This window comes from Juglans regia, chromosome 2, assembly GCF_001411555.2.
Source record: "Juglans regia cultivar Chandler chromosome 2, Walnut 2.0, whole genome shotgun sequence".
Taxonomy (NCBI): domain Eukaryota; kingdom Viridiplantae; phylum Streptophyta; class Magnoliopsida; order Fagales; family Juglandaceae; genus Juglans; species Juglans regia.
In genome coordinates, this window is record NC_049902.1 from 24,233,227 (window position 1) to 24,305,315 (window position 72,089).

At 35.6% G+C, this 72,089-nt stretch overlaps 4 protein-coding genes and 1 long non-coding RNA gene across 18 annotated transcripts; 3 read left to right on the forward strand and 2 right to left on the reverse strand.

Moving 5' to 3' along the window:
* The first annotated feature begins 12,866 nt into the window (after positions 1 to 12,866).
* On the forward strand, positions 12,867 to 24,322 carry LOC109006130 (type I inositol polyphosphate 5-phosphatase 2-like). Of its 7 annotated transcripts, none has more exons than XR_001998598.2 (13): positions 12,867 to 13,007; positions 13,732 to 13,827; positions 13,931 to 14,036; positions 14,118 to 14,231; positions 14,792 to 14,879; positions 14,967 to 15,071; positions 16,670 to 17,501; positions 18,011 to 18,195; positions 19,908 to 20,016; positions 20,534 to 20,679; positions 21,692 to 21,918; positions 23,357 to 23,460; positions 23,947 to 24,322. XR_001998598.2 is itself a non-coding variant. In XM_018985308.2 (11 exons), the coding sequence occupies exons 1-10, from the start codon at positions 13,798 to 13,800 to the stop codon at positions 21,891 to 21,893; spliced, it is 1,917 nt and encodes a 638-aa protein (XP_018840853.2). In that variant the 5' UTR covers positions 13,229 to 13,797; the 3' UTR covers positions 21,894 to 21,918; positions 23,947 to 24,322. The 7 variants fall into 7 exon arrangements, 2 of the variants coding, with proteins under 2 accessions (XP_035543520.1, XP_018840853.2); XR_001998599.2 differs by lacking the exon at positions 12,867 to 13,007 and adding an exon at positions 13,101 to 13,184; XR_001998597.2 differs by lacking the exon at positions 12,867 to 13,007 and having other exon boundaries at positions 13,229 to 13,827.
* Positions 24,323 to 29,317: 4,995 nt separating this feature from the next.
* LOC118347684 lies at positions 29,318 to 30,151 on the reverse strand. The gene has a single exon (XM_035687707.1). The coding sequence runs from the start codon at positions 30,149 to 30,151 to the stop codon at positions 29,318 to 29,320; it is 834 nt and encodes a 277-aa protein (XP_035543600.1).
* A 39-nt stretch (positions 30,152 to 30,190) lies between these two features.
* On the reverse strand, positions 30,191 to 30,922 carry LOC118347685 (uncharacterized mitochondrial protein AtMg00310-like). The gene has a single exon (XM_035687708.1). The coding sequence runs from the start codon at positions 30,920 to 30,922 to the stop codon at positions 30,191 to 30,193; it is 732 nt and encodes a 243-aa protein (XP_035543601.1).
* A 7,497-nt stretch (positions 30,923 to 38,419) lies between these two features.
* On the forward strand, positions 38,420 to 39,357 carry LOC109006122 (transcription elongation factor TFIIS-like). Its single transcript, XM_018985300.1, has 2 exons — positions 38,420 to 38,596; positions 39,211 to 39,357. The coding sequence occupies exons 1-2, from the start codon at positions 38,420 to 38,422 to the stop codon at positions 39,355 to 39,357; spliced, it is 324 nt and encodes a 107-aa protein (XP_018840845.1).
* An 8,140-nt stretch (positions 39,358 to 47,497) lies between these two features.
* LOC109006128 lies at positions 47,498 to 53,629 on the forward strand. 8 transcript variants are annotated; one of them, XR_001998588.1, is made up of 9 exons: positions 47,538 to 47,783; positions 47,985 to 48,104; positions 48,254 to 48,812; positions 48,956 to 49,038; positions 49,376 to 49,560; positions 51,755 to 51,921; positions 52,820 to 52,853; positions 52,977 to 53,030; positions 53,144 to 53,629. It is a non-coding gene; the product is annotated as an uncharacterized LOC109006128 (long non-coding RNA). The 8 variants fall into 8 exon arrangements; XR_001998590.2 differs by having other exon boundaries at positions 48,254 to 48,699; XR_001998591.2 differs by having other exon boundaries at positions 48,254 to 48,661.
* The last annotated feature ends 18,460 nt before the right edge of the window (positions 53,630 to 72,089 follow it).

Consider the following 72,089-nt stretch of genomic DNA (forward strand, 5'->3'; position numbering starts at 1 on the left):
TAAATAATAACAGTATATTGCGTTAAACAAATGGTTACAATTTTCAATATATATTGAGTTTAGATTTGTTTCAATTTTTAATTCTGATCAACGCATTTCTTCTAATAAATTAATTTCGTAGTTATAACATCAATAAATTGTGTTAAAAAACTATACAAACCTTAATTAAATATTATATATTTAAATTGGTCACAACTTTTAATTTTTTTAATTTTAATATACTGGTAAATCCTCTTTGGAAAAAAATTAATAAGCCAGACAAAATTAAGCCATTTGCTTCTACAAATATTCACCATCAAACAACTCGACATAAAAAACTCTTGAATCTAAAGCTACATATTCGAACTTGATAAATTCGACTTTGAATGGAAATCAATCTCTTATTAAAGCATCATTTTGAAAATTACAGATTTACACAGTAATTTTTACATCAAAACTTCATGCCAATACCATTTTCAAGATTGAACTTTTTTTTTAAATTTTCGACAAAATTTTGTTCATGAAGAAAATTTCGCTTAAAAAAATACCAACATGTTTTTTTAGTTATTAAACTGTTGAGTTGTTTTGCCTCGATAATAGTAGATAAATTGTTAAGATTGGTGGTAACTAAAGTTGTAAAATTTAAACCCACGATAAAAGACAATAATTACATAGTAATTTCATAATTCGTCTTTCAAATAAATTTGGTTGAGAGAACAAAATGTTAGAATACGATTTCTATACAATACTTTATAACTATTGTCCTTAATTTTGTCACATAAAAAAAAATGAATATTTGATGCTAGCACTAATTTCAAAACCCAAAATCAGACAAGAGGTTATAGAAAAATGTATAAGTAAACAAAAATGTTCAGGAAAATGCAAACAATTTACACAAGTTCTTTGTAAATAAGGTGAAAGATGATCTATACAAAATAATTTTAAGGGTTACTTTTTCATAGCTAAAAAACTATTTTTCAAAAAAAAAAAAAAAATTGTTAATATTTGGAATAGGTAGTTTAAAAAACATAACTAAAACTTACATAAACGAGGAGGCAAATCTTATTGGCATTTACATTTTAAATTTTGACAAAAGTTTGCTTTAGTACCAATTTTTCATTCTAGTGTATCATTAACCATACTTTTCTAGCAACTGTTGTGAGGAGTTTACTTGAATAAATTTTTATCTTTGTTATATATATAAATATAACTTGGGAGTAATTTGTTGATTCGAAACAGAAATGAATAAAAAAATATTCCGTAAAAAATCAAAATTTTAATCAAAACTCAAAAAAGTTAAATATTTAATATTTTTTTTATTTTTTATAAGCTTTATACTGTTGACTATTTAGCAATACAAATGAAAATAAGAAAAATAAAACCATCTGGCACATTAGGATGTAAAAAAGGAAAATTATTGAAAAATAAATATATAACTAATTTACAAATGCATTGAACAAAAAAAGCAATTGCTCCATTGCAACAAAAATCATTATAATTGCTAAAAATCATTATAAATGCATAATAGAAAACACTGAGAACATTCATCCATTTCAAGAAAATGAACCTCTAAATGAAAATCGTTTGACTATGTTTTGTCAAACATTTAAACAGTAAAAAAAAAATCATTTGGTGATATAAGCCAAGCGTCGAAATTTGACTTCACAAGTGAATCTCTAAATGAATTTTATTTGGCATATTCTTGCAATGGAGGAACATCCTAAATGTTTTAAGCTCTTCCATTATAATGAAAGCTTCTTACAGATAATAAAATAGATATTTCTTCTATTTACAAATCTGCTTAATAAAAACATTACCAAGGATATTTTTTACACATTGATAACATATTAATTGGAAACATCCTAAACTTCTAAACACTTGCAGCCGGGTTTTCTTCCATGCAAGCCAATCCTTTATACAAAAATACCAGATAACCAATCTCTCTTCTAGCTTAAGAGTTGGATTGTTTATGCATTTTACCAGCACATCATAAATTAGTATCACAACTTAAAGCATTAACTAACTGAAAGATTAGTAAAATTACAATTATATCACTGAGGCATAGATAATAATGTCTAAAACTGTATTTACCTATCCAAATACGTAGGAAATCAACAACAGGAAAACAAAATAGGCAAAAGCTTGAAAATTGGAAGTCACTATTTTCACGCTTTTTTTGAATGTTTGAATAAGTATAAAAAAATTTAAGATATGACTTCTACACATAATATAGATGTAACCAAAAAAAAGAAAAAAAAGCCTACCAACTTAATTTCTTATATTATGTGGAAATCTCTCATTGAACCCAACATCCTTGGACATAAATGATTTTTTTGACATTATTTATTTCTAGCCACAGTTAAGTAATCATAATTTTTATAAACAATTTAGTCAAAACCTTAAATCATAACCTTGTCTTTTCATATAAGTTTAATGAAAAAGCACACAAAGGCATGGAAAGTTCTGACTGGATATTAGCAAGTTAAAGCTACAAAAGTAAAGAAATTTACGCATGTAAGGTATTCTTTTATAACCATTGATAATAAAATGTTATAAAACAAAGACAAACTATATAATGTGTTAATACATATTTGTAACATATAACGATAGATAGAAAATTAAAAAAAAAATAATATAAAAGATTTTAATATTTTAATAGTATTTCAGAATGAAGCAATATTTTGTTCTGAACAAACAAATCTAACAACAAACAATGTTGAGAACAATGAGTATAAAAAAATAAAAACCCCAACATTCAGCCAAGTAAAACTTCCAACCATGTTAGACAAAAATAAGAACTTAAATTTAGAATACCAGGAAATAAAACTTAAATATATACAAACACATAAATCATTTCAAAATTAAATCAGAAACTAAAAAATAAAATATATAAAAAAATAGGAATAACTCCAATATATACATTTAAAATTAAAACATAATGTCTACCATAAGATCTCAAATATATTCAAACCAAAACATCTACATCAAAAACAATAACCTCAACATAACAACAACATCTAATCTGTTTAAATATCAAACCAAAATTAGGTTCAATTCATAGAAATATCTAATATAACACAAACAAACCTTAAACGAACAGACCACGAAAACAGTACTTCCAGCTTGCCTGTAGCAAAGATAAATAAATTAGAGCAATCAAAAGCAGATAAGAAAGGAAGGAAATTTCAGAACCAAACTAGCACGAACCAAACAAAACAACACCAAGATGCCAAACAACAAAGATGTATAGAAACATCCACGAAGATCTTCAACCATAAAAAAGATAAGAAGTGTTCAAATAAGTTGCAAAACTTCATTTTTCAAAATTGTAAATATTTAGAAATGAACTTTGAACAATAGAGAAATAACAGAAAAAAAATTAAGGAACTTTAATAACAGAAGGTACAAACACACAACACAAATAACCATTGGTCTCAGAAAAAAGCAACATAAAAAAAGAACACAGATAAACCATGGTCTTAGATATAATTAATGAAATGTAAAAAAAAAAAAATACCTGAATAAAACTCGTTTATTAAAATTGCAAGTATTTATAAATGAACTCTACACAACAAATAGTTGACAAAAAAATGGAGGTATATTTAACAACCGAAGGTACCACCAAAATGTACCATAATAATACCACGGAAAAAATACATCAATAACACTGAAAGGCAACCCAGATGCCATTTCATATATTGTTTTTCAGGAAAATGAAGTGCATCACCGACCTCAGGATCAAAGTGAAAATAACTAAAAATCTAAACTTTAAAACAAGACCAAAAAAAAAAAAAAACACATAAAACACACTAAAAGACCCAAATAAGCCAAACAAGAAAAATCAAACTGCAAACATCGACAGCAAAGAAAGAGAAGTAAACACCTAGAATTATATGCAGAGAACAAAACAGAAGAAGAAGACGAAAACCTAGAGAAACCAACAGAGAAGACAAAAAATGATGGACAGATAGAATGAAACGCAACCCACAACCAACCTAAATATTTAATCCAAGTGAAAAGACAAATAGAACCCCTAATGCACATAAACAAACCGTAATAAATCTAATGGCAAAAAAGATAGAACAAAATGCATAGAAAGATAAAACGGAGGGGGGAAATTACTGTTGCAACACTGTAGTTTAGAACTCAAAGTCCAATCTTCATTTTTTAATACAAAATACTCAACCATAGATTGTTAGAAAACAACGAGAGGGAATAGAAGAGCGAAGTAGTGTATGATAAAGGATATATCGCGATTTATATAATTGTGGACATAAAGTAGGGATCCCGGAAGGAATGACGTACAAAAAGAAAAGTAATAAAACAAGAAAAGACTTTTTCACAGAAAATATAAATCAGATCACCTTTTCCCATTCCCAAAACACTGACGACACAAAAACCCAAATACTCAACCCATCCTCTCAAGCTAACAAACAATTCAGACGGTTGAAATTTCTAGAAAATGACAAAAAAAATATTTCAGAAGCTGCCCCGTAGGAACTAAAATCTCAGAAACTGAATGTCCCCTACATATAAAAATGAAACGAGAATGCACAAGCAAACGAAAAAAGAATAGTGGAACCAACAAAACAAAATGAACTAAGAAACTAAGAAGCTGTCAAATCGAATATAAAAAGAAAACAAATCTTGAAAACCGTATAAAAAATCTCTACACGATTATTAAGAAAAAATCTTTAGAAAAATTCTCGAATCCATCAACAGTGACCAATGGTCTCAGAGCACCATTAATGCATTGACCAAAGGCGCACATCGATTTAAAATAAAACCTCCACTGCACAGACAGAAACATAATAGAAAATGAACGGCAAAAAAATACAGAATAAAATGCACGGAAGGGAAAAAACGGAGTGAGAAAGTTACTGTAGAAACAATGTAGTTCGTAAATTCCCGCTAAAATAATAGAAAAGTAAAAATAGAATAGAGATAGAAATACTAATAAAACTAATAAAATAAGCATATAGGTATACACATAACTATAAAAAAACCAAAAACCACAATTAAAATAGTTACCTAAACTCCAAGAAAAACAACAACAGATTTTTGATTACATGCATGAAACATAAAAGCAAAAAAAATCATATATTTGATCAGAGTTTCCCCAAAAAATAAAATCTACAAACAACAATAATAACAAAACCCATAACTTTCATAAAAATTCCTATAAAAAAAGTGTATCATCGACCACGGAATCAAAACTTACACCCAAAATCAAATCCGCAAACAACACTCAACCACCACCACAATAATACCATGGATAAAATACAGAAAGAACACGGAAAGGCAACCCAAATGGCATTCTATATACTGATTTTCAGGAAAAGAAAGTGCATCATCGAACAAAAAATGTAAACTTTACTGAAACCAAAACAAATCAAACGAAGTGCATAATTGACCACGGGATCAAAGCAAAAAAAATGAAAAATGTAAACCTTAAAGCAAGACCAAAATGCACCACTAGAAAAAATACATCAAGAACACGGAAGGGCAACCCAAATGTAATTTTATACACTATTTTTCAACAAAAGGAAGTGCATCATCAACCACGGGATCAAAGTGAAAAAATGAAAAATGTAAACCAAACCAAAATGCACCACCAAAGACTCCAAAAAAACACACAACAAAAAGACTTGAAAGAGCCAAACAGGAAAAATGAAACTGCAACTCCTTCAAACCTTTTCAAAATTAGTAAAAAAATTTCAACTTTGAACTCACAACAACATCTCCACCGAAACAAAACTGCAACTTTCAACCAATAGAAAGTCCCCCAAAGAGCCAAACAACAACATGTTTGAACCCTTCCAAACTCGACAACCAAAATGCACTACCAAAGACCCCCCAAAAAACATACAAGACACGAAAAAAAAAAGACCCGAAAGAGCCAAACAACAAAAACAAAATTGCAACTCCTTCAAGCCCTTCCAAAACCAGCAAAAAACATTAACTTTGAACTCACAACAACATACCCACCGAAAGAAAACCGCAACCTTCAACTCACAGAAAGTCCCCGGAAGTGCCAAACGACAACATGTTTGAACCCTTCCAAACTCTACAACTTCTTCAAATCGACCAAAATGCACTACCAAAGACCCAAAAAAACACACAAGACACACTAAAAAAAACCTGAAACCCTTCAAACTCATCCAAAACCAGTAAAAAAACCTCAACTTTGAACCCACAATAACATCCGCACCAAAACAAAACTGCAACTTTCAACCCACAAAAAACCGCAACTTTGAACCCACAAAAATCGTAACTTTCGGAAAGACCTACCAAAAACCCACAAAACAATCAGAGAAGCAAAGGCCTTTGCTCTTCGACAAGCACCATCGAAAACAATGGATGGACAAAAGGGCAAAATGAAAAGAAATCCAAAAGTCTCAAACAAACCCACACAACAAAGAAACAGAATAAGCACCAAGAGCCATACGCAGAAAACGGAAATGCAAAATGAAAAGCAAGCCAAACGTCCCAAACAAACCCACACAGAGAGCCATACGACACAAAGAATGGAAGGGCAAAATGAAAAGCAACCCAAACGTTCCAAACAAACCCACACAGAGAGCTATATGCAGAGAATGACAGAGAAGGAGAAGACGAAAACCTAGAGAAAGAGAGAGAGAAGACCAAAGACAATAAACGGACGAAAGGCCAAAATGAAAAGCAATCCAAGCGTCCAAACAAACTCACCTAAATATCTATCTAGTGACAAGACAAAAAAAAAAACCTCCAACACACAGAAACAAATGGCAGGAATTGCAAGGACAGAAAAGACAGAACTAAACATGCATGGAAGGAAAAAATGGAATGAGAAATTACTGTAGAATTATTGTAGCACACCGATCCCTATTTATATAATAACTATAGATATAGCTACTACTCATAGCTAGCTAGCTACTATAATTTTTTGTTTTAAAATCTTTCTAATTAATTATGATCAGGTCCGGTACTAATAGCTACTGACGGCAGGGATATATATATATGTATGAATTCTGTTACGTATAGTATTTTTACTTATTTTTTTTTTTGCATTTAATTGATATGATTAGTTAAACTAATTATTTATATTAAAAAATTGAGGTAGTCAATCACATATATTATAATTTATCATTTTTATTATTCTATTTAAACACATATAACATATTTACATATCAACATGTATATTTAAATATAAAAATAGAAATGACAAATCATATATTGATATGTAATATAAGATATGATAAGTAGAATTTTTTATATGTAATTATATGTTACTGCATAAATTTTGTTGTAATACTTATTATTTAAGAAAATGATTTACACACAATATTTTTCATAATATTTTATATAATTATATTTTAAATGAATGATATTTTTTTAAACAATCTTATAAAAGTAACATCAAATACATTCATTTTATAAAATTGTTACGCAATATATTATGCAATATTGTATTGTGTTTATATTATTACTAATTTATTTATTGTTGATTTGACCTAACGTACATTTGCATGCCGACATATTTATAATATATATACACACACCACGTTGGTTGGTTCCACGTACGTACGTACGCATGAGATGAGTTGCGCCAAAACAGAAAAGAAAAAAGAGGGCATATATATATATATATATATATATATATATATATATATTCATGCAGTACTCCAACAGCGCTGTGCTAGTTGTGTGGAGAAATTGCAGTACTGATGGATAATTAGTTTATAGTTTGAATTTTTCATATATTTATAAGTTATAGATATAACTTCGAATTATTAATAAAATGAATCTGTTTCCTCTAAAAATAAAAAATAAAAAAACATTGATGTGCTAGCTAGGTTGTGCTAGCTGGTGCATATATGCATGCGTTTTAATTTATTACTATTCTTGGCACCATATTGTACCTAAGCATCGCAGCCAATTGGTGGACTTTAATTCGAGATTTTTATTTATTTATTTAATTAATGAGCTGGCTATAGCTAGGTAGGCATGCATGCAGGACCAACAATTCACAATTCATATACGTAACAATATACATATATATATATATATATATCTATCTATATATATAAAGAGCCTATGAAACGAAATTTTTTTATTTTAACAAAAATTTCTTGTTTTAACGGAATATGCTGGTTTTCATTAACTTTCCATCTGTTTGTAATAATTACATAACACAGAGATATAATTGTATTTTCATCTACATTCTATTTATGGTTACTTTTATGATTTCTGTTGGTTTCTATTCCACTATTAATATATTTAAATATGCTAATAAAGCAGATTTATTATAATAATAATCATGGATTCAATTTTCAATTTGAAAATACGTTATAATAGAAAAATAGATTTATGTAGATTTGTCTTTTCGTATTCATTATAATAGGAAAGCATTATAATAATTTATAAATAGTCTATCTTTCAATACCTTTTAAGATATATATTAGTAATAAAATAATAAGATATATGTATTTTATTTTTATTTTAATAAAATATATTAGTGCTTTGAACTGCGCATACGTGCTTCAGGTACAACAGTACACGAGTATAGTTTGTGATCAATGTATAATGTACGTACAGCTGTGGCAGTACTGTTGGCACGTTAATATATAATTCATACCTTTAGATATATATTCAATTATATATATATATATATATTTATATGAGGATCGATCAGTAGTACCACTGGCTCTGATCGATCTCTCTCCTCTTATTTGGTTGGAAAGTTTTAATTAAGAAATATTAGATATATATATATATATATATATATATAGCATGTAAATTTCGTGTATTTTCTTTTTAAAATAGATTTTATTATTAAAAATATAATTTTTTTTTATGTGAATTATAAATTTTTTATTTTTCTTAAAAAAAAAAATGCACGAGACAGCTTGAAATATCCTAACCAGTTAGGATTTATTTTGAATTAATATATAGGTAATATATATTAGAGATCGACCATTCAATTGCAGCTTAAATATATACATATATATATATATATATATATAGCTAGGTAGGTTAATTAGGGTATGTAGAGATCGATGATGATGATGATGTATATATATGTTATTAACTTGTACAGATAACGGTTTATGGATGTCGAAGTTCTTGTTTTATAAATGAAAAATTTTATACACCACATTATCATTCTACTAAATAAGATGTGTCACATTTATCATTATTGAATAATCATTTATTAGATGCTTCTTTATCATTCAATAGCAATAAATGTGCCGTATTACTTAATAAGATGAGAATGTGATGTATAACATTATTTAAACTGCTTGCCTTTGAGAGGACTTTTCTTTGCACACAAGTATGCATACATATATATATATATATGTTGTATACACACATATATACACACACATATATACACACACAAAAGTTAAAAATAATGAGTGCACAAATTGAGAATCCACCGTATCCATCACATGAGTGTACTCTTTTTTAATCTTTTTAATTAAAGGGATTAAATATTAATATCTTCTATTTAAATAATATATTTATTTTAAATAATTAAAAGTAAAATGCGATATCTGATCAGTGCGATTAGGCTATGTTTGGTTGGTAAGTATATCTCAATCAATTTCAAACTAATCATAGAAAAAACTTATTATTTTTTTAAATTTTTATAAAAAAATTAAAACTCATCTCAATTTATTTTATACATTCAAACACATATATCAATATATTTATATTCAAACATATCTCAATGAGATTTATAAAATATTATTATTTACAAATCAGATCATTTGAAATCACTTGATCAACATCCAAACGCAGTCTACTTTAAAAGCTAGCAGTGACAAATTAAATTCAGTACAAACAGACTTCTTGGTTAGGAAAAACAAAAAGTACCATGAGTGGATCAAAAGACAAGGCCGAGAAGCTGGGGTTTGATATATAAATTTACTTCATTTACCTAAACAAAAGGGGGCATATATATATAATATATAATATATATATATATATAGTGGTGTATGGAAAAGAAATTATTATTTTTAGGTAATTAAATAAAGATTTTTTTAAAATTAATTAATTATTATTTTTCTTCCTTCGTTTTCTTCACACATGCGTATCCGACATGACTTGATCCGTAATCTCTCTTTCGTAATTAAATATTATATCTTTTGTTTTTTTCTTTGCTCTTATTATTATTTTTTTCTTTGTTCTTATTAATTAATAGATGATAACCGCTTAATTAATAGGGTGTACGTTTGGTTTGATGAGGATTACATCTAACAAACAGTACGCCTTAATTAAATACGATCTCCAGTATAACATAATTAAAATGTGAACACTTAGTAGATGACAATATTAAATTTGTACCACTCAATCGACGTTTGTCCGTTTGTGGGTGTGTTTTCATTGCCATTGAATTGGGTACAACTCTGCACAACAAGACGAATTGGCAACAAATCTCTAGAAGAGAGAGAGAGTTTTAAGATGAAGATGGGTTCGAAATTGCATTCTTGCTCTGGCTGAAGGAGATGTATTCCAATAGCGACCTGTTGAGAAGAGGGATCGACGACCAAATGGGGCCGTTTGGATTGAGAGAGAGAGAGAGAGAGAGCAACTAGATTGAGAATGACCTTCACGAGATGAGAGAGAGAGAGAGAGACTGAGAGGAAGTGGAAATGTGACTGGATAGAGACTGACTGGAGGAAATGGTCTAAATGCGCACCCATGCATGGTAAATACCGTGAATTTCTTACGTCTCCATTTTCTATTGGATCATGTAAATTACAACTTTACACCATAACCGATTTGAAGCTTTTCTCAATAAAAATTAACACTTGATGATACTTAATTAATCCAAACACAACAATAATTATATTAAGGTTCATCATGATTATATGCATTACTAATATATATATGTGTGTGTGTCGTGTGTGTGTGTGTGATGTTTTCCAGTTGTAAGATAATATATATTTATGTGTGTGTGTGATGTTTTTCGGTTGTAAGATGTTTTTCGATTGTAAGATAATATATATTTATGAGTCGTGCTATATACAGTCCTCCTTAGAGGACTGTATTGTAGACCTAGTGAATGAAATGACTAAATTGTCCTCATTTTTAGGCTTGAATTGACTACATTACCCCATCTTTCTTCTACAACCAAAACCAAAACATTTGAAATTGGAATATTGTTTTCGCCTCTGCAGCGTGTGCCCCAACAGATTTCTACCATCGCCAGCCACCACAACCCAATCTTCTCCACCATCGACGGAACAACCACCTCCACCATCGACGGAGGATAATCCCATTCACAAACAAGTGGAAACCATTCACAAATTTTTACAAACAAGTGGAGTGCACAATAATAAGAGGATAATCACAGATAATCAATTCTCTTGAACATGACTAATACATAAAGATCTTAACACAAATTTATAGAACCAAACAAGAATTAACACAAATTTACATAATCAATTCATTGTACCATGAGCGGTGACAATGACCAAATTCACGGCGACGATGATGGGGTGAGGGGGACTGCATTGGTTAATTTCAACTGAGTCTGGGCGCAAGGGGGATTTAATCTGGGTATGGGCTGGTTTCAACTTCACTAAGGGGGGGCGATGGGCAGCTTTCATCTAGGCGTAAGGGGGCGACAACTTTTACTCACTGGTTTGTTCCTTCACTGGGCGAGTTCCTCATCACTTTTCTTTCGATTTCATTACCTTATGTCTAAGGAGGACTGATTTGTTCCCTGTAATGAAATGCAGTGTTTCATTGAAACACTGCTTTCATTAAGCTTGCAATGCAGTCTCCGTTCAAGGACTTCAATAAGAATAACTCTATATTTATATGCATGTAACTTTCCCAATGACTTTATTTACTTATTAAACTAATTAAATTCCACCTCCTATATATATATATATATATATATTTAGTAGTAATGCATATAATCATGATGCACCGTAATATAATTATTGTTGTGTTTGGATTAATTAAAAGTGTCATGCATGTGCTTTACAACCAATTTTTGTTATTAAACTTATGAACATTTTTCTTAATAGTTTTAAAACCAAAGGAAAAAAAGTTAATGAACAAACTCATAAAAAGATCGAGTGAGTGCAACTTTTAAAACCTGTATTGGAAAATTTACAAACTAACATGATTTATAAAATTATTTTTATTGTAAAATAGATTTAACGTATCATATGAAATTATGTTAGTTTGTGAATTTATTTTTATAAAATCTTTTTATAATTCATATATCATTTCTTTTTATATAAATATGCTACATGTCTTTAGAAGGACAAAATAAACAAATTACCAAAGTCCACAATCAATCACGACGTTTAATAATTTGAGAGAGGAAAAAACACGACCATTAGACATTTCAACCATATTTTATATATTCTTTTTTAATAAAACTCACATTAAAAAAAAATTAAAATTAAACAGAGCGTATCTAATTTGGGCCTTTGCCCTGCACCTAACATTACTCCTCACGCAATTGGTAAGCTGACGCCCACACGCCCACACGCGCGTTATGCAGAAATTCCTACCTTCCTATCAAACGTTGCCAACATTTTGCTGTTTGACAAATTGCATGGCTGTTGTCGAATGTCTTCAACGTTGTTGTTTCATTGTCTTTTCTTTCTTTTTCCATTCTCTCTCCCGGATGTGTGCGTGCACTGCCTGGCCCTACTTGGGTCTCCAACGAAAAGGTGGGTAGGTTTTTACAGTGGAAACAGCAATGGTTTATCACATTCACATATAGTGGAGCACCGGGTCCACACGGCCTTGCGTCACGTCCAAATATTTCTGGTCGTAGGTCATTTTCTCACACCTCAGTATAATATGTTATTACATAAATGGTTGAATAAGATTACGCAGTTAGATTTGTATGCAGTCATAATTTTTACAGAAAAACAAACTGAGGCGGACCGCCCTACCCATGGCTAATTCTACAGCTGTCCTTGACGTTCCTTCTTGATTATCCCATTTGACTTGATCTCTTATTTTTTTAGTGTCAACACCGTCCGGTGGGGTCACTGCAATTCTTGGCTGCGATGGTATGAACTTTTTGTTATTATAATTTAATATATGAACTATTGCTTTGTTTTTTAGTCGCTATTCTTAGTCAGTGTTTCTGTTTCGGAGGTACATTTATGGGCTCTAAAGTACTTCCTGAATTCTAGATTTGTGGTGGGTGATAGCTGTAGTACTACTGGACTAGGGGCTTGATCACCGTGAGTCAATACTTAGATGCAATTAGCTTTTGGGTTCGTTAAATTGTTGGAGTTATTCTGCTAGCTTGTGTTTTGACATATGAGTCCCTAATTTTTTTTATAATGGGTTTTATTAGATTATGTTTTGCTTTTCACTCTTCTGTCAATGGCTGTCATGCCCACCTCCTTACCGAATGAAATAGCCGCAGTGTCATTAGTTTCAGTACTACAGATTTGTTGTCATGAAAATGAAGTTTTAGCTTTTCAGCAATTCTGGGTCGTTGTTGAATTTTCAACAATATCACGCATCTATGTTTATGTATTAGAAAATTGCAACATGGGTGAAGGACCATTATGTATTCTTTTTTTTCGCAAGTTGAGGTTGAAGATGTCTGTTTGATATGTCCATACCTTTTCTGTCCTTTCTATTTGGTCGTGATATGGATCTTCCTTTTATTTGCCATCAAAATAAGCCTACCCTTAGGCTCTCTCATCAGGTTATGCTGAAATACCTCTTATTTAACTGGTGATTACAACTTACAAGCTTGCTACTGTTTCTATATTCAAGGACCTGTCTGTTGAAAGTCCAAAATATTGGTGATTCTGGCCTCTGGTGGGAATTTATCTTGAGACTATGAGAACCAATCGAGGGAAACGCTCTGAGGTATGTTTTAATGTCAACGAGTCTTTCTGTAACCCATTTTTATGTGTCAAAATTATATATATCATTCTTGAAGATGTGTTTTGCCAATTACATTTGATTGCAGGCCTTTTGGCCTTCCATTGTGATGAAGAAGTGGCTAAATATCAAGCCGAAGGTGTATGAGTTCAGTGAAGATGAGGTTGACACTGAAACTGAAAGTGAAGATGATGGTATGTTTTAGCATGTTTCTCATGACATGTTAATCCATTTTGTTTCTTTGCTTGATCAGTGTTTCTTCAAATTTTGTACAGCTTGCTCTCTTAAAGATGAAAGAATGCACGTGCCTGAGGATCGTGCCCAGAGGACACAGGGGAACCTTTTCACTCGGCCCAGTAAAACTTCAGGCAGTACTTTGATTTCTATGGGTGATTGATCCTATTAGGATGAGACTGCTTTCTCAAGTTCTATTTTCTGCTTACACTTATGGATACTTGTTGTCATATTTAGTATTACTGGAACTTTTTGCCATTTATGTGTGCTTATTTCTTCTAAGAACATTTGTGGTGCAGCTCCTTTAGATTTTGATTATATTATATTGTGGATCTCTCATCTGTTTAATGTTCCTGGTTTTGTTTCTTAGTTGAACATAGAAATTGTTTGTTCTAATTTGGAAGCAATTATGGTCAAAATCTGTTTTGCTTTTTCTATATCATTGATGTGACCTTGGATCCAAAACATTTTGTTGTTTGTGGAAAAATATGCGAGAAAAGGTAGGAGAAAGATCAACTTTGCTCAAAACAGAAACTATATTTAAAGCATTTAAAGCAATTGTCTTCTAATTCCTTCATACTTTCTGAGATCTGAGTGGAGGCAAAATAAATTTTTACTCAATTAGCTCAGTAAATTTTAGCATGATTTCCTATATTTTTTTTAAAGCTTGTCATCTGATAAATTTCCTCTGTGGTTTTGCTTTCCACTCATCCAGGTACATCTTCCACGGATTATCGGTTAAGGCACAGGAGAGGAAAATCCGAAACTTTGCGTGCACAGTACATTAATACAAAGGATGTGAGGTTTGTGGTTGACCTGTGTATGCCATCTAAAGCTATTAATATTTTGGTTCTTATTGGAATTTTGTAACGAAAGTTAATTTACTGTAGGGTGACAATTGGTACTTGGAATGTTGCTGGAAAACTTCCAAATGAAGATCTTGAGATTGATGACTGGCTTTGTACAGAAGAGCCAGGAGATATTTACATTATTGGGTGAGTGATTACTCACCCCTTGATCGGTGGTTTATTAAAAGAAATTGGTTAAGATACATTAGATTACAAAGGGTAATAGTGCCTTCACAATGTGTTTTGAAGAAATTATTGTCGAAGAATAGTTTATATTGAAGGCCATATTCCATGAGATGGTCTGATAAGTGAAGTTTATATTGAAGACCATCTCATGGAATACGGTGAAGAACAGTAGAATAATGGACTTATAAAAATGACAATATTGTAATGGCAGCTTGGATGTCACATAAACATTGATTGAATTGATAAATATATCGTTTACATTGGGTTGTTTTCATATCATTGCTGGTATTTACATTTTAATTTTCCAAGTACTGCACATGGAGAAAAGAAAGTTTACGATATGCCATTAGAGGAAAGTATACATGTAAACTAAATAGAAATGTATTTTCCAAACCTCTGAAATTGGGCTAGGAACCCATGTGCATGTTGTATCATAGTATACGATACTTGACGTGATGCTTAGTGAGGTTTTTATCAATTTTTCCTGACTGGATAATGGGTAAGCCAAATACAAATACATGACAATTGCATTTCAAGTATGAATCAACATTTTCTCGTTTCACTTGTACTTCATCTGGATTCTTGGCATATTTGACTCCAGAATCTGAAGCGCTCATAATACATGCATGCTTAATGTCTAGTCAAGGACTTCTTTCTACATTAAACAAGAATTTCGTCTCTGAACAGCTATGCAGAACACAATTGTATGAATCTTTTACCATGGGAGTTCGTGGTTGCTCTTCATGATTATCCTTCATGGTTTCTCTTCATGATTATCCTATATGCATGCTATTCTAGGGAGATTGTCGACTTTTGCTTATTAGTTACAGGAGTTTTAACCATAAATATGCTAAATTTCCTTGCTCAATTGTTCTCGGTGAAGGTTCTGCTACCAACTAGCTTTCCATGATTTTGGCAGTCCACTCATAAGTATTTACCTGGGGTCTGAGAGCTTGTTCTGGAATGTTTCAAATCTTGATGGATTACACTTAAAAATCGACCATGGATTTTTATGAATAAAAACAAATAATCTCTATGCATCTGCTCTATCAGCATAGTAACCCACTTCCCTGACAATTCCTCCAAATTCAGGCCCAAAATACTTGAAAGATATTTGAACCGGAGTAATCATGTTCATATTGCATTTTGTCACAGATTCTTCGAGCACTCTGGAAACAAACAGATTCCTAATGATTAAATGATGGTGTCAAATTTCCAACTTTTCAATAAGCAGCATCTTGCATATTCATATATTCCTGATCGCTTAAGCTGCGATGTTTTCCATTTACTTATATGTTATTTATATCTAAACTGAAAAACTAATAGAGCTTGTGCTGTCCTTCATGATTTGCCGAGTGTTGACATTGCTGCCTTGTTTGCAAACTCAGTGCTAAAATCAATCTGTCTCTGTATGTCTGTCTGTCTCTCTCTCTCTCTCTCTCTCTCTCTCCGCCTCTCTTCCTCGCTCTACAAGGGTGAGTTAGTTAGTTATGATGAAGCTTTTGGCTGCTGAGATGGTTTAGTAGTCTATTTAATATCGATTTATGTGCCTGTTCCAGTTTTCAAGAGGTAGTCCCTTTGAATGCCGGGAATGTTCTGGGAGCAGAGGATAGCCGGCCTATTCAAAAATGGGAGGCAATAATTCGAAAAACTCTCAACAAATCTTTGGATCCTAAAAGCAAACACAAGAGTTATAGTGCCCCACCCTCCCCAGTGCTAAGGACTTCTTCTGTTGCTGATGTTCTTGCATCTGAGATTGATGTTCATCCATTAGAGATGATGTGTGAGGAATACACCAGGAAGAAAAAATTTTATGACAAGGAACAAGAGACACTGGATAAAGGAACTGATATTGGAATGCATTCTCAATTCAGGAGAATATATGGCATTGATTTCACCAGTAGATTAGACTGGCCTGAGCATTCATTAGATGCAACCCCTCAGGTAGTCTCCTCCAATTCAAAGTTGCGGAGAGTATTTAGCAGTTCGGGAAGAATTGGATATAACTTGACAGAGAATTCTCTACTAGGGAGTCCACAAAGTTTTGCATTAGATGGTAGTAGATTGAAACGAATGCATAATAGCTCTGGTGATCTAGGCTTGATGTGGATGGAGCAGCAAGAGAAGCCTGAAGTTCTCGATTCTCTCTCTGATGTTTCCAACACCTTTTCTGATGAGGAAGATGGTTTTTTTGAATTACCAGAGGAGCAGCATAATTTTGAAGTAACCGAAAATGGTGTGAAGTCATGTCCTAGGTATGTGCGAGTTGTCAGCAAGCAGATGGTAGGGATATATGTATCAGTTTGGGTTCGAAAGAGGTTGAGAAGGCATATCAACAATTTGGAAGTTTCTCTTGTTGGAGTCGGTCTAATGGGCTACATGGGAAACAAGGTAGTTCCTGTACTTTCATGCTAGAACTTGAAAACCTTGAGTTCCTCTTCCTGAACATAAGCGTGTATATGCAAAAAAAACACATCGTGGTTGTGCTGGCATTGTTTTATCATTTAAATAGACCGATACATATGGTGACCCAAAAAAAAAAAGAAGAATGAACATTGAAGGTTCATAATGGCAGTCATAGCCTCTACAATTATATGTATTACATCATTGTAAAAGTCAGTACAGAATTACATCACACTGCATCATGCTATGGAGGGTTGCTGACTCCATACCACTAAATGTGAAGTACTGTTTGGTTAATCCACCTGATTTATGTACTTTTATGGCACAGAAACAGTGCCCTCCAAATTGTGATATGTTGCAATGTGATTGGTAGCATGCTCGTGATTCAAGTAATTGTAGAGGAGAAGACATGTCACTGTATATGATGATTATCAAACCTAGTTTTTATATGTTACTGGATGTCATAACCAACATGTGTTTTGTGGTTGCTGATGTAGGGCTCTGTTTCTGTTAGCATGTCCCTGTTTCAATCACGAATGTGCTTTGTTTGTTCTCATCTGACCTCTGGTCAGAAGGATGGGGCTGAGCAGAGGCGTAATTCTGATGTCTATGAAATAATACGACGTACCCGTTTCTCATCTTTCTTTGAAACAAATCAACCACAGACTATTCCTTCTCATGAGTAAGCATTATTTGGCATTTGAAATTCCATATTCATGCATTGCAAAATATGTTCGCATGAGTTTTATTTTGTATTGAAAATTGTTGGAGCATAGAATTCAGATTTGGTACTATGCCTATGTTTCTGCATTATTCAAAACCTTCCTCATACTGAGACTTGATTTTGTTGATTTTGAGTGACAGAAAGCATTAATAGTATATGACTTCGAGTGGAAATACATGTGCTTCCCTCGTAACTTACAAACTTAAGTGCAAGAGTTGTTTCCAAATGCCTCTGTAGCTTCTTAGGTAGATCTTGTCCCTTCTTCAGCCCCATATCCTCCCCCTACTGCAGATCTCACCCCTTTTTTCAGCCCCATATCTCCCTTACTGCCTACTCATTCAAGGGGGATGGAAACTGGTCGAATCCATGCCCACAAGATGGGTATCACTTGGGCTCCTGGCCATGTAATCAGTCCAAGGGTTGTGGAGCATCATGATCAACTTCTTGTGGAATAAAAAACAGAGAAGACAATAAAAGCATGAAAACTTGCCGTGGTCATTGGCTGAGGTGGATGGAGAGGATGACAGTGTGGTGGTGTGGCTATGATGGTGTGGGCTGGAAGTGAGTAAGTTGGGATTGAGAGTTTAATCCACAGACATGAGAGGGTGGGAGATGGTTGGATAGGGAGGCTGTGTGGTGTCTATATGTAGAGCAAAAAAGAAATGAAAGTGTTATTACCATTGTGGTAAAGAGAATAAGAGGAAGAAAAGAAAATTGAATATTCTACACTCTATTTTGAAGCATAGAAAAAAACACCCTATTCTGAAAGATATTTTTGAATTTTTTAAAGTTGTATAGGCGGGGAGGGTGGGTTCTGCACTTGCGACCCTAAAACTGCTATCTGCCCGCAAGGTACCGACTTTTAAAAGGTGCCCACGCCTGGCTGGGTAATGTGCAAAAGGTTACCTATTACCCTTTCGTCTGGGCGTAGCTTAGTGAACGGGCAGGTTTTACCTGGCCTGTTGAGCACCCCTAGCCATGAATCGGCATGACAAAACAAAAGGAACCAAAATTCATGGGTTGGATGTATTTTCTTGCTCAAGGCCAAATAGCAGAAACCTGGAAAACCTGTCACAATGGAGAAGCAGCTTCGAATTTTCAATTTTATCTTCAAGCACACATGTTCTCATATTTGTATCTTTTTCACTGATTGCTACCTTTTGAAATATCATGGCATAGTTTCTTACGTCAAGAAGAACAATTGAAAGAAGGTAGCATGCTGCTCAACTTTGAACATTTGAGGACATTGGTTTGAGACTGTCACAAGTTTCAAAAAAACAGATTTTAGGTATATACACTTCAAACCCAGGAAGGTGGATATCTAATAACTTTGAACAACTAAACAGTTTTGCGTTTGATGCAGCAAAAAGAACAAATTATAAGCGAAAATAGTGCTTTTGTTCAATTTGTATAGAGTTTAGTTACAAAAATTACATGGTAAGACTGGTCCAAATGATATTTCGGAGACATTTTATGAATTGAAGATAAAGAGACTCTTTAATATTTATGGTCAAATTTTGAGTAGAGTTTTAGTGTGAAAAATATTTTGACTTTACTAACATGTAATTGCCCAAATGTTTCGTATGGTCATTTTAGAATCTCCAGTAATTTTTTGTCTTTATCATTTTTACATTGAATATGAATTTGTGATTGGATCCCATTGTAAACAGTCAGATATTCTGGTTTGGGGATTTGAACTATCGTATCAATATGTTGGATACAGAAGTTAGGAAACTGGTTGCTCTTAGAAGGTGGGATGAACTTCTCAAAAATGATCAGGTGAGACTCATAATACTCTAATTTTGCATGACTGTGATATGGTTAGCCTTTCTTATTATTGGGACCTTTTCTGCCCGTATACTTGTTCCAGCTTGCCAGGCCAACTAAAGTGGCAAATATATGTGTCCTACACCAACCCAAATGTGAATCTACCTAAGATTTAAAAGTGTGATATATATTTGATCTTTAGACCTTAACAGAAACTACTTACTTTCAGAACTTCTGGATCATGCAGATTTTTTTTTTTTTATTATGTAATGCAATGTTGTGGCATACAGTTTATTCTGAACCAGAAGCAAAATTTCTTTCTAAGTATGTAATTTTCTTTTCTTTCATCTCAAGAAGATAATGTAGACAGATTAATGAAAATATATTTGCTGAAAATCTTAAATATGATTCTCATTTCAAGACACCAATTAGTCATTTTTTCTATCAATTTTCTCAGGAATGTTGCTGCGTTCCCCTTCCCACCCCCAATCCCTTTCAAATGATTTTAATCACATAATTGATGCTGCAGCTAAGCAAAGAACTCCGGAGTGGACATGTATTTGATGGATGGAATGAGGGCGTGATAGACTTTCCACCTACTTACAAGTATGAAACCAACTCTGATAGATATGTTGGTGAGAACCCAAAAGAAGGGGAGAAAAGATCTCCGGCCTGGTAAGTACTACTTTCTTGGGACTAGCAAGAGTACAAACCTGGTGTTGATGAGAAGGGCTGGTGAGGAGAAATGTAATAAGTATGTCAGATTGTCCTTTTGTAACACGTTTGATGTGCTTTTCATTTCACTACAAGGGTATATAATTTAATTCATCCATTCATAATTTTGCATTTATTTTTTTTAGTTTTTCTATATATTTTCTTTGAAGTTTCTAATTTCCATGGTGCCTATGGGTGTGCATGTGTTGGGTTTGTTTGGTTTTGGTGTGCAAGTGATCAGTGTGGATTGGTTTAGGTCATCTCTTTAGGCTAGTTCTATCATGTCCATTCAACCCTTTAAGTTCAACGATAGCTTGAATCACTTTTGCCAGAATGTTAAATTATTTGGTTCTTTAAGCATTCCAATACTCCATTTAACCATATAAATTCCAACTATTTCATCAATTCATTTCCATTGTTTCTCTTTTTGGCCAAAACCCCAATGACACCTATATCAAACTTTTTGTTAAAAGTTTGGTTAAGCAGAGATTTTGGAAGCGGTGCCCATTTGGGCCTAAAAAATGAACAAGTGCATTCAATATAAAATATTACATCCATAAATATAAAGTTTGTTCGGATTCATTAGTTTGTCAAGGCATTGAACCTGACACAAAACCTTTCCTGTTGAGTTTTCTGATTCTGAAACAAACCGACCTGTAAAGAACCAATCAGAACACATTGGCATAGGTTGGTCGGCCGTATTAACAGTTCTTTGCACACCCTTGCACTGTTACTCTCACCAAGTTAACTCAACACTTCAGTGGTTAACATAAGACTGGCTGATTTGTTCAAATCTTGTTGATAGAGCTTGATCCCTCAAACCTTGAGGCTTTATTAGTCAGTTTGAACATATTCAACGAATACTGACCTTCGACAGTGTAGCCTTTTTTTTAGACACAAGCAGAATGCAAATTTTTGGATTGTAAACGAATGATATACTACTTGCTAATTGGGTATTTGATCTTTTATGCAGGTGTGATCGTGTGCTGTGGTTAGGAAAAGGTATAAAACAACTGTCCTACAAAAGGGCTGAATTAAGGCTCTCAGATCATCGACCAGTTCGTTCAAATTTCTTGGTTGAAGTTGAAGTCCTAGACCATCGGAAGCTGCAAAGGGCTATCAATTACAATAGCGCAGCTGTACATCCTGAAATTTTCCCCGACGAAGAGAGTTAGAATGAGAAATCTTAGCAGATACCAGGTAACTGCCCAGTTCATTATTGAAAATAAGTAATGATGAAAGACAGGCTTTAGCAAAGGCTTACAACAAGGATCATTATAAGTTTCAAATAATTAAAGTCACATTGGGCTGTGTTCTATGGTTTTATAATCACCAGGAGGAAATCAATGGGAAATGCCTATAAATGCAGCACATGTAGAGTAAACTCTTAAGAGAGCAAAGGGCAATCCCATAACTGTCAACTGGCCTACCATATGGAAAAAAAAAAAAAAAGAAGGCATTAGAGAAAAAAGAACCTCCCATACCCATCGATGCCAAAGGGAGGGAAAAATCTCCCTCTCCGGCCACTTCCATGATCAAAAGCCTATCCAGCCTTTTGTTCTTGGTACCAAGAAGCTGCCTCCATTTTTCTCCCAGTTTATCTGTAAGGAAGAAGCTCGATTTAGTGCCAACCGTCCACTATCAGATCCCATGCACCACCCCACAAGGTATAGCACGGGTCAGTCTTCCATCCCATCAAAATGATTGGAAAAATCTCTGGTGCATTGGCCCATGCACCTCTGCAGGCGCCACAGGGATCACATGCGTCGCCCATATCAAAGCTTCTTTGGCCAATTTTCTTTTTTCCTTGAGAAATAGTTATCTACCTTCTCCTTTGTCAAGGACCTGGAGGAACAGAGATTGGGTCTTTCCATCTCTCACTCGAAAATGGAAAACTGCAGTGCATCCCAATCAGAAATGGTCTACAAGCATGTCATTTCAGTTTTCTGGACTATATTGAAACCATCGATAAGGCAGTTTCCCCTTGGTTTGACCAGGGAATATGGGGATGGGTTTAGGACCAATTTATGAGCGTATATCACCTTCTTTGTTTGAATTTTCTTTATATACACCGTGTCTGATATTATAAGATGATTCTTGGGCTCCCCCACTCACTCCTTTTGTATCTTTTGTATTTCTTTCAATGCATTGCATACTAAGGAAAAAGATATGTAGAGCCTTTACTAAAAAATCAGACAATACATGTAATAAATGAGAATCAATAATGAGAATGACAAGTTTAATCTTAAGTAAAAAATTAAAGAAGAAGAAGAAGTGCTAAACTAATAAAAGAGAGAAATAAACTAATGTACTAATCTAAAACTAGCAATTTGGTAACGAGAATGATGAAAAAGACCGACTTATTTTTTAGTTTTTGATAGGTAAAAGAGAGTAACACTTATTGCACGCTAATAGTAGGAATTAAATATATTCAGGAGGCAAGAGGAAAACAATTTTAAAAGGCTACTAATTGCTCCCATAGCTGACCCTGCCTCCTTCCACTGTTGCTTGTGATATCCATTCAGCAGCATGGTTTGTTTACATGACCATGCATTTCTAGAGCTTTTTTCTTTTTGGAGTAACTGTTCATATATGTGCAACTCAAACTATAGACTTGATACTTTCTTACTGTTTGTAGATTATTTTAAAAGATTACTCCAGATATATGTGAAGACGGAACTTGAATTAACTACCTTGGTTCCATATCTCTTGATTTTCAGCCTCTGTTACATTTTCCATAAGGTAGGTGAATTTTGAATGTGGGATTTTATTTCCAATTGTTCACTGATTCACTCTGTATTTGACTAATTACAACATTTATCTGAAAGGAACCACATACATTTTAGATTCTCGCCAGTGCTAATTCTGAAATGCCTAGTCTTGGCACTGAAGAGTAGTCACGTTCTGAAGTCATTGTTTGAGCCTTTTGCATTTGTAGAACTATGAAGTATCCATAGATGTGCCGCAGACCATGAGATTTATTAACAGTAGATGAAGTTCAATACCAAATAGTTTGTGACCCACCATTACATGTCCCTTTCTTGTTCTTCATCTTTTTCATTTTGGTCTTTTGGCATTTTAAAATTCATCAACTGTTAAATAGTTTCTTTGCAAGATACTCCTGAATGGTGTTTAGAGATCAAGTTGCTTGCTCAGTTATACTTTGAAGAATTTAATGAGCTTGTTGTTTCATGCATATAATAACGTTATATAATTCTCTCTCAACAGGGATTGCAAGTCATTTTGGCAAGGTTGCAAGATTGTTATCTGGTGGATGATTGTTGGTTTCAAGATATACCCACCAACTATCACTGTCTGACCAGTAGCTGTCAGACAGTGATAGTTGGTTTCTAGAAGCGATCCTCACTGTCAAGTACTGTTGCAGCCTGCATCAGAATTTAAGTTTGCCTTAGGTTATACAAGCCAATAAGTTAATAGGACTAACAGGTAAATGTATATAGTAAAGGCCTATCCTTTTTTTTAAAGGCCTATCCATTTGTTTTTATAGTTTTTGTTTTAGTCTTGTTTTGTTAAATTTGTAGTTGATTGGTTTGTGGAGCTGATATAAATGCCATTTGACAGTTTTTACTTATAATTGGATCAATACATGCAAAATCTTTATCTTATCTTGGTTTACATTTAATGCATTTTTTTTAGAAAGTTGTTCGTCGGTATTAGTTAAAAAATATTTGCTTATGATGAAAGAATACCATAGTTACAAATCAAAGCACCTTGATATTTTAAGAGAATAAAAATCAAAACTAAAGTGACCAAGACAACTAGAAATCAATACAGAAGTGTGATCCTATACTAACAACTTCAGCAGAAGTGAGTGGTAAATGCAAGAGCTGAGCCAACATAGGTGATGAGAAACCAATTTAGGTTGTGTTTGGATGCTAAGGTGATCTCAGATGATTGAGTTTATCTATAAATAGTAATAATTTGTAGGTTCTATTGAGATGTGTTTAAATGTAAATAGGTTGAAATATATGTTTGAATATACAAAATAAGTTGAGATAAGTTTAACTTATTATGAAAAGTTAAAAAATAATAAATCTTATGAATGATTGGTTTGAGATGGTCCAAACATAGCCTTAATTGATACAAAATATTAGCACCTATTACTCCAGGCAAACCCTGATCATTTGCAACAAGAAGCAGGACGTCCAGCTCTGACAAGTACAACTTTCAAGAAACCTCTTTTGCAGTGGTATGACATTAATTCAATGTATTCTGGGATAATACCTTCAGTTCCTTGTTTGGCTTTTGTTTTAATAAAAGATATTTATTAAAACTTCACTTGTGATGGAAGAAAACTGTAGTTACAAACTTCAACTATTACACCTTTGTACCAAGCCTTATTACAAAACTGAATATGACCTCATTTACAAAAGATCAATCACTTGGATTGGTTTCCCTAAACACTCAAGCCACACTAATAGAGAGTTGTGAGAAGCTGAAATGATCATTATCTATAATGAGTGAAGCTACGCACAAGGACGTCTGTGTGTTTATCATTTTTGTTCTAGAATATATTGCTTTTACCTCAGTCATGGTATTTTGTGCCCTCTCTATTAAGTGCTGAAAATCTTATATAAACTTTCGGCCTTCCGCATCTTGGACCACCCATCGACCACCATATTGCCCCCGTGTTTCAGAAACTTCTGCCATTTTCATTTAATAACTCCTCCATAAGCTTGCTTCATCCATTGAAGACGAGTCATTTTTGGCAGTCTTTACATGATCTTGGGCAATCCCAATTGTTTGCAAAGTAATTTCACCCTGTTGCAGAGTAATCTATAACAATCCCCAGGCATTTGATAAAAATACATTGAGATCGCTCACAGGGAAGCACCTCTAGTAAAGAAGAAGGAGAATAGAGAGAAGAACAGAAAATTCTTAATGCATTTCGATAGATCCCCTCTGAGTAGGGAGTGCTCCTTATATAGTGATATCCCAAAATGGGCCTAGCTAGATAATAGGAAAATTAAATGCAAATGGTTTAAATGTTATGAGCCGAGGCCTAATATCTGTTACAACCTAAACTAAATAAAAGCAACTAATAACATAACCTAAAAATAGATGTCGGCCCATGGCCCATGGCCCTCGGCCTTCTCGCCCAAAGCTCAGTTTCTTCCATGGGTTGTGACAAACCCTTTCCTTCAAAGCACCTTGCCCACAAGGTGCGGTTATGCTTCCAAAGTAGACCTCAAAAGGCTGTTGAACCTTTGGAGTCCTAGTGCTTCCACCACCCGGGTGGAATATGAGGATTTTCTTTTCACTAATTTTGTCATACTTCTGTCTCTTAGTTCCTCCCTTTGGTCCCTGCCAAGGAAGACTTTCTCTCAAGAAGTACATAAGGATAGATCCATGGGCTTATAAACCATTCAATTCATTTCTTTCCATCAATTCATGAAGAAGATTGACATATGATTTCCCTTCATGCTTAGTTTGAAGACTCCTCGACCATATTTCCACAATCTTATCAATATTTCCAGTATATATATAACAAAGAGTAGCAGCCAACGTGTTACCAACATTCAGGTGTTAAGAAGAAAGTGTGTCACAGAGCTCAGTCCTTTTCTCCCTTTGTGAAAAACTACAGAGAAAAGCCAGGGTTTCCTTTCAGAATTTCAGGGGTCTAGTATAAACAATGCTCAAGAGATCACTGTTCACCATAGCATAAACAACATTTAGGCAATGCTAGGAGCGGCTTAATACAAATTGAGGCCTAAGACAAAATTTAAGTGATCCATTCGTAAAAATATAAATTATTATATGGAATAATTTTCAATTTTTTGAATTTATATTTAATACAACAACGTAAAATGAGGCCTTAATGCAGATTTTATACCTCAATTTAGTAAGATCTTAAAAAAAATTTTAAAATATAAATAATTCATTGTATTAAATATTAGATTTAGTATTATGAGGCCTTGCACATTAAAAAAATATAAAAATTATTTAAAATTTTATTTAATAAAATGGTTTTTATTTTTATTTTTTTAAAACATTTAAAAAAAATACCTCATTTTTATTTTTAGAGACCTTATATAGAGTAGGAGTCTTAGGCAATGGCCTAAATGGCCTTACCATTGAGTCGGCCTGGGCAATGTGAATGGCTCATCCTAAAGTGTTGGTCACAAAGTGCTCTCCCACAAGGATGCACCACCAATGTCGCAATAAGAGTGCTGTTAGGGTGCCGCCCAGCAGTCATACCCCTAGGCAAATTTCCCTTTTTTAATTTTTAAAATTTTTCTTATTCATATTATTTTATTTTTTAAACATTTTTAAAAAATATAAAAAAATATCAATATATTAATAGTCACTTTCTTAATCAGTGAGTAAAAGAAAAAATATATATAAAAGAAATTAAATGCATGAACGGTCAAAATGAGAGGAAAAATTGAGGCGGCATATTATCATTATTCATAACTAAAGGATCAGCCATTAATGTGCAGATATGCACTGTGCAATTGCCCCTTTTCTCTCTTCTTTCTTGCCATTTTCATATTGCGCTTCCTTTGAATCTCTGTCAAGCTCCCCATCACTCCATAGCCAATTCACTTGCGGGTGGGAGATTTCTCTATTTCATTGACTGTTAATTCTATACTGGCCTCACTCATTTTTCCGACATCACTCTTTTGGCTCATCTTTCCCATACTCGTCATTGCGTCTCCTTGGTATCCCATGCTTTTGGAGGGGTTCAAGCACTGCATCTTTTGGTTTTATAAAACTCTCCAATAGATTCCTACCCTTATCATCCTCTATACCATTCAACGTCAAGGAGAAATAGAAGCAACAGCACCTTTACAAGCTAAAATTGAGCTGATTGGAATTGAGGCAGATATATAAGGCAGAATAGGCAGTGTCTTAAAGGTGCATGACTTTAGGAAGGAAGGCAGAGCATGGCCTCTCTAACGCCCCGATCCTAGAGGTCCGGAGAGTTAACTTCTAATATTGAATATCATCTCCAATAGCACAATTATATATAATCCAAAAACTCCATAAAATATTCAACACAAATATCTATGTTCCTTCGTAAGGACACTAAAGAGAATTCTTAATAAAATAAATTAAAAACTCTCTAAAGACTCAAAAATATCAATAACTTAATATACCGAAATAACCGAAAACAATAGATCTACTATACATGACACAATAAATACTTGTACCAAATGAAACTTGTTCCTCTACAATTATCACATTTTTCTAAAACTTTCTACTCTTATTCTCCAGCTGAACCATCAAAATTATCTGAAATATATTGTGGAGATAAGATGTGAGTTATCAATAACTCAGTAAACAGAGAACATATACTAGTATGAAAACATGAGCATTTACAGAGTTCAGAATGCAGAACAAAATACTTTTTATTTTCAAAATGTAGAGTCAGAACATGTTATCAAAAATATCAGAATGAAAGTTCAAATATATTCTTATTCAAAATTCCTTTAGCATAAGCATAACTGAACATATTGATCTTATTATATCATATTAGAACAGAGATCATATTTAACTCTCGTGATAGGATTATGCAAATCCTGGCAGCCAACCGAGCAGAAACAGAATGTGAATCTTCCAATTTATTATTCTCGTAGCGCCCCCCAAGATTGCACACAGGAAAGATTACTCAGAAAAACTACTTTGGCTTCCAAAGTGAGTGCATCGGAAACAGAAAAATTGGTACCATCCCGAACAGAGGCCACATTTTTACATTGGTTAGAATAGAACGGAAACAAAAATAAAATATCATGCCAGATGTTTTCAGAAATTACATCATATCATATCAGAGTACATAACATCTACAGAATAGAATATAATCATATCACAAAAATATAATTTATGCACAAAATTTTATATTCGCTTTCTTTTGCATAGTTTAGAAATAATATACAAAAAATAAGCTCATATCTACACTAAACATGATGAAAATACTTTTCTTTTTCATATAGATTTCATGAGTAATGCCGAACAAATAATTGAGATTGTTTCAAAATTCTTTTTATAACAAAACATGCATATTTTTCATACAATCAACCTGAGTTCATTTGATTTTTTGCAAAGTTTAGCATAGGAACTCCGTTTACCTGAACTTTTTAATTTTTCAGAAATTTATCACAATAATGCCGAATAAAAATTAATCATCACCTATAAAATAATCACATAATTTCCATAAATATATGAAATTAACACCATTTTTAATACCTAACCTAAAATGGTAGGTAACCTATTTTCTTAAAAATCTAAATTCCTCAAAATTCTAAAATATCATAAAATTCTCAAATCATCAATTTTCACTTAATATTTTATACTATTTAAACTCTAAACTATCCCGATAACTTAGAAAGCATTGCTGACGTTTATACTCATTAATTTAGATAAAGCCATGAAAGAAGAATGTACTCACTTTAATATGGACTTGATATAACCCTAACTCAAAAATAAATTTAATTAAAAACCAACCCCAGCCCAACAAAAAACTACAACTTTTGTCATTTTCAATTTTATGTATAACTTCCCGTGGACTTTCCTCAATCCAACATATTTCAGTTTTCGTAAGTAGAGACTTCCTTGCTAGACTATGTGCAATATTATTTCATTCTCTATGTATAAAACCCAAAGTCCAATGAAGACCTTGTGCGAACAATCTCTTTGTATCCTCGATCAGCTGTCCATTCTTAGACTCATGTTTCTCCTCAGCTAGCACTGCCTCTATCACCCCTTTTGCATTCCCCTTCATCATGACAGACCAAAACCCAAGCTCCTTGCAGAGTTTTATGAATCTCTTTAAGGCTAGACACTCAACAATAAAGGGAGAAAAAACATGATCTTTCCTGGTGCAGATAACAACCATAACCTCACCATTACAGTCCCTTACTACAATTCCTATGCCTATCATCCTGTTCGTCAAATCAATCGCAGCGTCAAAATTAAGCTTGTATTTATTTGGCACAGGTCTCTTCCATCTTTTATCTTCCCTGCTCACCTCACTTCTAGTATGCCTTCCCTCCATTCTGAGAGTTGCCTCCTTATACTCCTCTAGGAACACCAAAGCAGATCTCACCATTTTACTGGGACAACCAAACTCATTTTCAAAAACAAAAGCATTCCTCCTTCCCCAAATACCCCTCATGATAGCAACAATTCTTTCCAAACAACCTTTAGAAAGTCTTTTAATCAACTCCATCCACAAGCTAGTGAAATCCTGCACCTGATTCCTCCACTTCCTCACTGGACTTTCAGCTTCAGCCCACACATCAGCCACCGCAAGACAGCACCACAAGGCATGCTTAACATCCTTCTCTTCTCTTTTACACACCGGACACAAGGAATCCTCAGTCACCTTTCTTTTGAGCAGGTTATTCTTTGTGGGTAGAACATTATTCAAAGCATTCCAAACAAAATGCTTATAACCCCCTGGTACTTCCATAGACCACACCTTCTTCCACTGATCATCATCCCTACTTCCTTAAGAGGAACTCCCTTTCCTTTCTATCTTTAATTGCACATCAGCATGGTAAGCACTTTTTACAGTGAACTTACCCTTCTTTGAGAAACCCCAAAGCATCCTATCAGCTGCCCAAAGACATCTAATGGGAATAGCACAAATCATTTCAGCTTCTTCCTTATTAAACACCCTAGCAACCAAATCCACTTTCCATTCCTTCCTTTCCTCGTCAATTAATTCAGCCACCTTTGCATTTGCTGCTAGAACTTGGACAGGAGATTGAACACAATAAGAAATAGGAGAAGGAAGCCATTTTTGGCCCCATATCATGATATTCCTTTCATTTCCCACCCTCCACCTCAGACCCCTTTCAACCACATCCTTCACCTCCCAAAAACTTCGCCAAATCAGAGAAGGGGATCTCCCTAATTTTGCTGCAGTGAAGAACTGACCTTTCAAGTATTTTTCATTATAAATACGGGCCACCAGTGAATCTTGCCCCTGGACCAATCTCCATCCTTGTTTAGCCAACATGGCTCTATTAAAGCACTCTATACTCCTAAAACCAAGACCACCCGCTGCTTTAGAGACCCCGAACATCTCCCATTTCTTCCAATGAATACCCGTCTCTGTCCTATTGTTTTCCCACCAAAACCTTGAGATCATAGCCTCTAAGTCACTACACAGTTTCTTTGGCAATTTGAACACACTCATAGAATAAGTAGGGATGGCTTGCAATACAGCCTTCACCATCACTTCCTTACTAGCCCTAGACAAAAAATTGGTCTTCCAATTCTGAATTTTCTGCCACACCCTATCTTTGATACTTCGAAAAGTATTGTATTTTGCCCTCCCTACCATTGCAGGAAGGCCCAGATATCTCTCAAAATTATCATATAAAACAACACCGGCCTCACTTTTGATCCCCTCTCTAGTCAAAAAACTAATATTGGAACTAGACATTAAAGAAGTTTTTTGCTTATTCAAGGTATGTCCCGAAGCTTCTTCATAACAATTCAAAATGGCCTGAATTTTTCTCCATTCCTCAACCTTTGCTCTACTAAAAATTATGCAGTCATCAACAAACATAAGGTGATTTACCCTTGTACCTCCTCTAGCTATTGCCACTCCTCATAGATCACCCCTCAATTCTACCTTTCTCAGCATCTGGCTCAAACCCTCTGCACAAATGATGAACAAATAAGGGGACCTTGTCTCAATCCCCTAGATGGCCGTATGATATTCCCTGACTTTCCATTAAGTAAAACTGAGTATGTCACAGAACAAACACAATCCATGATCAGCCTTGTTATCTTCTCCCCAAACCCCATCCGCATTAACATGGCCTTCAAAAAAGACAATCCCACCCTATCATAGGCTTTGGCCATATCCAACTTGATGGCCATGCTCCCCACCTTCCCTTTTTGTTTTGCTTTCATAGAATGTAAAAGCTCATAAGCAATCATAATGTTGTCGGTAATGAGCCTCCTAGGGATAAAAGCATTCTGATTAGCAGAAATAATATATTGTAAAACCCGCTTAATTCTACTTGCAATTACCTTAGAGATCAACTTATAAAGCAGGTTGCACAGGCTAATAGGCCTGTAATCTTTTGCTGAAAGGGGAGTTTTAACCTTAGGAATTAAAACCAGGTAAGTATAGTTGAGCTTCCTATCCAAAGGACCCCCATTCAGTACCTCAATGACAGCTTCCTTCACTTTTGCACCAATTACACCCCAATGGTTCTTATAAAAACCCACTCCAAAGCCATCAGGCCCAGGAGATTTTAAAGAGGACATCTCTTTTAAAGCCCTTTCCACTTACTCCTCAGAAAAAATTCTCTCCATACTCAGCTTCATTTCCTTAGAAACACTAGCTTCCACACATCTCAAACAGTCATCAATTGTCTCATTTGTAGGGCAAGAAGAAGAGTAAATACCTTCATAGTAAACTTTGAGAGTTTCTGCAACCGCCTCAGGTTCTGTCACAAACTACCCTTGCTCATCTTTTATTTTACTAATGAAATTTATCTTCCTCCTCTAATTTGCATGAAAAAACTTTGTGTTCCTATCTCCCTTCTGCAGCCAATGCCTTTTTGCCCTCTGTTTCCGTGCTACATTTTCCTGATCAAGTAACTTTTCCACTTCTTTTCTTCTCCTCTTAATTTCCTCTAGCCTATCTTGCCCCTTGCCTCCTGTAGCACCCTTTGTTGCTCAGTTTTCAAAGCAATCTCTCTTCCTCTTTCCTTATCCAAATTTCTGCTCCAATTCTTAAGGGCCCCTCTGCAACCAGCTAAAAGGTGCAACCCCTGACATACCTCCCGTATGGTCCCTGTTTTTCCCCCACTCATGCTCAATAACCCTTGAACATCCCTCCTCCAGGTCCCAACACAGCTCGTATTTAAAGCTGTACCCCCTTCTATTCATTCCTCCCTTAACACCATTACTTGAACTCACCAATAAAGGGCTGTGATCAGAACACACTGTAGTCAACACCTCTATCTTTACATCAGAATTCATCACCAACCAATGATCGTTAGCTACCCCCTGATCCAATCTCTCCATAACAAAAGTGTCATCCACATGCCCATTCCACCAGGTAAATCTATCACCCCTCCATCCCAATCAGACAAATTGCCTTTCTCCAAAACCTATCTGAATAGGTCCATTTGGTCCTCACTTCTTAATCTTCTCCCTTACTTTTCATCCTGACATACAATCTCATTGAAGTCCCCCACCACACACCACCCAATCCCATCCCTTGGTTCAAGAGAATTCAACAAATTCCACCATTCTCTTCTTTTTTGAACTATCGGATCCCAATAAAAACCAGTCAAAACCCATCTCTTCCTCCCTCCCCCTTCATCCACCCATGCATTTATGTGTCTATGAGAGAAGATGATTAATTCAAACATCTCCTCCCTTTTCCAAAAAAGAATCAGTCCCCCACTCAAACCAATAGGCTCCACTACAAAACAACCCTCAAAACCTAACCTCCTCTGAATACCAATCACTCTACACTGCTTCAACCGTGACTTCATAATGAATACCATATCTGGCCTCTTCTCCTTTACCACCTAGCAAAGGAAATGAACTGTTCGGGGGTTGCCAAGCCCTCGACAGTTCCAACTGAGGGTTTTCTGGCAGGGCTGTTGGACAGCCTTCCCCTCACCTGCTTTTTTAATTTTCTTTGTAACTCCCTTTTTCCCAGTCTCTTTTTCCCCTTCTCTGTCTACTATTTTATTCCCAAGATCTAGGGCTTCATGAGCATGTAACCCACTCTTTGCCCTTGCAGTGCGCTTCCATCTACCCTTAGAAATGGTAGGCTGGTTTCCCCCCTCGTCACTACTCACCTCCTCAACTCCTAATACCCCTGGCTCTTTAATCACTCCCAGATCCACAATACTGCCTTGCCCCTCAATTACCTCACTGACCACCTCCACTAATTCCCTCCCCATTTTAACTTCTCCCTCCCCTTCCACCCGAGCAATACCTAAATTCTTCTCCACCACCCCAATCTCCCCCTTATTTACATCAGTATTTTCTTCCTCTCTCACTTCTCCCACTCCCAATCGCTCATTCTCTCCCCCCTTCACTCCCCTTACCCCCTTTCTGGCACCCCGACTCGTAATTTTTAGCAGAGCTATACTCCCATCTAGGTTTCTGTTGCCATCCACCTACTCTGAAATTCTTCTCTGCTCTAAGCCACGACCCAAATTGAGGTGCCTTACCTTCCATGTTCCCTCCTCCCGTACAGCCATTTGCCCCGTGAACCACCCATCCACACGTGAAACACATTCTCAGTAACTTCTCATACTTGAAGCTCACCCACACCTTCTTCCCATTAACAGTAATCAAACGACCCCTAGCAATTGGTTTTCTCAGAGGAACCTCTACTTTCACCCTAAAAAATCTTCCCCACCCAACCCCATCTGTCGGCATATCAACCACCCAAACCTTCCCCACAGAACCACCAATCTGATAACCCCTCGACTCATCCATGTACCCCAAAGGCAGATTATGAAGTTGAATCCAGAATACTTCCTCCTCAAACTTCAAAGAGTCTGGTTGAGCCCCAGCATCAAACATTCGGAGTACTGGAAGATGGTTATCGAATAACCAAGGCCTTCCTTCCCAAACTTTTCCCAAATCGGCATGTGTATTGAAGGTAATAACAAAAATGTTAGTACCTACCTCTTGGAAAACGGCCGCTTTGCTAATCTTCCAGATTTTGGCCATAATTGAAGATAAGATCTCCTTCCCAATCACTCTATCCAAATAGATCCTCCCTACCAGACTTCGATCCCCTTTATCCTTCATTGTACCTTCCACTTCGTTCATTTCTAGATTCAGACTTTCCTCCTCTGACAACCGAAAGTTCTCCTATAGCACCTCTAACCTATCAACATCGCCCCTCGCCATCGTCGTCCTCGACGGAGAAAAACAATTATTTTCTTTTGAAAGAAAACCTAACCGACTACTTGTCTCCACCTCTGCTCCCGTAACGGCCACAAAGAGGATACTTCTTGCTAGACCCAGTTGTTACATGCTCTCTTTAGTCTATAAGTTTTATTCCTACTATTTTTATTATCATGTAGAATTTTGCTCATCTGTGTGATTCACTCGCAGTAACTCTTTTAACTTTTATTTATTTGGGATATAAAGTTTTATATATTTATTTTTTCTTCCTAAATTTTGGAATTCTTTGGAATTTAAAACTTTTAACACGTACTAACGTTTAGTAACTATCATAATTGCTTTCTAAAAAAATATATAAAAATATAATATATATATATATAAAGCTTTGACTGGAGATAAAGTACAACTAGAAAGTCGTCTAAAATATTTACTTGATGTCAAGGGAGAGTTTGAACATACCTCTATGTCTTCCCTTTTCCCTTTTTGTACCTCTCTCCAAGGTGAGAGACTACTGCCGTTGGCAGTCTAACATTGGTGCCTCATATGAGGGAGCATGTCGCTGTATTTAATGTGGTAACCTTTATGGGCCTTGTGACAACCCCAACTGTCATGGGCATATCCCTGAAACGGGCACTTCAGTGTATTTAATGCGACATTCCTCCTAAGGTTCCCGATGAGCCTTTCCTGACAGAAATAGGTTCCTCTTGTAGGCCCGTTGGCATGCTCTACACGATAGAGCTTCTTGAGAGTAAGGAGGGCCATTGCCTTTTCCGTAAAGGTTTGCCCCTGCCCCCCCTGCCCCCAAGGGAAGGGCCTTTGGGCCACTTGCTTGCTTCCATTTCCTTGCACATAGACCCCAATTCAGCGGGCTCAAGAAGGTTTCAACTTTTGGGGTGAGAATTGGGCCTAAGACCCTCACAAATTCCTGTTGCGTGCGCGCGACGTGAGTTTTGTTCTTTCATTCTTCTTCTTCTCCTCTTCTCTCTCTCTCTCTTCCGTAGTCTCAGCTAGTTTGCTGCATGATTAACGTTGAGCAATTCCTTTCCCCACGTTCCCCCAAGCCGCTTGCTTCGCGAGATTTGTGTGTCCTACCCTGCAATTGATGACATGCGTCACTCTAGGTCAAAGCGTCAGTCTCTGACTGTCGCTTTTCTCTTTCAAAATGTCTTTCTCGTTCCCGTACATCCTTATGTTTTGGCTTTTCTCCCATTTGCTTTGCCACTGCCTTTGTGTTCCTTAGCCTCTCAATGCTATACAACGTTCTATGGCTTCTTGTCACACCTCTCGTGTTGGAGCTCGTGCCTCTTACCCAGCACCCACTATCTGGTCCCCCAATGATTCCAACAGTGTGAATTTTCCTAAGGGTGAGAGGTTCGTAAGGAGCCAATGGAGTGTGTTTTCACTATATAGCTAAAACTGTGGCTAAACTATTTCTTAAGCATATTTTCAAGCACCATGAATTACCTCTCTCCATTATTTTGGATCGGGATATCACATTCTCTATTATGTTTTGGCAAGAGCTGTTCACCCTCCGAGGAGTCCAGATGAGCATGAGCACAACTTAACATCTTCAAACGGATGGACAGACCGAGCCAATCAACAAAATATTGAAAAATTACTTGAGGTGATTCACAAGTGACCTCCCCAAAGACCGACTCTAGTGGATCCCTTTTATTGAGTGGTGGTATAACACCACAACACCAATCCACTAAGTTCACCCCTTTAAAGCTTTGTACAGGTACCAACCACCAAGAATTCTCAACTATATGCCCAAGACAGCTCACCTGGAGGTAGTGGAGGCCTCCCTAAGAACCAAGGACCATATTTCATAATTATTGAAGCACAACTTGCAGCGTGTACAAGAGAGAATGAGAAGATACACGGATATGGGAAGAAAGGAGCATAAATTTGAGATATGAGATTGGGTGTACTTGAGGCTTCAGCCCTACCAGTAGATCTCCATCGAGCACCGCCACAACCTAAAGTTGGCTCCAAGGTAGTTCGGCCCCTTCTAGATCTTGCAAAAAATTGGTTTTATAGCCTTCATGTTAGATCTGCCATCAACATCTCAGATCCACCCTATTCTTCATATTTCTCAACTAAAAAGGAAGTTGTGATTGAAGTTTACCATGGTTTCATTGCTGCCTCCCGTAAACCAGTCAAGGATCTTGAAGCCAAAGCCAAAAGAGGTGTTGAACTGTCGCATGTCGAAATCTCAAAATCAACTAAGGGTTGTGGTTTTGGTTCATTGGCAAGGATAGAGTGCAGATGAGCTAGGAAGTGTTTTCGTAGTTGAGAGAATCCTATCCTCACTTTGTGGGCAAAGTGCTTTGAAGGGGTAACAAGCCTAGTCTATAAAGATGGAACTGAGATGGAGTTTCTAAAAAGTGTAGTACTTTTGTCTAGAGATGTACTTGCGATGTGGAGTTGAGAAGAAGGTGGGCCATGGGCCAGCCACGGACCGAGGAGGCCATCCTTAGGCCATTTATGTTACTTATGGCAAGTTTGGGGGGTGGGATGAGACACAAAACTCTTATCTCATCTAAACTGATCTCATCATTACACATTTTTCAAATCTCCATACAAAATATAATAAACAATTCAACTTTTTTAAATCTCAAAACTATAATAATACTAAAACTTAATATTTTAAGCTTTCAAACAAAATACAAAATTATCATCTCACCCCCCTAAGCCTGCGTAGTTGTCTTTATATGGATTGTAACTGATATTGGGCACAATCCGTAATATTGGTTTGCTGCAATTTAATTCATGTTCACGTTAGGCCCTGTATGTAGGCAATCAATACGTAAGAGCATTTTTTATTTGCTTAGATAGGTTTTTTATCGAAAATCAAAGGAACCTTTTGTTTCCTTCTCAATTTTTCTTTTGGAGATACTCACAAGTGAGATTTACATTCAATACTATTTTATTACAAAAATTTGTTACACATTTCTCTCTTCAACTGTATAAACTAAATAATTTAATATTTTTATCATTCAACTTTTCTACTATTGTTATTAAAAAAATAGAAAGAAGATATAAAAGGAAACTCACTTTTGATTAAAGTGTTGGAATCGGTCTTATGAATTAGGTAGAAATAAATGGAATCAGTATGGATTGAGCGATTTTATCGATTCTATGGTCTAATTGATAACTCATTGAAACCGATATTAGTTCTAATCAAGCAAAATTAAATTGGTTTGAAATAATTCATTTAAATCATTTTTGGGAGCCAAGCGGCAGCCTTCACCTTACAAGCAAGAAACTAAAGTATATTTGAAAATTATCCCAAAACCAATTTAAATTGGGCCAAGAGTCCGAGTCGTTTATACTTCATGGTGTCTTATAATCGGTAATATTCTCAAGCTAGCAAAAGAGTTGAATTTATATGGAATTAGAACTTGGAATCCAAGTGTCAATGCCCAAAACAAATACTTCTACCAAACTTATCCTTCAACGTGAGAAATCCTTCAATGTAGAGGATTAGGATTGAAACGCTAGTTGTAAGATGTGTGTGTGTGTGTGCGCGCGCGTGCGCGTGTGTATTATATGCACCCAAGAATTAAGGAAGCTCCATGGTTAGAATTCAAATTTACATTGCCGGAAAACCAAACCTCTTCTTAATTTCTACTTTAGTTTTCTCTCTACAATCTTGGAGCAATATTCTCTGATGGGTTCGTGCAAGATGGTGGAGATTGGGTCAAAACGATGCAAGAATAGTGGTATCATTTCAGCATCAGCACGCTGCAACAGGGTAACAAAAAAGCAAGAATGGAGGTTTGTGAGCTAGAGCCAGATCTGAAGATAAAAGTTGTTTAGGTAACAGACAATGCTAAAGGCTTACTGTGAAAGGGTTCGTAAACAGCTAGAGGACACTTTCTCCGGCGTTGCGAGTGAAGCCGATGAGGGCATTCGGCATGATGTAGAAGCATGTGACTCGGTTCAGGTTGCTACCTCCATAGAATCTGCAATCTTCTTGGACAGATCGTGCCAGAGGTGCTTGTGGGCATGACTGCGGAAGAGATGGCAAGCCAGAAAAATGGGGCATGAAAATGTTAAAGACCTAACCAATGATCCAAAAACTCTAGGACTGTCGGATATTAATTTGGTTAAACCTTTAACCCTCAGGATCATAACATTCCACCATGCTTCTGAATCCGACGTCCACGGTGGCCCACTCTGTCGACACTGACCCGATGGTACCCCTTTCCCTTTTGTCGGCTTCACTCATCTATCAGTATTCAATAACTTAACACTATGTCCATACATAATACCAAAGCATTTTAATCCAGCCTATAGGTTGCCCCCTTCGTAACTTGAACTCTTCACGTGGTCTCAGCTCTGATATCAATTGTTAAAAACTTAACCATTGATCCAAAAGCCCTAGGACTGTTGGATACTAATTTTGTTAAACCTTTAACCCTCAGGATCATAACAGAAAACACCCAAATTCAGTTGAAGACAATGAAAAGATGTATGCATGAAACGGACGAGAAAGAAAAAGCCTCCACATATATGTTCAAGTGTGGAAGGTGTGGTGAGCGCAAGTGCAGTTACTATCAAATGCAGACAAGGAGTGCTGATGAGCCAATGACAACCTATGTGACGTGCGTCAATTAGAAAGAAAAAGCCTCCACAGATATGTTCAAGTGTGAAAGGTGTGGTGAGCACAAGTGCAGTTACTATCAAATGCAGACAAGGAGTGCTGATGAGTCAATGACAACCTATGTGACATGCGTCAATTGCAATAATCACTGGAAGCTTTGAGAGATTTATATGCTGTAAATTGAGTTTTTAGATGTTTGGGAAGGTCGTTGTAACTACACCAGTCATTTATATATTTTGTTTCCATCTTTCTGCTTGTAATTAGTTGGCAATGTTAATGGTTCATATCTTGTAGGCTCTTAATTTTTATTCATCTGACTGCCAGTCAGTTGTATTTTATTATTGTTTCCAGCATTATATATATTGATTTGCATTGCACATATAAAACCTTAGCATGAGATATGGAAGTTGGAGCTATAAAGATTTTCTGGCCAGCATGAGAACTCTTGGCACCTTTTTTTGCTACAATCTTAATCATGTTATGACTGTTATAGTTCTGTTTATATATGAATGTTTCTGTGAGATTGATTTCCCTAAACACTTGGGCCAGAGAGTGGTTGAGAAGCTCTAATGATGATTTCTAGAATTTATTGCTTTTACCTCAGCCATAGTATTTGTATAATATTGAAAATAGATAAGCGCGCATATTAATTTTATTAAAAATTTAGTTAGCCCAAAAGCCTGAAATATTAATGGGCTAATATTTATATAAGCACAAATTAGATTAGTCGGATAATTTTGGAAAAACCTTCTCCCTTCATGTATACTAAATATAGATAGTGGAAAAGACCGGCCTAACAAGGCGACTAGAGTAATCTTTTCGTCTTGATCATCTATCGTCAGCCTCTCTTTATTAAAACGGGTGAGGTATGTCTCTATGCTCTCCTCTTCCCTTTTCTTGATCGTCAATAAGTAGGCCGTTAGGTGCCTACATCTCATGCTAAGCGCCTACGCCTCCTACTGGGCATAACTTTTGTTAAGAACTATCTGGCTACCTCTTCAAAGCTATCGATGGATCCCGGCCTGTTCCAAACCATCCTCTTGTCAGGGGAAATGATAGGTAGGGAATGTCTCTTGGGAAACTGTGGAGTGTGATATGCACCTTGAAGTTCTCCAAGTTATCTATTAGGTCCTTGGACCCATCATACATCTCTATCTATGGCACTTTAAACTTTGGCGGGAACAGTATGACCATTACCGTGCTATAAGGCAAATTTGTGTGGCTTAATAGTTGTTCCACTGAGGAAGATCCTCCCATCTTCTTCGCCATTTCCTCGTATTTGCCAGTGAGGCTATGTAACTCGTCATGTAGCTTATTCTTTTCCACATCCTCTACTTTCACTCCTCCATTGCTATGTGCTTTTCCTTCTCCTTGTTCGCTATGGTTGGGCATGGTTGCATCACTGAGCTCGATATTGCGGTGCTTTAGTTCTTCGTTCTCTTTCCTCAAGTTTTTCATGGCGTCTAACGCCATCTTCAACTTTTCTTCTGTCACTGCTAGCCGTGTTTCCATGTTTGCGGGTATTGCTTCTGGTTCATGAGTTGCTTTAGAACGAGTCACAGTTGGCATGAGGGAACCAAGTTGAAGTCCAATGAAAAACTGAAATCACCGAGTACAAAATCCCACAGACGTCGCCACTCTAAAGGACATGTCCCACCACCAGTCATGATTGTTAACCTGCAAATCATTACGTAGGCAGCACGGTGTGCCTGTGACATTTTCGATGCCTAAGTTAGTAATAGGTGAGGGATAATAATTCAAGAATGTTCAATCAGATGATTTGAGGGTTACATGTTGCCCCTATATATAAGCGTGAAGAATATTGGATGAGTATTATAAATTGATTAACTTTGCACAATACTTCGCCATTAAAAGGACTATCTACGATGTATAGGAATTATCTAATCACCATGTTATCCATATCCTGGTAGTACATTTTTACTACTCTATAGTGTATTTGAAATTTTTATTTTTTTATTATTCTTTTTAAGTATTTTTAACATCCTTAATCATTAAGAAAAAATGAAAAAAATATAAAACCTTAACATGAGATATGGAAGTTGGAGCTATAAAGATATTCTGGCCAGCATGAGAACTCTTGGCACCTTTTTTTGCTACAATCTTAATTATGTTATGGTTGTTTTAGCTCTGTTTATATATGAGCAATGCCATCTTTGTGCTTAATTTCCTTCTCTCTCGTACGTGAGACTACACAGCCTGATATTTCATATATATATATATATATATATATATAATTGATCGATCCCCTCTTTTAATTAAAGTGCTGCAGATAACAAAAGTCGTTGAGATGTAACTGATGATTTACGAGAATATTAATGGGCTAATATTTCTAGAAGCCCAAATTAGATTAGTCAGGTAATTTTGGAAAGACTTTAGACCCATAAATCATTGTGGTAAATTATAAAAGTTTTATTGAACTCAATAATTAAACGAAAGCCCATTTAATATTTAGGAACCAAGTAGACCTTATTTAATTGATGATAGGTGAAACTATTATTTTATAAGCCAAAAACATTATCGGACAAGCGGGGCTCATTTTGAAATTTAAAACTTATTAAGTCACTTAACTTATAAAATTACATACAAGTCGTATATCATAGTTTGAATCATTAAATAGACTCAACCCATGCGGAAGGCCCAAGGCATAGGCCCAATCCAAACCATTCACACAAAAATTTCTACCTTCCTCGTATAGCTAGGGTTTTCGGCAAAGCAGTGTATATATATAATATATATACATACGCGTATATATATCAAAAACTCTATGCGCAGTCATTGCGCACTCTACTAATTTGATTGACAGCATCATTTTTTTAATAAAAAATAACTCATTTGGCCAATCACACCAATATAGTGCACAAAGCATATGCAAAAGTGCCTGTATGTAGTAGAATTACATTTAGATACTGAAGGTTACACTTCACAGTCACACCACCCCCAGTCTACACGTCCCCTTCCCACATCTCCACGTCCAAGAAGTGCCCAACAAACACGGCAACAACCAGTAGCCACCACTTCTACCAATCACACGAATCACACACCAAAATGCGAAGACCACCATCTTCAACCTAGGGTTGCTGCACCACCACAAGCCGCCAACCCCACGTTTCCATTGACCTCATACTTCTCAACCACAACACCTGTTTAAGCCAAGAGAAAGGAAACCAACCCACCATGCAACTTCTCATCACGGCCAAAGAAGCCCACACATCTCACGACTTTACACCCTCACAACCTCCCCTCAACTGCCCTATAGCACAAAACAACAACCTCCAAGAAGAACCACGCCGCTACACCGTGAGACAACTGAGCACTCGACTACATCGTAAGGAAGGTGCACCGCAAAGCCCACATCCAACATGTTATATTATTATAGATTGTGATATTAAATTTATTGAATATTAGTTATTATTTATTTTCGTGAATTATTATCTCAAAGAGATGCATTGGTTTAGTTGTAAGTATGTGTTGTTTCAAAAGAAAGTGTATGAGTTCAAATCACCATAGCACACTTTGATGCTTTAATTTTAAGAAGGCTATGGAATAGCCCAAGGGGAGCATGTGGGCCAAGCTCGAAAAGGCACAATGCTTGGGCCGAACAGGTACCACACATGGGCCGAAAAGACATAATGTATGGTATGGGCCGAAGCCCGTGTGAACACCCATTTGGATGGGTGCAATGCTTCAAAATAAATTCAACTGAAATGTTGAATAGGTGTTTCGAACCAGTGACCTCCCTTGGAAAAGGTTTCCAACCACTTGACCAGGCATTTTCTTCGATATTTAAACAAAACAACATGACCTTTAAACTATAACTACCAGTTGAAAAGTGACAAGTTAAAAGTTGTGATTTTTTACATGGTGTTACTTCATTCTCTATAAATAGAGGATGAGATCCACGAATTTTCATTTTATTCTCCCATATTTTCAGTCACTTACAGAATTTTGTAGAGAAACTCTGAAAGAAAAAGTTTAGAATTGCTATCTGTAGTTGGTGACTTTGTTGTATTTTGGAGGTGAATTGCTTATAACCTGGTAGCAAATTCTTTTAAATGAAGGCAATTATCAACTTAAAGATAGTGTTCTACATGCTTCAAAGTTGTATTTACATTTTCATATTACTGTATCCGCACAATTTTAAGGTGATAATCGTAATGAGATCAGAATTTGATATAGCGACTTTCAAGATGATGATTCAAGACTTTGTCGAATTAGACATGTTTGATGGAACAAATTTTATTCGCTGGAAAGACAAGTTGATGTTTATTCTTACTACAATGAAGATTTCATATTTTTTTATTCGAACTTGTCGGTACTTTCAGAATCCAAATATGACGATAATGATCAAATCAAGGCGGAATGCAAGAAGTGCGAAGAAGATGAAGTGGTATGTAGATGACACATTCTGAATACACTTTATGATCGTCTTTATGACTTGTTTACATCAATCAAGTCACTAAAAGAGATTTGAGAGGCATTGGAATTCAAGTATAAAATCGAAGAACAAGGTACGAACAAGTTCCTTATTGTGAAATATTTTGAATTTACAATGAATGATAATTCTTGTTTGATGGATCAAATCCATGAATTGTAAGTTTTGGTAAATAAACTTCGAGATCTTAATGTTGAAGTTTCTAAACATTTGCAAGTTGGGACTATTATTGCCAAACTTCCTCAAAGTTGAAATAATTATAGAAAGAAACTTATGCACACAATAAAAGATTTCACTATAGAACAAATTAAAAAACATTTACGAATTGGAGAGAAAACTCGAATTTGTGATAATAAATTGTTTTCTCAAAATGGCTCTAAAGTGAACTTTATTGATAAGAAAAATTAGTTTCAATGTAATTTTGGAAGAAACACGAGAAAATATAATGATTTTTCCAACAATAGTGACAAGTCCAAGAAAATAATAACTTGTTACAATTGTAGAAAGAAGTGGCACTTTAAACGTGAATGCAGGTACAAGAAGAATACAAGAAATAAAGTGGCAATCCCAATAGTGCAAATCTGATAGAAAATGAGACTTCAGAAATTTTGGCCATGGTCTTTGAAATGCGCATTAGCATGATTGTAGAGTTAAATATGGCTACAATAACTGAGTCTTCTGATTGGTGGTATGATTCAGGCGCTACCGTTCTTGTTTGCAATCAGAGATGTTAATTCATAAATTATGAAGATGCAGCAGATGGACATGCAGTACTAATGATAAATCACAACTCTGCAAAAGTTGTGAGAAAGGGAACTGTGGAACTTCAGTAGGTGGTTTGTTTTCAAGACTAAAATCCAAAACTTTGAAAACTTTTCATCTCATCATTATAACTTTTTCAAATATCCACACAAAATAAAATAAACAATTCAACTTTTTCAAATCCAAAATAAAAATAATATTAAAAAATATATTTTAACAATATTTTATTCAACTTTTTAACTTTAATCTCATCTCATTTCATCTCTGAAAACAAACGAGGCTATTCTTGTCAATGTTCTTCATGTCCTAGAAATAAAAAAAAAAATCATGTATATGCAAATTTGCTTTGTAAAAAAGATGTAAAGACAGTAATCAAGTCTGATAATGTAATTCTTTCTAAAAAGAGAATGTTTGTTGGAAAATTGTACATTTGTGATGGCATGTATAAACTAAGTATTAATAAAATATGTTATGATTATCTTTATATTATTGAGTCTTCTACTTTATGACATAATCGTTTAGCACATTTGAATTTTAAATATTTAAAATTTATGTTTAAACATAGTTTAATTCCGTATAATCATAGACATGGTGTTAAATGTGAAATTTGCATTCAAGCAAAAATGACAAAAAATATTTTCTTAAAACAAACAGAAATATACAATTATCAGAACTTGTATATTCTGATATTTGTGAACTAAATAACATTTTAACTAGACGAGGTAATAGATATTTTATTACTTTTATTGATGATTTCTCAATATATATGTATCTATACTTAGGGTTGGTTTGGTAATATAAAATCAAACTATTTTATCTTATCTCATATAATTATTATAACTTTTTCAAACTCTCATATAAAATGTAATAAATAATTCAACTTTTTCAAATTCTAAAATAAAAATTATATTATAATAAAAATTTATTTAATTTTTAATAAAATATCTCATATTATCTCATCTAAATTACGTAATTAAATTACGTAATCGAATGATAATAATCTTTGGCCAAGACTCTTCCAAAGCATTCCCAAATTTAGGAAGAAAAACTGCCATGTAGTGACTTTCACTGTCTCAATTTATTTAAAATCATCTAAACTTTTTTAAATCTAAATAAGACTATAAAATTTTAAAAAACTCTGAGCATCTTGCTCTAACTCCCGTTGGATCTACTGTTAAGTTTTTATTTATTTATTTTTATTTTTACTTCGTGATTAATGAGATGTTATCTGCTTATTGGAAAGCAAATGTTGGAACGCAAATCTTGAGTCCAAAAGGGCCAAAAACATTTTGCAAAGCAAATCTCGAAAGGCAAAGCAAAATGGTTTGGAAATTGAGTGGCTTTGTCTACTTTTGGGGCCATGATTTAAGAGATTCTTTTGGTTGTCTCCTAACATTTTGTGTTGGTATTGTACAGGGGTAATAGGGTGGATTTAGATGTTAAAATGAATTGAGTTGAGTTGAGTTGAAATAATAAAATATTATTAAAATATTATTTTTTAATATTATTATTATTTTAAAATTTTAAAAAATTGAATTGTTTATTATATTTTGTATTAAAATTTGAAAAAATTGTAATGATGAGTTGAGATGATTTTATTTTTTATTTATATATTATAGTGATTTTATTTTTTATTTATATATTATAGTGATTTTATTTTTTATTTATATATTATAATGATTTTATTTTTTATTTATATTTAATAGTGATAAATATTATTGTGATTTTATTTTTTATTTATATATTATAGTTATTTTATTTTTTATTTATATATTATAATGATTTTATTTTTTATTTATATATTATAACGATTTTATTTTTTATTTATATATTATAGTGATTTATTTATTTATTTATTTATTATAATTATTTTTTTATATTTAATAGTGATAAATATTATTATGATTTTATTTTTTATTTATATATAATAGTGATAAATATTATAAAATATTTATAAATAATTATTAGTAGAGATTAAAATGAATTTATAAGTTCTATTGAAAGTATTTTAAATTTAAATTGCTTCGTGAATGTATATCCATAGACATCATTGGCACGTCGCAATCTCGAAAAACTTTTTGTTGGCACACTACACTGAAATTCATACGTCAGAGACTGGCCAAGGAATTTCCAAGCAAGATCCGCGTTTAGAAATTAGTCGTTGAAATCTCGACCCGTCGGCCGTCACGTTTTGGGCACCATATAAATATACGACACAGCCTCTTGCCGTATCTGCAACATTGCCGATTCACGAATTTCCTTTTGAGAACTCAGAAGAATGAATTGCCTCATTGATCTGCGCTATTTGGTTCCGCCATTCACAAGCCTCTGCTTTATGATCCTCTTATCCCAAGACAAACCTTGGCCCCAAGATCATGTCAACTTGGCATTTGACATCCTCTACCACCATCCCTTTTCTCTCTTCTTTCTTGCCATTTTCATATTGCTCTTCCTTTTAATCTCTGTCAAGCTCCCCATCACTCTAGAGCCAATTCACTTGCGGGTGGGAGATTTCTCTATTTCATTGACTGTTTCCATACTGGCCTCACTCATTTTTCCGGCATCACTCTTTTGGCTCATCTTTCCAATACTCATCATTGCGTCTCCTTGGTATCGCATGCTTTTGGATGGGTTCAAGCGCTGCATCTATTGGTTTTATAAAATTCTCCAACAGATTCCTACCCTTCTCATCCTCTGTATCATCCAGCGTCAAGGAGAAACAGAAGCAGCACCTTTACAAGCTGAAATTGAGCTGATTGAAATAGTACAGGCAGACGTGTAAGGAGGAACAGGCGCTGTCTTAAAGGTGCATGGCTGTAGGAAGGAAGGAAGGCAGAGCATGGGGATGCTCTTGTCACTTCACTCGCTGTAGCTCTTGTCACTTTTATTTATTTGGGATATGAGCAATGATGCTTTTTTACATACATTTTACAATAGGAATTGGAAATAAAATTTTTCTTGGGATATAATGTTTTAGATTGTGCTTTTATTGTTTTTGTTTACATGTCCTTTTAAATATTTAAAAACAAATAAAAAAGTCATTGTATTATTAAAAAATAAAATACTTCCTTAAAAAATAAAAAATCACAATACTTATTACTTACGCCTCCTCTGTATTCAAAATATTCTTTGGAAGAGTATTGGGCAAAAGATTATTATCCCGTAAATTTTAGACCACGCACAAATCCTTTCTCCCATTCTCGGTTCTCTTTCCCGAGTTATCTCTCTCAATTCAGAAACCCTCTCTAACCAACTTGCCGCCGTCAGCAGTCGCGGAGCAAGCCGGACAGCAGGGTTTTGTCGTCCTAGGGCCCAACGGAAACCACCTCTCCACGGTGATGGATATTTTTTCGTTGGTCTTCGCAGTGTTGTGTGAGTATCTCCTTTCGGTTCCTATTTTTTTTTCCCTTTCTGCGAGATCTGAATCTGAAGTGTATTTCGTATATCCTCTTGCATCCGAGATTTTTTTTACCTTTTGCTGTATTTTGTTGTTCATTTTTGCTTCTGGATCTGGATTTGAAGTTTTTTCTGCCATCTTTTTTCTTTCGCTGGATCTGAAATGTGCTTCGACAGGAGGCTAGCATCTTCTATTTTCGGTTTTGGTCATCAATCAGAGGAATATCGAAGGTGAAGCGTGGAAGAAAAACTTCCATTCGGCGCTGAGTATATCTTCGTTGGTCTTCGTGCTGCCGTGTGGGTATCTCCTTTCGGTTCCTTTTTTTTTTTTTTTCCTTTATGCGAGATATGAATCTGAAGGGTATTACCATACAGTTCTATATCCAAAAGTTTTTGCACTTTTGGTGTATCTTTGTTTTTGATTTTTCCTATTTTGTCTATTGCAGCTTTGCGTCAGTAGCCGCGAAGCAGGACGGACAGCAGCCCTCCTTCAAGCAGTAGCGGCTTTCTCTCGATCCCTCCTACGTTTCCCATTCGCAGCCTCCTTGCACTCGTCGTAAGGAAGACCCATCGAGATGTCATCCACCGTCTGGAGCAGATCGAGCCTCCGGTTACGTCTCTGACCGCCACAGACAGTGCCGGCGTCACCCACATAGCAAGATCCACTGTGAGATCCAGCCCCCAGCGCTCCTCTCTCTACTCCTCTGTTTCTCCCTTCTTCTCTCCTATACGGAAATGGCCAAAACGCAAACCGCTCTCACCAAAGTGGAAGCACCAGAAGCAGAGCTAATGCTGGATTTTTGTTTGTGTACTTTGGGTTTTCGTTTTAGAGAGTCTCGATTTTCCTGGAATGGGTAATGCTGGAAATCGGCTTGTAGCTGCCCTTTCACTGGTTAGAGTAGACTTCGATTGCAAAAATCCATTGCTTTTTTGGTTATTGTCAATGAATGATGGTCATTGTAGGATTGAGTGGAATAATATAAGTAATTTGTTTGGCTATTTAAGGTGAGACTCTTAAAATATTTAATATCGGTTGAAATTGCAATTGTACTCATAAAGTTGTATGCTTTGCCTTGCTGAGGTTAGTGTAATGGTTGTTGATGTTGACGATGCTTCCGTCGGTTGCTGTTATTATTGTATTTTTGTAGCCGAATGAATGCCCTTGCCTCACGGAGTGCTGCGAGTTCTCTCTCCTCGGGCCTTATTGAAAGCCACCCATTGAAAAAGCCAAGTGAGTACCCATCAATTTGGCTTTGTTGTGTTTCCCACATTCTGTCAATTGGGTTTCTTTTTTATCTTTTTTTGTGGGATGGACAGGGATGGTTCTGGACTTTTGTCAGTCTCTCACAATCTGTACTTGGGCATCGCTTTTTTCTTCCTCTGGAAGATGAATTTTTTTCCATGGGATTGATTTATCGAAGTATTGATTTTTACGGCTTGCATGATTTCTTATTACTGTTATGATTATGATTTTGATTGTTCTTTGATAAGCAGTATTTTTTAATTCCTAACTTTTATGAATTTGACAATGATGGTAAATATTATGTTTGGGATTATTTTGTTTTCAGTAAGGGGGAACCCTGGAGGAAGAAAAGGTTGAGCAGACCCTTCTACAGCTAAGAAGTTTGAAGAAAACTGTAAACAATCTGTGGAGCTTGCACAGGATCGAGCACTACTTAATAATCATGCAGATGTGCCCATGGTTCACTATCCTTCCCATGACCCTAGGGTACCTTTCATCTTTAATCTAGAGGTTGGGTTTCTATGTAAATCTAAACTGCTGAGTTTCTCAAATTATTGCTTATTAAACTGGCTCTATTTTTTTTTTTGCTTTCTTCAGTTTGTGCTGTGATTGAAGTGGTGAGAATGCACATTAGAGTAATGGTTTCTTCTCCTTAGATTTGTACACATTGTTTTTTTTTTAATGCATAAGGGACAAAAACAGTTTCTATATAATGTTTCCTGTTATATGAAGCTTTTCGTTCTATTAATTTATCCACCTACTAGGGTAGATAAATTATTAACCTTAAATTAATTTCAGAATTTAAAAGTATTTTTCAGTTTCATTTACATTACAATTTGTTAACTTATTTCTTCATATAAAGGTTGGAGTTTGACATGATAATCATATGGTCAAATTAGTTAACACATAGTACTATAGTTTATATTATTAAAATTGAGATGTTATTTATTCTACAAATAAGTAATATATAACATGTGTTTGATTATAACTGTTAAGAGTAATGATAATAGGTAAAGTACTATAATTACTTTTTTGTATTTTCTTTAGTTCAATGGTTTGCTGCTATTATATTAAAAAGAGGGAATGTTCATGAGTTCTTGCTCTCTTTTCAGTTTTCTAGAATGTAATTAGGTGTCTTTTTTGTATACTTCCTGTGTACATGGGCAGTGCCTTCTTTCATTTGATCAATAAAATTTCTTTTTTATAAAAACAAAATACTATAATTATACATATTTGTAAAGAAATAAATTATAACTTATTCATATATTAAATATGTAATATGTCATTATTAGTATTTCACTTTGACAAGTGTCACAATGTAAATTCAATTAATGTCTTGCATTCTTTTAGTGTTTTTATTTTATTTTATTTCCTTTAGTGTTGCTTCAGATTTGTTTGGTTGTAGAGATTAAATTCTTTTGCTTCAGATGTGTTTCATTATACAGATTAATTAGCACTGATTCGATCTAAGCTAGTTTAAATAATTATTGAATTATATTGGTTTGGTTTGGTTTGGTTTATTTTTTATTTTTTATTTTTTATAAAGGATAAATGGAGAAAGGAAAATAATAATTGGCTTGGTGAAATATTTTCTGTTTTGATGACACAGTGTTGTACAGTATTTTGTTCCCACTATTTTTTAACCTCTCTGAATATTTAGGTCTATTTCTATATTTTTGAATCTGTAATTGTTTGTATATATATATATATATTTTTCTCTTTGGGCATTTGTTAATGATTTCTTCTTAATCATCTTCGCTCATATGTATTTTGTTTTTAAACAATGGATGCCTTTCAGTTGTTTTTTGTTTGCATGTTGCGGTAGTTGGCTTTTACCTTTTTTTTTCTTCCATTAATAAAATTTGTTCTGTTCTTTTTTTTTTTGTTTGAATTTTAAATTTGTGGTCTTTTTTGTTTTTAAACTTGTTGGTTTGTTTCAGTATGAAAAAAATAGAAGCTTTTTATCTTTTTTTGTTGCATTATTAGAAGTTGTTGTGTTTTTAATTTTAGGAATAGTTGGTATCTTTCTTTTATAGATTTTGTTGGATTTGTATATTTTATTATTTATTTGGTTTCTTGGTTTCATTTGTCCTGTCTGTTATTGGGTTTCGATTTGCAGCTTCTTGGAAAAAAAGATGGCTTTTACTTTTATATTTTATGATTAACTTTTTTTTGTTGCAATGATAGGATTTGCTGTTTTTTATTTTAAAAATTATATGTATCTTTGTTTTATATATTTTGCTGGATTTATATATTTTGTTATTGATTCTGTTTCTTGGTTCTGTTTGTCTTTTCTATTATTGGGCTCTCATCTGCAGTTTTTTTTTTTTTTAAATGAGTAACTGATTTATACTATTTGGATTAATGAATTTGCAATTTTTATTTATCTTTTAAAAATGTTTTAATGGATTTAAAACAATGTTTGGAAAAAAAAATCACTAAACCGATTTATACTGTTTGGATTAATGAGTTTCTGATTTTTATTTCTGTGCATTTTCTTTTGTTGGGCTCTCATGTGCAGCTTTTTTAAAATAGTTTTTATTTATCAAATAGTCTCTCGAGGTCTTGGATTTGCTTTCTCCTGAAAATCCTATTGCTATTTTATTTTCAGTGATACCTTATGATGTGTGTTAATCTCTTAGTTTCTTGAGATTTTGGATTTGTTTCATATGTATACTGACCGATTATGTTTTTGACTGTGTAGCTTGTGAATTAGAGGAAGCTTTGTGATTTTGGGTGGTTGGTGGGTGGGTTGGTTTGAAACTTGGATTGGAGGTGACTATAGGAGTGGGATGTTCAGACGAAGAACTTGAAGTGGATGAGTATCTTTTTATGGATAGGTTATCTTGTTTCAATGCTTCCTACTCTCCAGTAAGGATGCTTCTCTACTTCATGTCCTTTAGTGGTACTTTTATCATAACTAATATGCTATGTTGTGCGAAAGTTTAACCAAGAGGCTGGGAAGGTCCTTTAGAGTGAGTTTGGATGTTGAAGTGAGTTGAGTTGAGTTGAGTTGAGATGATAAAATATTGTTAGAATATTATTATTTTTTAATATTATTATTATTTTAGGATTTGAAAAAGTTGAATTGTTTATTATATTTTGTATTGGGATTTGAAAAAATTGTAATGATGAGTTGAGATGAGTTGAGAGTAGTTGATGATCCAAACGAAGCCTTAGTGGTACTTCATGGCCGTTGGTATTTTTTCCTTGGTAGCAAGGTGGAGAGAAGGATCTTATACATTGTTGTTGACATAATTTAGAACTTCAGTGGCCCTTTGTACCTTCCCCCTCCATTAACGAACACACATGTTCACAGTCCTGAAGAGGTGTAGAAAAAGTAATACACAGAATAAGAGAAAAAGGAAGAAATTTCTCATGATTGCTCAGAAAAGGACCCATCTCGATAACTTTTAGTGCTTTATTTGTATGAGATGATAATATGCTAATTATTTTAGTTATTTCTTTCTTTAAGTTTCGTCCTACTGTGTTTAAATCTGTTAATTATTTTCTTTTGTACCCCATGGCTGTCTCTAAACCATGCTGGATTTATGTTGGGGGTTTTTATAATTCATAGTTTTGTTATGTAGCTTTTAGGAGTGTGTTACCTGATTGGAATTCATATTATTAGGTTAGGAGTGTGCGCTATTTTTCTGACAGCAACGTATGAAACCTTATAACAAAAAGTGAAATTTGGATTGTATCCCGTTTGACTTGTAGATTGATGCACTGTATTGACCTCTTTTGCTTACTGCGTTGTAATTGACAGGAAATGGGTCAGCTGCAGATGGGAATTCCAAAAGGTAAATCACCTATTCCAGTGTGTGTCATCATTTATAGGTGCTTGTAAAATAAAAATTTTCAATTGATGTTTCCTTTGAAGTTTTCACAAATTATTGACATTTTATTCTAATGGTGTATCTTAGTACAAAGGTGAATCCAACGGAAAAGGTGGCAGTGTGACAGAAGAAAACTCCCAAGTAATTTTCTGGCTTTCTATTGGTTGCTTGGAATCATTATGCACTTAGTAACAATACATCTATACTCATGCATTCATTGTTCAACACTGGTAATGAACATGATTCATCTTCAGTGTGTTCTGGAAACTCGGAAGGCAATGCTCCACAAAGAGTAAGCAGGGCCTGAGGCGCCACTGCTCAGCTGCGGTCTACTACCTTTGAACAACTGTAACCCTCCCCCTAATCCTTCAAGCTGATGTAATCCACCAGCCATGGAGCAACAGATTTATCAGCCACCGTTGACCAGCAAGCAGAAAGCTAACCGAGCTCATCATTGCCCAGCTCAGCCCCTCAATAATGCAAAGCCTTCTGTCAATCTTCTGATAAAACAATACCATGTGATGACATAGGTGGTTTGCCAAGTGTTTCTTGCATACAGATATTGTTCTTGAATAAGATTATCAATTTCTTTTGGATTAGGACCTTGGAGTTGAGAATTTTGATCCAAAATGGTGAGTATGGATTGTGGTTTGATCTTCCCATTCTATTATGATGGTATTTAATCTTATGGTCAGTTAGCACTTTATGATCATTCAAAATCTCAAAACTTTTATAGAGAATCATGATGATGTTATTGTGCTAATGTGGGTTTCAATTCTGAAATAAATAGTAAAAACAATTTGGATTGATGGATAGAAATAGCTTATACCAAGGATATGTTGAGTATTGTGTTATTTTGAAGTTAAAATCTGAATTTGTTTTGATATTTTATGGATATATAATAATTATGTTGGATTGGTGGATTTTTTTTGGAAGTAGATTTAAGATATAGGAATAATAAAAACAGTTTCCCTAGCATGAATCATGATATATCAATTTTGAGATTCCCTAAATGGGAAATAATAAATATAAAAAGCTTTTGTTGGGAATGAAAATGAGATGGCTAGTTGTCGATTGTTGACATGAATTAAGTGGGGAGGCAAAGATTTTACTCTTGTGAATGGGAAAGACAGATCAAAATGTGCAGGTACAGTGCCTTGTTTTAGAAGCTTATTTTAAGATGTATTTTAGAACTTTTCCATCAATTTTTCCCTTTTTGGAGAGGCGGGTATCTAGCTGGCAAAAACTTCGCAAAGAGATTTTTATTTTCTATAGGATTATATTGGACTAATCTTTTTGTTAAACTTGCATTACACAAACTTAACAAAATGATCAATTTGCAAAACATGTATTAAATTATGATATATTTTGAACTGATCTTTTTGTTTTTCTAATCTATCCAAACCTGTAATTATTATACTTTACTAGCCTATCATTATCCAAACATATTTGCTAAATTTATTTTTTGAGCATTAAATTATTCAATAATCCATTTTTATTTTTTAACAAAATCATATAATTTTTGTTAAAACAAATTTCACCCAACTAGGCAATTTGCACGTTCGCTATCGTCCTGGTATATATATATATATATATAAAGCTTTGACTGGAGATAAAGTACAACTAGAAAGTTGTCTAAAATATTTACTAGGTGTCGAGGGAGAGTTTGAACATACCTTTATGTCTTCTCATTTTCCCTTTTTTATCTCTCTCCCTAGGTGAGAGTCTCACCTACTACCTTCGATAGATTGACATTGGTATCTCATATGAGGGGGGATCATCTCGCTGTATTTAATGTGGTAATCTTTACGGGCCTTGTGACCAACCCAATTGACATTGACATATCTCTCAAATGGCCACTTCAGTGCATTTAATGCAACATCCCTCCAAAGGTTCCCATTGAGCCCTCCCTGACAAAAACAGGTTCCTCTTGCGGGTCCGCTGCCATGCCCTACATGATTGGACTTCTTAAGAGTAAGGAGGGCATCACTTTTTCCATATAGGTTTGCCCCTGCCCCCAAGCCTTTGGGCCACTCTCTTGGCTCCCTTTCCTTGCGCACATACCCAAATTCAGTAGCTCGACAATGTTTCAACTTTTGGGGTGAGAATTTGGCCTGATAGTTACCCCACCAGTTCTTGTCGTGTACATGCGATGTGAATTTTGTTCTTTCATTCTTCTTCTTCTTCTTTTCTCTCTCGCTCTCTCTCTCTTGGATGGTTTGCTACAAGATTAACTTCCCTCAAGTTGAGCAATTCCCTTCCCCACGTTCCCTAAAGCCGGTTGCTTCATGAGATTTGTGCGTCCCACCCTGCAATTGATGACACGTGTCGCTCTAGGTCGAAGCATCGCTCTCCAACAACCGTTTTTCTCTTTCAAAATGTCTCACTCATTCCCGTACATCCTTCTGTTTTGGCTTTTCTCCCATTTGCTTTGCCACTGCCTTGGTGTTTCTCAACCTTTCAATGCTATTCAACTTTTTATGGCTTCTGATCACACCTCTTGTGTTGGAGCTCGTGGCTCTTACCCAGCACCCACTATCTAGACCTAATGATTCCAACAGTGTGAATCCTCCTAAGAGTGAGAGGTTCCTAGGGAGCCTTTGGTCTGCTAGTACCATTATAGCGAACCTAGACTTTGCAAGGGTTCTGCTCCCCTTAAGGCACGACTTGTGTAATACATGGGTAGTTGCGCCGCCCATTCTTCCTTGACTAGGACGGCTAAAACGGCATGGGAGGATACCTCTAGATATGTATAGAGCGTGTCTCCTTCTATAAGTTGCCTCAAGAGTGGCAGATTGGTCAAATGCAGGTTCAGCTTTTGGAAAGCTTTGTCACACTTCGTATTCCAGGGGTGTGCCTTCTGTAATACCCTAAAGAAGGGGAGGTATTAGTCTATAGATCTAGATACGAACCTATTTAAGGTCGTTACTCTTCCGACTAGCCATTGCGTGTCTTTTAGATTTTTTGGCGGCTTCATGTTTATGATTGCTTCAATTTTTTTCGGGGAGGCTTTAATTCCTCTTTCTAACACGATGAACCCTAGGAATTTATCTGACTTTACACTGAACACGCACTTCGATGGGTTCAGCTTCATCTTGTATTGTCTTAGTACCGTGAACACTTCTCTTAGGTTGGCCAAATGTTGGGCGGGTTCTTTGTTTTTGACTAACAGGTCATCCATATAAGCTTCCATAGTCTATCCTGTTTGGTTTTTAAGCATCCGGTTGACCAGCCTCTTGTAGGTTGCCCCTGCATTCTTCAGGGCAGTTGGCAAGACTTGGTAGATATACAACCTACGGTCTGTGATGAATGAGGTTTTCTCTTCATTTGCTGGGTGCATCTGGATTTGGTTATAGCCTGAATAAGCATCCATAAAGCTCAACACCTTGTACCCCGTAGTAGCGTCTACAATGACATCGATTGATGGCAGGGGGAAGCTATCTTTTGGGTAGGCTTTGTTTAGATTAGTGATGTCCATGCATATTCTCTACTTTATGTTTGCTTTTTTACTAGGATAATGTTGGATATCCATTCGGGGTAATGGGCTTTCCTGATGAACCCTAAGGTGAGTAGGCGTTCTCCTTCCTCGACGATGGCTATATATCTCTCCTTGTTAAATGATCTTATCTTTTGACGTACCTTCTTGTGCATGGGGTCCACGCACAATGGTTGTTCAATAATGTTGCTATTGATCCCGAGCATATCTTTGTGACTCTAGGCGAATACATCTCGGTGCTCTACTAACAGTTGCTTTAGGGCCTCTTGATTTTATGGGGAAATTTGAGTTCCAATCCGCATTGTTGCATTGGGGCGATCTGGGTATAATGTTATGATCTCCAAGGGTTCATTCGCCTCTGCTTGTTGTAAGTCTTGCTCGTCCCTTACCTCCACGCCCTTGTCCAAAAGGATCATGTGGGGTGGGGGCAATGTAGCTTGGCCGTCCTCCTTGGTGGCTTGGTTGCCATCGCCTGCAATAGTACATATTTCTCCCCCTTTACTTCTCAGTTCCTGCACATAACATTTTCATGCTAGGGCTTGCTCGCCTCGTGCTTCTCCCACTCCTCCTTCAGTTGGTAACTTCATCATGAGGTGGTAGGTGGACATAACCGGCCCAAGATTGCTCAGTGTTTGTCGCCCTAGTATAACATTATATGAGGAAGGTGCCTTTATGATAAAAAAAAAAATTGGTCATAGTGCTCGCAGTGCGTATCCCTCTTCCTGCCGTGACTGGGAGGACAATGGCGCCCACCGGTTGGATCAAATCTCTAGAGAAGCCCTTCATCGGTGTAGGAAAGTGTCTCAGATTAGTGGCATCTATGCCCATCTTCACAAAAATCTCCTAAAATAGTATACCTGCTTAGCTCCTATTGTCAATGAGGATGCGCCTGGTAATGTAATTAGCGACCAAGAGGGTTACTACTAGCGGATCATCATGAGGGTACAACACTTCTTCACAATCTTCTTCCTCGAGAGAGATAGCTACTGAGGTGTCAAGTTGTTGGTGCTTAGGCGACCTGTCCGCTACATAGATTTCTTCGTATCTTGTCCTTTAGGTGTGCGCCCTCCTGCTAGACAAGGATGCGCCGCCCCCAACAAATTTGCCTGCTATTGTCCTGATTTCGCCTAGAGGCACCTTGTCCCTTTCATTATTACGGGAGTCTTCCTTTGATAGGCGCCGCCTATATGGGCTGTTGCTTCTACGTGGGTTGTGTCCTCTCTCAAATCGTCGTTTGGGTTTTGCTCGCTCCATGACCATTTGTTCAAACTCTCCAATGCCCGCCAGTTCAGTCAACCTTTTCTTCATGGTCGTGCAGTCCTTTATCCAGTGTGAGTCCGTTTGATGTTATTTGCAGTAGCGCCTACCGGTTCTAGGCTAGCGGTGTTCTCTTTATAATTCTTCATTTTCTTGCACATTCAAATTATTGTAGATGAGTCGGGTGTTATGCTCTTGTTGCCTTTCGCGCCTCTTGTTTTGGTGATTCGGTGCAGCTTTCCTGTCCCCCGAACTACTTTTGCATTCCGCCTTTGGCTCCCCTTCCCTTGGTTCTACAAGAGGCTGTAATGTATCTTTGGCATTGACGAAGTCATCCGCCCTATCCATAAACTCCCTCAGGGTAGAGGGGTTCTTTCTAGCCAACTCAGCCATGAACGGGTTACGTGGCCAAATCCCGCCTAACAAGGCGGCTAGAGTAATCTTCTCGTCTTGATCATCTATCGTCAACCTCTCTTTATTAGAACGGGTGAAGTATTTCTTTAGGCTCTCCTTTTCCCTTTGCTTGATGGTCAGGAGGTATGCCGCTAGGCACCTACATCTCCTGCTTAGCATTTACACCTCCTATTGGGCATAAATTGTGTTAAGAACTGTCTGGCTAGCTCTTCAAAGCTATCGATGGATCTCGATCGTAGTGTTCCAAACCATCCTCTCGTTAGGGGAAATGATCGGCATGAAATTTCTCCTGGAAAACTGTGGAGTGTGATATGCACTTTGAAGTTCTTCAAGTGATCTACTGGGTCCTTGGACCCATCATACATCTCTACCTATGGTACTTTAAACTTCGGTGGGAACGACATGACTATTAACAATTATTCCACTGAGGAAGATCCTCCCATCTTCTTTGCCATCTCCTCGTATTTGCCAGCGAGGTTATGTAGCTCGTCATGTAGCTTCTTCTTTTCCACATCCTCTGTGTTCACTCCCCTTTGCTATGTGCTTCTCATTTTCCTTGTTCGCTATGGCTGGGCATGGTAGCATCACTGAGCTCGATATTGCGGCACTTTATTTCTTCGTTCTCTTTCCTCAGGTTTTCCATGGCGTCTAACGCCTTCTTCAACTTTTCTTCTATCACTGCTAACCGTGTTTCCATGTTTGCGGGTATTGCTTCTGGTTCATGAGTTGCTTAAGAACGTGTCACGGTCGGCATGAAGGAACCAAGTTGAAGTCCAATGAAAAACTGAAATCACAGATTACAAAATCCTACAGACGGCACCACTGTAAAGGACATGTCCCACCACTAGTCATGATTGTTAACCTGCAAATAGTTACGTAGGCGGCACGATGTGCCTGTGACACTTCTGATGCCTAAGTTGGTAATAGGTGAGGGATAATTATTTAAGAATGCTCAATCAGATGATTCGAGGGTTACCTATTGCCTCTATATATAAGAGTGGATAATATTGGATGAGTACCATAAATTGATTAACTTTCCACAATACTTCGCCATTAGAAGGATTATCCATGATGTATAGGATAAAAGGATTAATAGTCATTTACTTAACCATTAAGTAAAAAGAATTAAGAAAAAAATAAAAAAATAAAACGAGTAGTAAATGGACAGTAGGAAGTAGTAAACTTATCATTATCCTATCCATAATGTGAGGATTTATCCACCCTAATAAAGGCTAGGGCCTGCGTTAGACCACACAACTCTTTTGAGTAGTTATCCTACATGGATGATGGGCCTTGGGTTTCTAGTTTGGGCTAGACCAATATTAACTCCTATATGAAATTTTCTCTATCAAAATATTATATGAAATAAAATTGAATGGGAAATAATTTAGCTGAAATATTAAATTTTAGATTGCTTGAAATAAAACATTACGGTCAAAAATTAAGAAAAACGTTGCATGGGAAAACACACCAAGTTGAACTGGTCCCAAGTTGGCGATTGCCCATCCTTTAACGTCAGGGAAGCAACTCCAGCTCGCTGCCAAAAGAGGTCTACTTCCCCTTCTTCTAAATAGGAGAAGAAGAAGCCCTACCTTGAACCCACTAGTGCTTGTGATTCCAGGGAGGTTCTTGGTCGATTGCGCTCAAGATGCAACCCTGTGCCGCCGCGACTACACACGATACTTCGGCTCAAGAACCCAGCTCAGGTTCAGGTTCCAATGCCCTTCCTTAATCTCCTGGTGGAGGTCCTTAACGAAGGGGTGAAGGATATTAGGGCAGTGATAAGCTCCGAGTTTTGTTCATGAGTCCGATTGTCGGGAAGGGGGGGTTTTCGTGTTGTTTAGGCCAAGCACCCCCTCCTTCGCCTGGCAACCGAGCACGCGCTCCACCACTGCTGCCAAGTCTCAATCATGCTGCGGAGGCTTTTTGAGAGGAAGAGAAGAACATAGGTTCGAAGGAATTGTGATTTATGCCAAAGGGTTAAGGTCGACAACACCCTTCCCAATGGAATGTGTTTTCACTATACAACTAAAACCATGGCTGAACTATTTCTGAAGCATATTTTCAAGCACCACAAATCACCCCTCTCCATTGTTTTGGACCGGGATAGCACATTCTCTATTAAGTTCTGGCAAGAGCTGTTCACCCTATAAGGAGTGAAAATGAGTATAGCTAAACATCCTCAAACGGATGGACAGATTGAGTCAATCAACAAAATATTGAAAAATTACTTTAGGTGTTTCACAAGTGATCGCCCCAAAAACTGGTTCCAGTGTATCCCTCTTATTGAGTGGTGGTATAACACCTATCCATTAAGCTCATCCCTTTGAAGCTTTGTATAGGTACCAACTACCACGAATTCTCAACTATATGCCCAGGACAGCTTACTTGGAGGTAGTGGAGGCCTCCCTAAGAACCAAGGACCTGATTTCATAATTATTGAAGCACAACTTGCAGCGTGTACAAGAGAAAATGAAATGATACACGGACTTGAGAAGAAAGGAGCATAAATTTGAGATAGGAGATTAGGTGTACCTGAGCCTTCAGCCCTAGCGGTAGATCTCCATCGTGCACCGCCACAACCTAAAGTTGGCTCCAAGGTACTTCGGCCCTTTCCATATATTGCAAAAAATCGATTTAGTAGCCTTCAAGTTAGATCTGCCATCAACATCTTGGATCCTCCCAATTCTTCATGTTTCTCAACTAAAAAAGAAGTTGGGATAGAAGTTTACCATGGTTTCATTGCTGCCTCCCATTGACTAGTCAAGGATCTTGAAGCCAGAGCCAGAATGGGTGTTGAGCTGTTGCCTGTCGAAGTCTCAAAATCAACTTAGGGTTGTGGTTTTAGTTCATTGGTGAGGACAAAGTGCATATGAGGCCACCTAGGAAGAGTTTTCGCCATTGAGAGAATCCTATCCTCTCTTTGTGGACTAAGTGTTTTGAAGGGGTAACAAGCCTAGTCAATGAAGATGGAACTGAGATGGAGTTTCTGAAAGAGAAATTCTATTTACAGTCCCCATTTGGGAACTGCATGTGCAAACTCTTTATTTAATGGAAAAAAAATATCATTTTAATAAGGATATTATTGTAAGTTTAAGAAAATTTAAAGATAAAATTGACTAGACTTATAATACAGTCTCCAAATAAAAACTTTAAGTAGCATTGCTCTTTTTTAAAAGTGTATTACTTTTGTCTAGAGATGTACTTGCGATGTGGAGTTGAGAAGAAGGTGGGCCATGGGGGAGCCATGGAGCAAGGTGGCCATCCTTGGGCCATTTATGTAACTTATTTAATTAGTTAGTTGTCTTTTTATGGATTGTAAGTGATATTGGGCACAATCCGGAACATTTTGTTTGCTGCACTTTAATTCCTGTTTTTGTTAGGCCCGGTATGTAGTATGTAAGAGCATTTTTTATTTGCTCAGATAGGTTTTTATCGAAAATCAAAGGATCCTTTTGTTTCCTTCTCAATTTTTCTTTTGGAGATACTCACAAGTGAGATTTACATTCAATACTATTTTATTACAAAAATCTGTTACACATTTATCTCTTCAACCGTATAAACTAAAATAATTTAATATTTTTATCATTCAATTTTTCTACTATTATTATTAAAAAATTTGATTCCTCTCATATTTTTATATAATGAAAAAAAATAGAAATTAGATCTAAAAAGGAAACTCACTTTTGATTGAAGTGTTAAAATCGGCCTGAATTGGGTAGAAATAAATGGAATCAGTATGGATTGAGCGATTTTATCGACTCTATGGTCTAATTGATAACTCATTGAAACCGATTTGAGTTCTAATCAAGTAAAATTAAATTGGTTTGAAATAACCCATTTAAATCATTTTTGGGAGCCAAGCGGCCTTCACCTTACAAGCAAGAAACTAAAGTATATTCCAAAAAAAAAAAAAAAATTAAAAATACAACTTTATGTTTCTTTTATTTAAGAAGAGTACAGCCTGGAATGAATTTTTGTTTGGGAGCCATACATGAATTTTTGTTGCTCTAATGGATATATATGTCTTACATATGCATATCATGTTCAGCTTCATGTAGTAAATGGTGTAGGAAGGAAGGCTAAACTAAGATATTGAAGTTTTCACCATATACCCTTCGTCTAGGATCTCTACGTATGTCATCATGGAGTGCATGATGATAATTTTGAAAACAGAGTTGAAGTTCTGCATTATTCAATTAAGCCATATCAAGATCATAACATCCCACCACATTTTTAAATCCGACGTTTAAGGCGGCCCACTCTATCAACACTGACCCAATGGTAGCCCTTTCCTTTTTGGGGGCTTAATTCATCTATCAGTACACAATGACTTAACACCATGCCTATATATAATACCAAAATATCTTAACCGAGCCTATAGGTCGCCCCTTCTTAACTTGAACACGTGACGTGGTTTCTGTTTTAATATTAATTGTTAAAGACCAAATTATTGATCCAAAAGTTTTAGAACTGTTGGATATTAATTTGGTTAAACTTTTAACCCTTGGTATCATAACATAATCCCATGCGCACATGGCAGGACCTTTGAACCTTAGTCAAAACATCTTCCATAAACTCATGTTATAATTTGTGTATAATTACAAACTTAATACAGATTTCTCAATTCTCTCTTAAACCGTATAAACCAAATAATTTCATATTTTTATCATTCAATTTTTCTACTATTGTTATCCAATAAAAACTGATTTCTCACATATTTTTAAACTAGGCAAAACATAGAAAGAAGATGTGACATCCGGCAAACAATCCAGAAAGGAAAAACTCACTTTTGATTTAAGTGTTAGAATCGGTCTCCATTTGGTAGAACTAATTGGAATCAGTATGGATTGAGCGATTTTATTGATAACGACTCATTGAAGCCGAATTGAGTTCTAGTCAAGCAAAAATAATCAATTGGTCTGATTTAACCCGTTTAAGTAATTTTGGGACCAAGCGGACTTCACCTGACAAGGAATAAACTGAAGCATATTTAAAAATTACCCAAAAAATAAAAAAAATTAAAAATACAACTTTATGTTTCTTTTATTTAAGAAGAGTACAGCCTCGAACGAATTCATAAGCCGGGCCAAGGATTTTTTAATTAGTTTTTTCTCAAAAGACCTATGCATCAACTTTATGTTTCTTTTATTCAGTAGTTTTTTTCCCAAAACCAGTCTTGATGCATCATTGTAAATCACAAATCCTCCTCTAGCAGTGGGAACTATTAACATCAGGATTGTCACCAATTTCTGTCACATTTTGCTATCCTAGAGAAACCATCAATGAATCAACGGTAGTAACTTGCTAATCCCAAAAAACTTGTTACCTCAAGAACATTCTTCGGTGCCGACCAATTAACTACTACTTCCACTTTCTCCGAGTCCTCTGAAATGCCATCTTTTGAAACTACATGACTAAGAAAAGTTATTGAATTTAGCCAAAATTCACACTTCTTCAATTTAGCAAACAACTTTTTATCTTTGAGTGTCCTAAATACCAGCTTCAAATGTTCTTCATGCTCAGTCTTGCTTTTGGAGTATATCTATATGTCATCAACAAAAACAACCACAAACTTATCCAAAAATTCATGGAACACCTTGTTCATCAAATCCATGAATACTGCTGGGGCATTTGTTAGGCTAAAATGCATGACCAAAAACTCATAATGGTCATAACAGGTCCTGAAAGCCGTCTTAGCCACGTCTTCTGCCCTGATCTTCAATTGATAGTACCTAAATCGAAAATCAATCTTAGAAAATACCTGAGCACTCTAAAGATGATCAAACAAATCTTCTATACGGAGTAGTAGATACTTATTCCTTATGGTCACCCAGTTAAGTTCCCTGTAATCAATACACATTTTCATCGATCCATTCTTGTTTTTCACAAAAAGAACCGGAGCTCCCTAAGGTGATACACTGGGCCTGATGAAACCCTTGTCCAACAGATCTTGCAACTGCTCCTTGAGTTCCACTAATTCAGACGGTGCCATTCGGTAAGATGCTTTTGGAAGGGGTGCCGAGCCTGTGACTAATTCAATAACAAACTCTACCTCCGGCTTGGGTGGTAGTCAAGATAAATCTTCTGGGAAAACCTCTGGATAATCACTCACAACAAGTGTTTGCTCTAACTTCAACTCCTCTTTTGGTGCTTCTACCACACAGGTTGAGAACCTTTGACAACCATCACGTAACAGTTTTCCATCCTGAACGGCAGGTATGATGGGTGGATGCAACCTCACTTTTGACCATGCAAACCGAAATTCACTTTCTTTTGGGGGTCTAAATACCACTTCTTTTTTAAGACAATCAATACTGGCATGGTAAGAAGCCAGCCAGTCCATATCCAAAATCACATCAAACCTGATCATGTGAAACACTATTAAACCTGCTGGCATTAGTCTTCCCTCAATAGATAATGGACACCCCAGTAGAATCTCATCACAGACTATCGAATTCTTTGTTAGGGTCGCGACCACTAACTTGTTTTTCAACTTTTCGGTTTCTAAAGTGCAAAATCTAGAAAAAACCATGGAAACAAATGAATGTGTCGCTCCCGAGTCAAATAACACAGTAGCATTTTTAGAAAACAATAACGCTACTCTGAATCACGTTCAACATCACTCATGAATTAAATAACCATAGACTTATTAACAAGCAACATGTTAATTCCTTAGAGGAGAAGGATGAAAGAATGTGTACCGATGATCACCTCATTTTTATTCTCAGCCTCTCCAGGTGTAACGCCCCATTCCCGAGGGTCTGGAGAGTTAACTCATATTACCAGATAATAAACTCCAACGTTGATAATACTCTTCTAAAAGATTCAAATCAAATGTAAACACTTCAAAAATTAATTAACCACACCTAATCGTATATAAAATTCTCAATACAATAACCCCAAAAATTACCAATACTCATCGAGAGCTTTCTATTATTAATCCACTATTCTTAAGTCATCACACACAATTCTTCATAGTCCTGATCCTCAGCTGAAATATCCAACAATCATCTGGAAATATTGGAGATAAGAGGGGGGTGAGTTATCAACAACTCAGTAAGTAGATAACATATACTAGTATGCAAACATGAGCATTTACAGATTTCAGAATACAGAACAAAACACTTTATTTTCAGAATGCAGAGTCAGAACATGTTATCAAAAATATCAAAGCGAAAGTTCAAAAATATACTTATTCAAATTCTTTTGGCATAGCATAACTGACCACCATCGTACCAGAGCATCATATCACATCAAAGGCCATGTTTAACCCCCGTGGTAGGGTTGTGCAAACCCCGGTAGCTAACCGAGCAGAAACAAAATGTGAATCTTTCCCTTATTTATTCTCGGAGCCCCGAATGTGCACATAAGAAAGACCACCAGAAATTCACTTTATTTCCAAAGTGGGTGCACCAGAAACAGAATAGTTGGTACCAACCCAAACAGAAGCCACTATTAGCACCCGTGGTAGGTCAAATAGGTCACCATCCACAAACCACATCCCGATTCAGAATGTCATGCCAAAAGTTTTCAGAAATTACATCATATCAGAATACAGTACATCTTCAAAACAGAACAGAGCTTTCAGAAATCACATCATATCAGAGTACAGAATATCTTCAGAATAGAACAGAGTTTTCAGAAATCACAAAACATAATTTTATGCACAAACTTTCGTATTCGATCTCTTTTACATAATTCAGAAGTAAAATGCAAAATAGCTCATGTCTACACCAGTCATGCTAGAAAATATTTTATTCTTAAACAGAATTTCATGAGTAATGCAAAACAAATGACTGAGGTAGTTCAAATCTCTTTTCATAACAAAATATGCATATCTTCAAAAATCAACCTCAGTCCATTTTATTTTTATGCAAATCTAGCATAGGGACCCCGCTTACCTGGACTTCTTAGCTTTTCGAAAATTTCCTCAACAATGCCGAACAAAATTAATCGTCACCTATAAAATAATCACGTAAATTTCCATAAATTTCCAATCAATCTCGTATTTTGATATTCAAGCCTAAAATTTCTAAAATAGTCCATTTTTAATTCCTCAAACTCAAAATTCTCATTATTCTCAAAATACCAACATCACTTTCTAAACTCATCAATATCCAGCTTCGACTAAACATTTAATTCTAACTTATTTACGAAAGAGATCTTACTATAATTTATAATACAAAGAAACATAACTATAACAAAATCATTATAATTAGAAACTCATACTTTTGTTTAAATAATAATAAAACAAAAATATTCTTTTAAAAGGATATTTTAAAAGAATATTTTAAAATATTCTTTTTAAGTGTTACTTATCAGTCTACTTACTAACCATTCCAATAAAATATTAGCCCTTTAAAAAAAACCCATTTAACAAAATAAATCCATGCATCTAAGCCTAAATAAAACATACTTTACAACCATCGCAATATACTCATGATTTCAAATCCGAAGTACATAGCATAAACTTAATTAAGCTAACACCCTAAACACTAACCCTGGAGACGTACTATAAGAGGACAGAAAAATAAAAAGAAAACAAAACAATATTATTTCCCACTATTAATTTAACATAATTTACGTATACATCCGCATATATATATATATACATATATTTACACCAGAAAAGTGACTTACGTATACATTCGTATATATATATATATATATATATATATATATATATGTACACAGAAAAATAAAGCTTAACACAGTGCGGCGGAAGCACTTATGGAGAGGTGGGGGAGCACGACGGCGTGGGGCTGGGGCTGGCTACAGCGGACGAGGGTGGCGCTTGGTCACTAGCTGCGAGAGCAAGAGAGAGAGATGAGAGACGGACACACGGTGAGAGAACGAGGGAGAGACCGAAAGGCAAGGACCACCACTGGAAGTGGTGCGAGCTCACCGTGGGATGAGGTAGTGTGCGGCGGACCGGGGTGATGGAAGGTCCTCGTCGGCGGTTTCTGTGGGGGCACGGCACGGTGTAGCTCCCGATGGAGCGTGACTGCAGCGGCTTGGATGCTGCTCTGTTTTAGGCAACTAAAACAGAGTATTCCGAGGCTTCTAATGGAGGCTACGGGGCGTTGGGAGGCGGCTACAGGGCTGAGGTTCCGCGTGGGCTAGGTCCGAGGGAAAGGTGGCGACTTGTTGGCTGGTTGTTGCTCTGCTTTTCAGTGGTGCATTGAGATAGAGTTTACACGATGAGGATGGTGGTGCACGGCTTGAGGAGTGTATTTTGTGTGACTGTGGAGGTGATGACCGAACGGCTTGGGAGGCTGCGGCGTGAAGAGAACAAAGGAAGAGCAATTGGGGTTGAGAAAAACTTAATCTATATATAAGCTATAAGTAGAAAGTAGAACAAACCTAAATAAAAATAAGGGATGGACGTGCATGAAATAGAAATGGCTTGACACCGTGCGATGAAGTTTGGACCCGATCTTACGGCTAGGCCTTAACGAGATTATTGCATCGCTTTTTGGGTTTCTAATCATCCTAAAATAAATATAATTATCCCATAAATTTTCCAATGAACATCTACTTGATCCATTAAAGACTTTGAAACCTAATTATCAAATCTATAGAAAAAATTATATACTGCCAAAGATATCTTAGGCTCAAACTCTCATCTGAAAATTTTACTTGCAATCCCAAATGATTTTTCATAACTATAACTCAAATATTATTTTTTTTTAAAGCGGCTTGACTGGCCCGGGTGCTACATCCTGCCCCCCTTAAAATAAATTTCGTCCTCGAAATTTGTTACACCTAATGCAAAGTCCGAATATTTAATCCTTCACACTCATTCTCGCACACTGAATTGCACTTTGAAGGATCATAATTAAACTATAAACCTCAAAAATACAATTAAAACCTAAAACAATTCCTAGCTCTCCACATAATCCACGAACCTTATACAAATAATGAAATAAACTCTCAAACTCTCCACATAATTTCTGAAAACTTTTGGCATGACATTCTGAATCGAGATGTGGTTTGTGGATGGTGGCCTATTTGACCTACCACGGGTGCTAATAGTGGCTTCTGTTTGGGTTGGTACCAACTGTTCTGTTTCTGGTGCACCCACTTTGGAAACAAAGTGGTTTTCTGGTGGTCTTTTCTGTTGTGCACACTCGGGGCTCCGAGAATAAATAAGGGGAAGATTCACATTCTGTTTCTGCTTGGTTAGCTACCGGGGTTTGCACAACCCTACCACGGGGGTTAAACATGACCTCTAATGCGATATGATGCTCTGGTACGATGGTGGTCAGTTATGCTATGCCAAAAGAATTTGAATAAGAATATTTTTGAACTTTCGCTTTGATATTTTTGATAACATGTTCTGACTCTGCATTCTGAAAATAAAGTGTTTTGTTCTGTATTCTGAAATCTGTAAATGCTCATATTTGCATACTAGTATATGTTCTCTGCTTACTGAGTTGTTGATAACTCACCCCCCTCTTATCTCCAATATTTCCAGATGATTGTTGGATATTTCAGCTGAGGATCAGGACTACGAAGAATTGAGTGTGATGACTTAAGAATAGTGGATTAAGAATAGAAAGCTCTCGATGAGTATTGGTAATTTTTGGGGTTATTGTATTGAGGATTTTATATACGATTATGTGTGGTTAATTAATTTTTGAAGTGTTTACATTTGATTTGAATCTTTTAGAAGAGTATTATCAACGTTGGAGTTGATTATCTGGTAATATGAGTTAACTCTCCAGACCCTCGAGAACGGGGCGTTACACCAGGTGTCAGTGCAAGCGCTGTAGTACGTTGGGTGTTGCCTCGCGCTGTCCCCTGGGTGGTGGTGGCATGGCGGCCCTGTTGCTATCCAATTGCAACGGGCAGTCTCTGAGGTAGTGACCTGGTTTGCCGCAACGAAAGCATAGTCATGCCTCCTTCCTGCACTCTCCGACATGTACTCGGTTGCAAGTCTTACACTGATATGCTTGTTGGGTGCGCTGAACTGGCCGTTTACCCGAACTACTACCTTTGTTCCTCTTTTTACACGGTTCCTAGTCCATGCCAGAATTATGCCCAGTTGTAGTAGTCTTCTTCCTCTGATCATGCAATGTAGCACTTCTTTGAAGGATTCGTTCAAAAATTGTGGCCTTATTCACCAACTCTGAAAAGTTTCCATGTAGCTGATTCACAGATCACAAGTAGATAAAACATGATCGAAAGATCTACATCATGACCTCCACAACATTTACATTTAGAAACTTGAGAAGGCTCATTTTTGTACATTCAAGATATCAAAGAAAAAAAGAAAAGTACGTCCACCACCCTTCCCCCTGTCCTTAACAAAGCTTTTTTGATAACTACACCTTACATTTTGGCCTCAAAAAACTTCGGCAACATTCATATTATATATGTATCTTCCTTTTGCCTCTTGGGTCTTCACACTATGTCTTAATCGTGATGTATCAAAGAAAGGCCTTTGATACTTAGCATGTGCCATCATCAGATTTGCACCCCAGTTTATGAAAAGTGTTGGGTGATTCACAATATCAGTGTTTTGACAGTCATGTTTTATATTAACGTATCGCAACTTTTCAAAGCAATAAGAAACTAGAAAGCACTACAAGTAGGGGTGAGCATCGGGCGGTCCGGATCGGAAAAACCAATTGGACCGGCCAATTTGATCCGGACCGGACTGGATCGGGGCTGGTCCTGGTCGATCTCGGTCCAAATTTTATAGGACCGAGTTCATTCGGTCCGGTCCATGGTCCAGGGGTTTTGTTGGACCTATCGGACCGAACTAAATGTAAATAAAATATATATATTATAATTTATATATAATTAATTATATAGTTTTCATCTAACAAAATCCTATCACTAACTAATATATAATTATACTATATTATAATTATAAATTAAGTATAGACTATAGTAATTCAGTTATACTTATACTAATATTACTAATATATAGCTATACTGTATTACTAATAGTCTAATACGTTATATTAATACTATTATATAGTTATACTAATCATGATTCATAATAACTAATCACTATAAGTCTATAACTATATATATTTACTATTTAGTATCAATGTATTAATATATTCTTTAATGCATTACTAATACTATTAAGTATTAAGAGTTATAGTATAAATTATAATATATGTATAATTTATAAATTTATAATAGTACATATAATTAAATATGTTATGCTTATTTATAATAGTATGTTAAGTATGTATTTTTCTCAATTATGGATGTAATATGTATGGATAATTAAATTCTTTATGCTTATTGCTTCATATACAAAATGTTAAAAGTTGTATATGGCTCAAATTCAATGGCTCATTATGCATTAACATACTTTAAGTTAGTAATAAAGTAATAATTAACATCTTCAATATAATTATAACTAAACTAAATCACTATAGTCTATAACTATAATTATAAATTATAACTAAATCACTATAAGTCCATTGTCTATATATAATATTAAATTATTAATATCACTATGAGTCTATGAGACTATGACCATATATTATTATATAGTATTAATATCACTATTAAATTATTAATATAGTATATAGTAATAATAGTATTAGTAATAATTTATATCAATATATTATTATATAATATGTAGTATTAGTATCACTATATCATTATAATATATATACACACACACTATAAGTCTATATGTAGTAGTAACAGTAACACTATAGTCTATAATAGTATAACATATGGTATTAGTATATATTAATATATCATAAGAGTTTTAGGATTATAGCATAATGTATGTATAATAGTATAGTATTAATATCACTATAAGTTATAACTATATATACCTAATAGGCTTATAGGCTAATACAATGATTTATTAATCGTATTACAAATTTATTGTTTTCTTTTATCATTGTATTTTTCAAGATTAAGTTGTTTTTTATAGTATTTTTATCTAAAAAATGTACAAAATTTGAAGTGGGCCGAAAATAATTAAAATTGGGCAAAAGAAAACCAAATTTAGATGGGCTGAATAGCCCATTTAGGGCATGTCCAGACTGAATGGACCAGACCAGTCCTATATATACTCGGTCCGGTCCAGGGTGGAAAATCTCTGGACCGAATAAGTCTGGTTCGGTCAGGTCCACAAAACCGCCTAAGACTGGACCAGACCGATATCACCCCTAACTACAAGAAATAAGGCTTTTTGCGACTATTTTATGTCTGTTGGGAATAAAATTGCCGCAAAAAGCCTTTAATTGTGACGATTTTTACATCGTCGTGAACTTTTAACATAAATTTTTGAAACTGGTCTTTTGCGGCGATTTTTTCACTTTTTTGCAATAGACATATTCGCTGCAATTACTAAATTGGTATTTTATAGCGATTTTTCACTTTTTGCGACTAAAAAATTCGCTGGCATATTAATAAACTTGTTACGACGGTTTGATTATCGCTCCAATTGCGAAAGTGGCCTTTTACAGTGATTTTTTAACTTTAAAAATCGTTGCAAATAATAAATCAGGCATTTTCCAGCGATTTGAAAATCATTGCAAAAAAATTAAACCTTATTTTTGACGAATTCCAAGTCGCCACTTAATGTCTAGTGCTAAGTTAGAAATAATGAAATAGATTAATGTACAATTCACTTTTGCGGCGATTGTTGTACTTGTTGCGGCAATTTTTGTCCTCATAATAAAGTATTTTTAATCGGCATTACATTTCCTTTGATTGGAAAAATTGCTACAACAGATAATATTTATGGCGAATAGTGTCTCCGTAAGAACATATGCTGCCAATTAAAGCTTATTAGCAGCAAGTCAAAAGTGCCGAAAAAGCTAATAAAATTATAATCCCGTGTCTAACTTTTTCCCTTCATTTCTTTCCCTCCAGCGCCGTCTCCCCAATCCCTCTTCTCTCTCAAGCCCCCACCGCGTATAGCCCATCGCCAGCGACCCCATCACGCCACCTCACCTCGATAGCCACCTCCTCCTTCTCCCCCAACCCCCACGGCGGAAATATCCTTTTTCCCGAATTTGGCCTCACCTCTGTCTCTCTCTCTC

Coding starts and splice junctions, on each gene's coding strand:
- LOC109006130 (XM_018985308.2), top strand. CDS start 13,798: ATGAGAACCAATCGAGGGAAACGCTCTGAG. Junction 17,502..18,010: donor TGGGCTACATGGGAAACAAG/GTAGTTCCTGTA, acceptor TTGCTGATGTAG/GGCTCTGTTTCTGTTAGCAT. Junction 18,196..19,907: donor CAGACTATTCCTTCTCATGA/GTAAGCATTATT, acceptor CATTGTAAACAG/TCAGATATTCTGGTTTGGGG.
- LOC118347684 (XM_035687707.1), bottom strand. CDS start 30,151: ATGGAAGTACCAGGGGGTTATAAGCATTTTGTTTGGAATGCTTTGAAT.
- LOC118347685 (XM_035687708.1), bottom strand. CDS start 30,922: ATGGTGAAGGCTGTATTGCAAGCCATCCCTACTTATTCTATGAGTGTG.
- LOC109006122 (XM_018985300.1), top strand. CDS start 38,420: ATGCTAAAGGCTTACTGTGAAAGGGTTCGTAAACAGCTAGAGGACACT. Junction 38,597..39,210: donor CGTGCCAGAGGTGCTTGTGG/GCATGACTGCGG, acceptor TGCGTCAATTAG/AAAGAAAAAGCCTCCACAGA.